The sequence below is a fragment of the Toxotes jaculatrix genome, chromosome 17 (genome assembly GCF_017976425.1).
Source record: "Toxotes jaculatrix isolate fToxJac2 chromosome 17, fToxJac2.pri, whole genome shotgun sequence".
NCBI lineage: Eukaryota > Metazoa > Chordata > Actinopteri > Toxotidae > Toxotes > Toxotes jaculatrix.
This window is the reverse complement of record NC_054410.1, coordinates 9927944-10000032: the sequence shown is the minus strand read 5'-3', so window position 1 is coordinate 10000032 and position 72089 is coordinate 9927944. Positions and strand designations below refer to the sequence as shown.

Here is a 72089-nt window from a genome sequence, read left to right as displayed (position 1 = left end):
TTTCCCATCACAGCAGCATATGAAAAAGTCCAGAAAACTTTTGTCGACACAATATAACCCAGGCTTGAATTAATCATTGCCACAACAAAACCGTGGACAACTGAGAAGCAAATGAAAAGAACAAGATTTCAACAGCAGTGAGTTTTTTTGTTTGCTTTTTTTATCTTATATAAAATAAACTGTTAAACCAAAAATAGCTCGACTTTTGAAACTGGAGTGGTATTTTTTTTTTAGTTTAAAAAAAGCTGACATGAAATGTTGTTAAAAGGTTAGGCTTTGTGATGTCTGTGTTGTTTACATATCTCTAAGGGAAGTCTCACTTGTTATCTGTAAAGGAAAGTCTGTGGTTCTCGAGTTAATTGCTGCAAAAGCAGATGTTAGTTGCATTTATACTTCTTTCAGAAAACCTGACAAACCTGACATACACTTGCGTATTCTTTGGAACAATTATGATTTTGACAAAGTGCAAGACTCTCTCCATTCACATGCAGGTATTCGAATGCACACACATAAACACGCCATTGGGCTTTTATGCACACACACACCCACATTTTCTATCTATGTGAGGTTTTCCATTAGTGTTTTTGCAGAGATCACAGGTTGTTCTATTTCCTGCCACACAGTGTTTTGCCACAGAAGCTAACCAGTGTTCATGCTTTCTCTGCTCTGCATTGAAGATGATCACTGGAAAATCATCAGCACGACACACACACAAGTACCACAATCACAGATGTATAAACACAAACACAGTTGCTGTTCAGCTCTATTTTTCACTGACATTACCATGGGAAAGGATGAAGATATAATGTTTAGTCCCTTCAGAAAAAAAATAAAAATAAAAATCAAGTTTTATAACCAGCCTATTCAACCTGATATTTCTGTGTTTTGTTGGTTCTTTCGGCTTTTGTGGCCTCATGTGATGGCTTACTTTTGCCTAATTTTAAGACCACATCTGGTGTTTATGAGGATTCTATTATGTTTAAAAGAATAGTTTAGTTTGATAATTTTGGAAATATGCATATTTGAATTAGAATTAGATGAGAAGCTCCATAACACTCTTGTTTGTGCATTGTGCGCGGCTAGAACCCAAATGTAAGGAGGAGTAAGCAGATGTAAGCAGGAGAAAATAGCTAACCTGGCTCTGTCTGAAATCCAAAAATACAACTACTTTGTTGAGAACAGGACAACATGGATTACCGATGTCTCAATCTTCAGACTATACTTTGCGTAATACACATTAGAAACACTTTGACTCCCATTGTTTATGTATGTAAGTATGGACTTATGTAAGGGTTTTGCTCTGTAAGAGGCAATAAAAAAGCCTGTGGCTCCATTTATTTATTTACATTTGTGTTAACTGGTCCATGGTTTATTTTATTTGTATGATCTTGTTTTAATGAGCTCAGTTCGCTGTTCAGTGAATATTTGTAAGATTTGTCTCATGTGGCACTGTGGTCTCCATGTGTTGGAGAAGTTAATAAAAAATGGAATGGGAAAAATACCCCTACCAACACCTCTAATATTTAGCACACAGACATGGCAGTTGCATCAACTATCTCATCTAACCCTTGGCAACAATTAGCACATTTAACAAATAGTTTAACTATTTCTTTAAATACCTAAAAACAAAGACAGATTTGCTCCTTACTCTGTTTATATTAATCACACAGGTGCTAAGATGAATTTATGTGTGTCCCAGTGTAACCTCATTATAACGTATCAATGGCACCATCATTATAACTATCTGCAGGAATATGTTGTACAGTGCCACATACAGTATTTGTCTTTAGTTGCTGCTGAGACAAGTCTCTTCTCCTTCAAAAACATGCCTCTGCAGCAAGACCTCTCTCTCTTTCGTAGTTTCAAAACAAATGTGGAAGTTGTTGTCTTCACATAAGGCCTTATGGGCTGGGTCAGGGGTCATCTAGCCTGTAAAGATACTATCTCTTTCCGTGACCATCCATCCATCACTGTGGACACAACGCCACCTTCCTCACCTCTCGTCCCATACCGCCTCTCTTCTCCTCCTCCTCAGTCATCCATTTAGGTACTGCGTTGGCTCACTCCTGCTCTCCCTTCGACCCCCTTGCTGGTGCTTCCTTCAAAGGACACATTGATCACCGACAGACACAGACAGACATATTAAGGGAGTTGTACTGGTTTCTCTGTGTGAGTGTGTCTGTGCAGCAGCAGGGGTCACACCATGAAATTAGGCTGCATGCCAGGGCTAATTGAACTCAAGGGTTACTAGCACACATCATTCACCATGCACGTTACTTAGCATATCTTAATGTACTGATAAGATTGTGAGTGTGTGTGTTTGTTACAGGTAATTTGAAGTGAAAATAACAAACCAAACAACAACAAGGTAGCCCCTGTTAGATAAAAGGAGGGAAGATGAGAGTTAAGTGGTTTAAAGTGTTATTGCTTTATGTTACAGGAAAAGGCTGCAGCTTTCACAGTTTGCTGCTGTAAAAACCACTGAAACATGCTGATTTGATTTAAATAGACAAAAGCGTGACCGCCTGGCTGTCACTAAACAAACTCTGCTTTATATAGACAAACATAAACATAAAGTGTAATATATATGTATATTATATGTAGTATATACACAGACAAATATGTAAAATAGGTCAGAGCAAATATTATTAAGTCCTTGTCAGAGACATAGGAATGATCATAGAAGCTAGAAAACCCAAAGGGAAAATTTCATACAAATCTCAAGACTGCTCTTGGGCAACTTGACCCCGATGACCACAAATCTTCTGTAACTCAATTTCATATACTTATCACTCTCAAAATAGAGTGTCCACATTATCTTCACAGCCACATGAAGAAAGGCCAGCGACCAGACCGAGTCCACTAACTCACAAATGTCTATCTATTTGAAGGTCACGTTGGGTAGCAATTGGGCATTTTGAAATAGCTAGCTAAATCCACTTTGCTGTAATTAGAGCACTTAGCAGCACACCAATGTGTAATGCATTACCCCGGTCACTTCTAGGCAATTAAGACTTGTTTCATTTCACCTGCTGTGACTCAAAATCTCCTGAATATTATTAGGAAGCAGCTATTCTGGATTTCCTGTGAGAATTGGAGAACAGAGAATGAGGACACATTAGCAGTTCATACAGTTCTTGTCAAGAACAAACACACTAGTTAGAACAAGAGGGTGCAACGTTTGCTGAACAGCAGCCACAACGGCTACAAGTGACAATTACAGCATATTGGTAAATGCTCAAACACAGTTTAACATTAGCCCAAGTGAAGTAAGAGTCACAAAGTCAGCAAATTGACTTGGTGATGTCAGTCATGCAGCTAGATTGAGAATTATAACTGTTCATTTCAGAATAAGTAAATCTGTAGCAGCAAAACCCCAGAGTGTAGTGAAATTAAACAAGAGTGGGTTTCATTGCTTTTAATTTGTAAAATTTCATTATTTCCTGTTTCAAAAGTAAGAGCATCACTTTAACACACATAAAACCATTTGTATCCTAAAACATTAGCAGTAAAAAAACAACAGCCTTCAGGTTAAAATATGCCATAGTTTAGTTTTTAATCTCTAACCTCTAAACATATTGGGAACTGATCCGCTTAGTTGTTGCTTTGATGTAGAATCTTATTTTCCAACTTGGCTTCTTATCAAATTTGAGCGACATGCTAATGGAGGGGCAGTGAGTGTGTATGTGTGTGTGTCTGTCTCCTCAGCATGTTACTTCAGATCAAACTGCCCCTACCAGCAGACAGATGTTATCTGCCTTCTTTGCCAATCTGGAGCAAAGGCTCAAGAGTTGCAACAGTACTGATGATGACTTTAATAAATGTGTGTGTGAGGGTGAGGATGTATGTATGCAGGATGTGCTTGATGCCCTCGTGCTCCCCTTTCCTCTGTTGCAGCTCTCTGTGGCTTGACCTTTGACCTAATCATCTGACCTTTCCAGCGCTGACCACTCCTTGGTCATCCAGCTGTGAAATAGACTGTGTGTGTGAGCGAACACATCTGTGTTCTCGTGTGCAGGAGCACAGATGTGCACTTTGAATGAAAAAGCTAAACACATTTGTTTGTTTCCTCTAAGCGTGGGTTCCTAGGTGGTTTCCTCTCATCGTTGGCCTTTTTGCTCACACTTCAAATCTGCACAGAAAAATCTTTTTCACTATCACAGCTCTTCCATTGTGTTTTTCCCAGATTCCTTGCCCCCTCTGCAGAGGACAAGAGGAACTGCATCCTAGTACAGACTGACACACTTCCCAGTTGTCTAACTGGGACTCAAGAATGGAAGGAGGAGACTGGGCAGGCAAACCACAACTGACTTAAACGTGTAAACCAGCTGCATTTAAACCACAATAGAATTATTCAAATTTCATATGCTCAGGTAATATTTTTAGAGAATAGCCAACTTTGTGAAGCGCTGTGCAGGTAGTTTTCTGTTTTACATACACTTCATCTCCTTTCACATGAGAGATAAATAGTGACATCTGGCAGGATCTTATTAACAGTGCTCTTAAATATACACAGGAACAATTTATTAGATGAAGTGGAATGTTTAATATTATTGTCAAACCTTTACCGGGGAGAAGAAACAGAGCACACTGATTTCCGTCACAATCACACATGGCTAGTGCAGAAACGAATTTCTCCTTAACAGACTGGTTCTCATGTTTAAAGGGCAGCTCCAGCAAGTCTGAAGCTTGTAGGTACAACAGTGTAAGCCCACGTATGCAGAGCTACAATGTGAATGCCTTAAGATCGAGTTCGTCTATTTCTCCCCACATCTTTCAACTCGCCGGGTCCCCAGAACAGCACACAGGGCCCCCTTTTCGTCTCCTCCCATCCCTCTCTCTTTCTTCCTCCATCTCTCTCTTTTTCTCTCTCTTTCTCTCTCTCCCCCCTGCTAGGATCCCCACAGCTGCGCGGACCAGGTGCGTTCCGCCCCGACACACACACACACACACACACACACACACACACACACACACACACACACACACACACACACACACACACACACACACACACACACACACACACACGCCCTTACACCCGCCAACGGACGCAGCAGGAAATGCCTAATACCAGTTTTAGAATGATGCCACTATGCCAGCTTGACAGGGAGGCTGCAGGATCTGTCACGAGAGAAGGCAAAAGAGATACCGAGAGAGAAAGTGAGACAGAGAGTAGTATCTTGCAGAAAAAAAAGTAGAAACTGAAAGAATAAAGCAGTTACTTTATTTCTGAATCTTATTTTCGAGTTTTAAGTCTAGACAGATGACAAAACTTAAAATTTGTCATCTCATAAAGAGTCTCTACAGATGTCCTGTGTCACTTCTCTTGGTGGTCCACTTCCAGCACTGGATACCAACACGCACAATCTGTACTGGCACGACCAAAATATATCCAGCTAAACCTCTCTCCAGGGATCCTCAAGTAAAAGGGACCTCTGTACATGTGTGTGTGTGCGTGTGTGTGTGAGATGGTGCAGGCATGTGTGACTTTATGTGTGGGTGGATGCACATGTGTTTTTATAAAAAAGTACCAGTTATTTTGGTCTGTGGCTCACCACAGCTCACACTCTCCCCTGTCTTGTACTCATCTCACAGGGCCCCAAGAGAAGCAGGGGGAAGGAGTGTGACAGAGGGTGAAGCGGGTGAGCAAGACAAAGACAGATAAGTAAAAGTAGAAGAGATGAAGAGGAGGCTGAAGGGGGAGAAAATGTATTTGTCATCAAAGATTATTGCAATATATGAAATTTCAGAGAATATGTGATAAATCACTGGTAGACATTCATCTCGTCCATTTGTGTTGCTTTAGTTTATTTCTTCTCAAATGTACTTTCTCTGAAAATGAAAATATTGTTATGACAACTGAATCTTGTTTATCAGCAATAATACAGTGAAATTGTATTATATGAAAATCACCTCTGTAATAAAATAAAGAATATTTTTTTTATCTAGTTCTTCAAATAAGGTTTATTTTCAATATCAATTAATTCTAGTGATTATTTTCTTGATTAATTGGTTAATCATTTTGTCAATAATATATCTGAAAAAGTCCATTCTGATGTCTTTGAATTTCTTATTAATGTACATAGTACAAAAAAAGCATAAAATTCTCACAACTGAGAGGCTGGTACTAAGTAAAGTTTGACACACTTTCTTAAAAAATTTCAAATGGTTATTTTGGTAACCAAAATCAATTCATTTTCTGATTGACTAATTTATCCAGTTCTGTTTTTGATATCACCCAAATTACAGCCCCGACAGCACTGGATAGAGCTATGAGGTTTAGAGTTTAGAATAAAATCATTTATTTACAGTATTTACTCATACCAAATACATACATTTATTTCTAACTTTAAAGCTCTTTTGGAACTGGGCTACTTTGACCAAGCAAGGCTAAAGATTTACCAACAAGATGTGTGATTTTAATAATAATTATAATTATTAAAAAAAAAAATCAATTTCACTCCAAATGTAAAGAGCAACCCTGTTCTATAATTTGCCAAAACTCCTATTTCCTTCAATAATAGCAATCTAGTGTGAACTGGCACCACTGTAATGTAAGTTGTGGTGCTGAACATGTGCTGTTCCCCCATCATTATGGAGTCTGAAGGAGATCTATTGTATTGTATCCTGCCTCAGTACCCAGAACCAGCAGCATATGAAGAGTAACACAAAGGAGGAGCCTCCAGTCATCCCAGTATCCAAATCCAATTCAATATCTTGCTTGGCAACATTTGATTTGTTGACATGTTGGCTTTGGTCTACATAGCCAACGCCCTAATAGTCTAGTAGATACAATCTCCTACTCTAAGTAAAAATCTCCTTTTCAATTTCCTTTGTTCTCACAAAAGACTAGAAAGCATTAAGACCAGAACATCCAGGTTTCAGAGTAGCACAAATCCTGAACCTGTCTGCCTCTTTAACACTCTAAACTTAGCACTGGAGGCCGCTTGGCAGGTTTAAATAATTGTGCAATAAGGCAGATGTTTTGAATGCACTTGAGGCGCTTTATCTAGTGGGTCGTTCGTTGTTGCCGTTTAATTCCCCTACAGGTGCTAATGTTTTATCTGTTGTATTCTTATGTATTGAATTTTATTTTATTTTAGGCTTTCATGATTACCAGCCGTGACAGCATGGCTTGTATTATTTTTACCTTGTGAGTCTGTGTGTGTGTGTCATCATGGCAAAATGTGATCCTGGAAACACCTACTGTAGTAGAAACTACCACAGAGTGTTTTGAGTAATTTGGCAGGTGTTTTTATGTCTGTCTCTCTGTGACTGTGGACAAATTTTGTCACCATGATAGAGTCACAACTGTTGGAAGTAGGGAAGGGGCCACTGGCCCCCCCACTCTATGGCCGTGGCCCACATTCGTTTTAAGTTGCAAATCACTGCACCCCAGTTTCATTCATCCCCTACTCCTGTAAAACATTAGGTAAAACCAGACCATCAAGAGACCATCTTGCAAAGGGATCACAGATTATTATCATTATCATTATCATTATTATTACAGGCATATTGAATAAAACAAGCGCAGTTCCCCTGTTTCACCAAACTCCCTTCTCTCATACTCACAGATTTGGGCTGGTGTAATCCCAAGATGGTCCCTAGTTATTTTATAGGATGGATTTAACCCATCTGCAGATCCTGATAATAATGAGGATCTTGTGGAAGAAAATGCTGTATCTGCGTTACACACAGAGACAAACTTACTACTTTTTCAGACTACATTTTCATTTCATTTTTTTGTCATAAGAGCTAGACAGACGTGTAAAATTGTTTGGCCTTGGTGGAGATATGCCTTCTAAGTGCCATTCTAGTTTTAATATGTAACTTCTCAATTTCTTTCATTGAAAATGTTTAGTTTATAGTGTCTGAAACAGAAGCAAAAGTTCTGAAGCTGAAAGCTTGGTGCATGATAACGAGTAGAGGGTGAGCTTAGAATTTAGTGTACCTGACTGAGGCCTGAGTGTACCTGAGCAGATGTAAAGGTGCAACCACCAGGCAGTTATAACAGCAATGTGGCTGATGAAAAAGCCCTTTGCCTTTAATTGTGATGGAAACTTAAAAAGACCACCACACACATACACATAAATGCATGTACACACACACACACACACACACACACACACACACACACACACACACACACACACACACACACACACACACACACACACACACACAGACTCACACACGCACATATACAACTGCACACCCTGCTGACACCTCAGTGTGGCCACATTCTCACCTCAAACCTTTCCATTCACTGACTGCCAGGCCAGTGTTTCCACCAGCGGATGTTTTTTGAGGCCAGTGTTTCTTTGAAAAGATGCAGAGGGCCTCAGCCTGGCAGGAGAAACCTACTTAAGCTATTTTACTCTGCGTCTTCTGTAGGATACTGTAAGTTGTACTTTTTAGGAGCTTTCAAGCTTCATCACTGAACTCTTTTTGTTCTAAGCTGGTTTTATTTTGATTGTAGATGATTGATCTGTCTGCTAGGTTTAAAAGTTTATTCTGTTTGGCATCTTCATAAAGGCTTAATAAAGAGCACGATCACTGACATAACATGGCCCAAACTTTAATATTACTGTACATATTTATTAAAATGAGTACATCAGCATTAAGCCAGTAAAAGGTCTGGAGAATGTACTTTTTGAAGCTGGAACAAAACAGGTTCCTCTTTCCTTATGTAGCAGTAACACACAAAATCTATACACACACATATACACACACAAACACTCCAACAGGAAGAGTGTGGGTGTTTGGGAGCAGCTGCATGGAGAAGCATCAGACCCAGCTTCCTCCTGGTGCAGCCAGCACCATCTCTCCTCCCTTCTCTTTTTCTCTCCCTTTATCTACTCATTTCCTTCACATCTATTTCTTCTCTTCCTTTTATTTCTTTATTTCTCTCTCTATGTAGACAGAAAGATACATCTACCATCATACCATCTCAAGTTGGCTCTTATCAGTATCTAAACACTTGACTCGACTTGCACCACAGGCAGAATTTAGCTGACTGTGGCAAATGTACAGAAAACACAGTCTGTGCATGTTGCAGTGCAAACTGTGTCTGTGCATGTGTGTGTCCTGTTTCTGTCCTCTTGTTTCAGAGTCGTGACACATCAACACATCACGACCTGAAAGCCCAAATGTTGTGTAACACTTTCCTGTGTTCAGTTCTAATCGAGGTCTGGTTGGTAGCGTTAAAACTCGACTCCACTCTAACACCTGTGTGAGGTGAGGCTCAGGCGCAGATGGACAGAGCAGATAAAGCCAGAAAATGAACATAAGACAGAGAGAGAGAGAGAGAGAGAGAGAGAGAGAGAGAGAGAGAGAGAGAGAGAGAGAGAGAGAGAGAGAGAGAGATGTTTTGGAAATTTAACTGTTACATCAGTGCCTCAGCTGTAAAATGTCAAACTCTGATTGTTACGCAATTATCTTTGTGGTGGTTTGATTATAAAAACGACATGATAAACAGGATACATGGCATATGTCAGTGAATATGTGTAAATACACCACACAGCTGAACCTAGTGTCTGAATAAAGGCTGGTGGAATCTTCCTCTAATAACAGACTGCACAGGTGCAACTGCCTTAGCATCTTTGTGTTTCACTTTCCTTTCCAGTTTTCTATTCTTACTCCCCACTCCTATCACCCAGTGCCATTCCAGCCACTATTCCTCTGTCTTCTACTTTCTTGTAAACCCTCTCCTTAACCCCTTTCTGTCAGCAGCACACCCCCAGTAAGTGGTTACTGTGCTCAAGACACTCAGCAGTTATTTCTGTGTTTCCTGTGTGTCATGTGGTGGTAGCTTGAACTAGCTAGCATGGCTGACGACTCACAGGCTCCCAGGTGCAGAGTGTCACAGTGTGGGCTGTCAGCCAGAAAGCCAGTGGGCCAGTTAGCAAGCCAACTAGGTCCTGCAGCACGTGCTGCCCTCCACCCCCACCCTTAACCCGTCGCTATTCCCAGTAGAAAGGAGAAACAAGCTTGTGACTTTTTTTTTCTATGGGAAAGAATGTACTTCTGTGTACTGTATGTGTGAGCGTGTGTGTTTGTCTTTTGCAATTTTCATTTTTTAATGAAGGCACTGCCACACCAACTAACCTGTTTGAGGAATACTGTTTGTCTAAAAGTTTTAACTTATCATCAACCTGTGTAAGAGATACAGGAGCTTCTCTGGCTATGTGCTATCTACTGTGTTTTGAATAATCTTGTCTTTCTATCCCAGAGTTCAGGGGTCAGGCTATGCTGACGGAGAAGACCTCAAGTGAAACCAGCATGCAGTGGCACCAGGGTTCACCCTCTTCCCCCAGCTCGCCTCCAGGCCGCAGATGCACTGACCCAGACAAGGCTGCACTTCTCTGGGCAGCACAGAGAGACTGCTGTGCTCTGGTTCCTGGAGCCCTGATGCTCTGATTGAGACCCTGCACCCATGCAGGAACCAGAGGGAGGGGAAGGGAGAGCAAAGGAGGGTATGCAAACACATCTGGCATCTGCAAAACCCTGCACACAACTCTCATATCATCATGAGCGAAATGTACAGGCCATATAGAAAAATGCAAGCTCTGTCTTCCCACTGCTACCAAATATGCAGAAGATATATACACCCACACACATATCCAACCTACCTCTACAATCCAGAAAAGTAATTGTGTGAGGAGCAGGACAAGAAGGCACAACAATTCTCCAGCTGGTAGGATGGCACCAGAATATACCACTCTATTGTTCTATTTATATAACTCACCAAACAATGCCGAGTTGGTGTCCTTCAAAAGCAAATTATTTTTCTGCCTATGGTACCACCTAATGAGGAATAAAACAAGGCTACTTTCAATGATGTATACATAGGCAAGGCATTGTATATACATGCGGTAAGATCTATTGAAGCTGTCATGGGGAAGATAAATGAAAAGCTGTGAAAGGAGGACACAATAAAGAGCGTATCAGAGTGCAAGAATTTTGTGTGGGTGCACGTCTCTGCAAGGTGTCTTCTTGGTGTGTTTGTTTCTCTTGCGTGGGCGCTACCTTTTGCATTAGGCGGCAGTACAGGACAGAGTCAGAGGTAGTGGTTGGGACGTGTGTTGTATATGTGTGTGTGTATGTGTGTACATGTGTGGGTAAGAGTGCAGAGTACTTCTCATAAACAACTAGCACCTCTCTGTTTCAGCCCACTCTTACACAGTGCCACATGTTTACAACTACCTGCTCTTCAAATAACGGGGCAATGACTTTTCTTTATGAGAGAATTTGACAATGAGGACAGAAAAAGAAGAATAAAACCTACTTGTAAGGGTATAATAGAGTAAGATAATCAAATACATGAACATGGTGGTGCACATGTGCCTATGAGCTGCCTCCTCTCTTCAGGGTGACTGAGCATAGGCCAGTGAGAGGCATAGCAGCGAGCTGGAGCGGTACGCTCTTTGTGGCCAGCTGTGGGGCCACTAAAGGCCCATCTGCAAACAATAGGCTCTGTCTGAAGGGCACACACAGCCTGGTTCGTGTCCTGCCCTGCCTCACTGTGTTTGTGTATGGATGCGTATATGAGAGTACCATGCATTTCCATGCCCCATTTTAATCTATTACAAAGGAATACACAGAAAACATACAAACACATACACTTACTCATGCAGCTACTTCTAAATGTCATTTTAATGTGTCTGCATTAAACTTGGTAATTTTCCACAACATACCTCTTCCTACATGTAATCGACTCATAACCTTAGTTTGTGATAACGCCTTCTCTGTAATGTGGCAGAAATAAACAGAATCATGCCATGCTTCACTGAGGCATCTCATGTTGAAGTCAGACATCATTGCAGATGGTGGAAAAAACTGATTTCTCCATGTGATTAAAGCTTTCATGCCATCCTCTTTTCAAAACTGAGGAAATTAAGACCGCTTTATTAAAAGGTTATCTCCTCTCGCACACTTGACAAAACACAACACTATGCAAAGATATAGGCGGGCACTAGCTGGCACAACCACATACCACTCAAAGCGGTTCGATCAAGCAAGCCACAGCTTCACATGCCCTGGCACACACATATACATACACACATACACACATACGCACATACACACACACGGCTGCTGCATGCAGACACATGCAAAAATATCTGTCCCAATACTAAAATAGGCCCTGAGAGGTTGCACCTGCACCTGTGCCCTGGTCCACACCTACACACAGGTGTCAGGATGTGACACATACACACAGACAGAGAAAGAAAGATAGAGGAGAGGGAGGGGAAAAACGAGAGCGGGGTGAATCACACTACTGCGGTCGACCAAAAAGCTTTTTCTAGATATCATCTTTGTATTTTGGAGTCTAACCATGAGTGTGATTTTCGTTTTTAAATAGACTTTCAGGTTGATGTGTTTAATTATAAAACAAAACGTTGCACACAATACTTACTCAGTAATTGCTCAGTGCTCTATGATACATAATTATATGACATAAAATAAGACTTATTCGTAATTATGGGTTTGGGGGGAGTAGAGTGAGAGTTTAAGCAAAGTATGTATCATATTGCATACATGAGTGCCTCAAGTGTCTCATTCTGCAATCCCGAATGAGTACTCTCTGAATGTGTATCACACTGTGTCACACTGACTCATACCCGTTTAATTTGTCCCTCGTTGGTCTGGTGGGTCCCTCATATGTGTGTGTGTGTGTGTATATATATATATATATATAGATAGATAGATAGATAGATAGATAGACAGATAGATAGATAGATAGATACATACACACACACACACACACACACATATATATGCATGTTTGCGCACACTCACATGTGCATGGTATATATAAACAAAAGGGGTTTTTATTTATTTATTTATTTTTTTAATTTTTATTATTTCCAAGGTGAGACATTAAGGTTGATTGGGGTAAATTCATGTGTTTGTCTTTTACTAAGATATGTAGTAAAATCATATGATCATATTAAATCTGCATTTAAAAACATCAAGAATTGTTACTCCTTAAAGTCAAGTCTGAGCTCTGTTAAAGTGTTCTGGCTTTAAGATGGGTGTGAAAAGATTGCTGGCTTGGGAAAACATTGAGGTTGGTAGATTTTCTTCCAATCCACCAGCTGTGGAAGACAAAGATTTCACATGGTTTCTTTGCTTCAGTATGTCTCATGAATTCTGCCTGAGCTGCTATTTTTTGAGAAATGTCGCCACCCAGTGGAGACTGACTACTGCTGCACTAGAAATGAAAAGTTCCTTTCCTATTGTCATTTTTATACCTTACATAAAGCGCTTTGAATTGCTTTTTGCTTGAACAGTGCTACACAAAGAAAGTAATCTGACAGTAAACTGTATGTATTCTCTATAACTGAGAGACAGCAAGAACTTATTGAAGCATTAAACAGAAAATTCCCTGAGGCTTAGTAAAGAATTTATGATTTGACTAAAACGGTCTTAAGTTAAAAAATCATAACAGATAGACTGGAAATACATACATTCCAACAGTGTTTCACATGGTATTAAAAATTAAAGATTAAGAACGATGAATGCCTCAAAAAAATCCTCACCCGTAAATTATTTTCTTTCTCACTGTACATTATTGTCAAAGTTCATCCTTTCCGGCTCCAATGGGACATGAGACACCAGTGCCTTTGAGGCCGCAATAACCCTTAGGTACCTTTTTGAGATACTGCTGGTGATAGTCCTCAGCGTAGTAAAACTGCTGCCCCTCCAGGATCTGTGTTGTGATGGGACCGTAACCTTTTTTATCCAACTCCTAGGGGTAAAAATAGACAAATAATTCAAAATAATTACTATCCAGTTGATCCATAATGAAGTGGCAAGTAGAAAAAAGAAAGATTTGTGTATGGTGATGAAACAGGATTTACAATAAATGCACTGTAGTTATTATTTTATTAGTATTTATTAAGCAATCAGACGAAGTCTGACTAAATTAACAGGCAAGAATGTTTCTCTTGAAAGCTGCACCTTCAAATTGTATAAATCATTACAAATATATACACTGAACTCCCTGTGCACAAATTATACAAGATTCTTAGTCAGTACTTCTATAGTACCCTCCACATGCATTCTCAGTTACACTTGATTTAAATTAGGCATCAACGAACTGAAGCTATTTTTCTATGTGCATATTAAAGCCTGCTATGTATGAGTTGAAGCAATATTCAAGGTTAGAGTTACTAAAATAACTCTGTGTGGAAAGTATTTCTAGCATCTCAGCATCTTCATGTGTTCAAATTCTGCAACCTGTTTCCATCACCGAAGTCATGACATAGATTCAGCTCTACTTTCTTAGATTGCTTTAACTTCCTCGGAATGAGCACGTCTCTTAAATTGTTGTTTTATTCTGTAGTGTATTGGATGTGAACTTTCAATACCTCTTACTAATACAGTGAAGAGTTTCTGCTCCTCAACTAGAAAGCAGGGTGATTGAGTGACAGAAGAAAGGAACATCTTTTTATCTTTGTAGTGCAGCTTGCCTCTGTGGCTCTCTCTGTGGGACAAAGCATCAAAGAGTATCCGCTCTCTTTGAGAACTCCTTAAGACACTTTCACACTTACACTTTTCTAAACACCTTGAGAGAAGGCTTCAAACGCACTACAAAAGCACACTCGCTCACATAGACACACATAGACGCACTAAACACCTCTGACAGATATATCAAAGGTATACCTGCTGTGCTGAGTGGTTTTCTCTATCTAATAATACAAGTGCTCAATCCTCTATAGATCATTGCTCCTGAGAGCTGACAAAACAACAAGTTCTAGGTGCACTGGGACTGTCTGTGGGCAACAAGTCGCTTGCATGTAGCATGCTACACCTTAGAAAAGTGTGCAGAAATGAGGAGCTTTGCTTTGTGGAGGCATCAATTGGCAGGGTTCAGCAAGCACCATGATACAGAAGCTGAATGTATTCAATTCAGACTCAACCTGCTCTTATCCGCTTCTGCATATGTCCTGTCTGTCTGCACAATATTGTCATGGATACTGTTGGGAGTATTTAAGGAAGGGAACCTCAGTCTTCTTAAGGTGGTACAACTTGAATATTGCCTGTTAAATTTTCCAGATGGCTCCTTTATGGAAACTGCCATCAGACTGAGTTCATGGAGGTTACGGTGGGCTCCATGCGGACAGTTTTGTAAGTCCTGCAAAACTGAAAGTGAACTATATGCTCTTCATGTCCCAAACAGTCATATTTTGCAGACATATGGTGAAAGATGCATCTTTCATTTTCCTTGGACATAACAACGTAAAGATTGTGAGCAAGCACAAGTTCCAGGATGCAGCTGTCACTTTAAGGTTGCAATAATCAACATTTTTACATAAACAATGGGTCAAATGAGGTATAATGTAATGTCAAGTACCAGACTACAGACAGATGAAGTTAGCAGCTAGTTGGTGAATATGGCGGAGCATTTAGCAGTTAAAGAGCAAGATATTTCCCTCAGAAGTTAAAACAAAAACTGAGTTTAGAGGAACATCAGACTTACATTTGCCAAGTGCCCAAAAAGATGACTCCTAATTGATCCAAATATTCCACGTCTGCTGCTTTTAGGTGCTTTTTTGATAGCTTTATTATAAGATGATACAATACTATGTTGACAGGTTGTTTTGCCGCCACCAAGTGGCCAAAAAGAAATCATAGTGGTTTAAGGAAAAAATATCCATAGAGAACACCATTCTTCAAGAGTGATAATCCCTCCCTTGGTGTTGATGATATTGGAGAGGACTGTATAAGAAATTGTTTCAAAATTTCCCATAGGTAATCATTTGGACTGAGATCTAGAGACTGATTCACGCCATTTTCATTTTTCGGTGACCTACTGTGCCCTGAGGAGTCACACCAACGGGACTAACAGGACTAATTTGGTATACTAAACGTTTTATTTATTGGTCCGAAAGTAGTCAAACAAAGTACTCTCCACTTGTATTATATGTCTTACATAGTATTTATGGAAAATCTCCCCAGGTTGATAAAACTCCCAGAAATTCCCAGAAAAAGTCCCAAGCCCCTGGCCTCCCCAATCATAACTATGCTTCAATTTGTCACCTGACTGTCTATATAACAATTTACTGTGAAATTTCCCATTCTTCTTTCTATTAAATTAGGAAGTTCCTACAGACGGATAGTTTCCCACTCCTGAAATAAACCTAGCCAAGAAGAAAAACATATATAGAGATGAGGCACAGTCCACATGTCATGTTAACACATCTTTTGCTGTTGCTGGAACTGAGCCAAATAACAAAAATGTGAAATTAAGTTATTTTGGCCAGAACAGATTGGTTTCAGACAGTAACTCTATTAACTAGGTCATCTGGAATTGTGCATGTAAGAGGGAGATGATTTATATAAAAATAAATCACTACTAATTTCTAAGAGGAAGTAATGTCAGTGAAGGGCAGAAGGGTAGTGTGTAATTTTGCCCACATGGAGGCAGTGTGGTACTAGCTGTGTGTGTGTGTGTGTGTGTGTGTGTGTGTGTGTGTGTGTGTGTGTGTGTGTGTGAGTGTGTGCGTTTGCTGGAGGTGATGCAGTGGAGACAGTAAATCAAAGCTCCGCGCCCCACAGAGAGGCTGAGGCAGCAGCTGACCTCTAAGTCCTCAGTGGCTGCTGCTACAATGTGAGGGCTCTAATCTCCCTGCAGGAAGGACCCAATGTCCACAAACCAAACTACAGCACAGCGCTGCCCTCAACATGGAGCACCAGCATCACAAGCACGGACATATTTACCTTTTCAAATGCATTGAGTGTGCAGTCAGAAGAACCCATTTACCCTGCCTATATCCAACACTGTCGACCAACCAGCTGACAACAAGCATGGAGCTTTGTGCATCATGGCCTAATTAATCAGTCATCACCACCAAACCACTGTAGTAGCGAACCCTCCAGGGCAGAGGATTCTTCATGTGAGGAGAACACAATGTCCAAGAAAAGGTCTGCTATTCCGAGCAAACATACACCCCCGCACCACTCCCTCACTCAACATCCAGCCCTCTACAGCAGTCACAACATGGCGGCCATTTTAGATCTATAAATCAGAATGCATGGCGTCACGCCACTGTGTATAACCTTATGTGGCTTCGCTTTCTCTCTCTCTCTCTCTCTCTCTCTCACTGCAGCAGCAGCAGAGGAATGGAGGGAAGAATGTGGAGGGTATAAATTGCAAAGATGGAGGAGAGAAAATTTCAGAGAGGAAGAGCAAAATAGATGTCCTCAAGTTGAGCATTTTGATGCCGTTGATGATGACGTTTAAATGATGGCTCCGTGGAGGGGAGAGGAATTTGTATTTACTGTATATGTCTGTGTGGGAGAGGACTGAAACAAAGGGAAGCGTGAAGAATAGTTCAATGTGTGTGTGTATATGTATTACTCAATTTGTGGTGTCACAATAAAACCACCTTATGGAGACTCGACTCCTATTTAGAGATAAAAAGCTGGTCCTCGCAAGGTAAACCATATCATTTTAGGGTTAAGACATGTTTTTTGGTTATGGTTAAGGTTAGCCATGGACTGGTAATAACACTGGGTTAAATATTGGGCGAATGAATATGTCAATACAATGTCCTTCTAAGTGACAAAAACATGTTTGTGTGTGTGTGTCCAGGGCTGAGCTCACTCAGCCCAGTCAGCCCTTCCTTTCTTCACGCCTGTCGGAAAGACTCCCCTGTCAAAGACATGGCTGAACGGGTGCATCTCTCTCTCTCTCTCTCTCTCTCTCCTCCTTTCTGACTCTCTCCATCTCCCTCCACTGCCGACCCCCCCCCCCCCTATGTGAGCACAGACCATCGCTTCGTGCTACCAAGTCCTCCCTGCTATCCAGCCAAGCGAGAGAGCCCCTCTTGCCATCACCATCGCCAGAGAGACGGCCCCGGGACACAAATAGGACGTGACACCCCAAGAGAGGGTGGAGGTGGTGGAGGAAGAAGAAGAGGAGGAGGAGGAGGAGGAAAATGTACTCCCTCCTTTCTTCCTTACCCCACTGTCTTGTTTCTCTCTGTCGTTTTCTCTCAGAAGGCCTATGGCTGCAGAGTGGTGAGGAAGAGAGACGCGCATTGACATAGAGTTTGTGACACCCGATGACTCATGGTGAAGACATTTGAAGAGGGATGTGACCTCAATTCGGTGATTTATGTAATCATCCCTTAGTCCATTCCTGTCACTGGTGTATGGTTTTCCAGTTTACCATTTCTCCTCACTGCTACTGCTGCATCTCTTTTTCTTGGTGTCCTCATTTCAGTGCTGATTTCAAATTTTAAATCAAATTTGCTTAACTGGCATGACCATAATTTAGTATTGGACTGTCAAATCGCATTGTGCAAGGTTTAACAAAGCATGTACAGTACTTCAGCGGTGGTGCAACAAGCAATGAAATATTTTATCAAGTTAGAGTGACATTATCATTATAAAAAATAATCCATTACAAGGGGGGTCCTGCTGATACACCATTTAAATGAAACTGTCCTGATTCATTTTTGGTTGAGGACCTCCCCCTCTCTCTCCCTGCGCAATAAGAAGTCTTGAATTTAAAATTTTACGCAAACAGAAAGTGTTAACAGATACACTTCTACAAAGTGTATCTGCAAAAAATGCGGTAGAGGAAAAAGAGTATAAAATAGCATAATATAAAAATACTTGAGTACAAGTACCTCAAAATTGTACTTAAATAAGGCACTTAGTTACCTTCCACCACAATAATTCAGAATTTAAAGACAAAAGACATCAAATGGTTTGTGCATTAATACCCATACTTGATCTCTTTCATACACTGCACATGCACACCTGAACACTGGTGCACAAAAGCCCTTTAACATCTTAAAAATGTAAATACACCACGAGTACTGCAGACAGCAAAGCTTCTCCGTGGTACAATGCTGGTAATAAATAGAGTGTGGCTCTGCCTGAAAACACATGAAATAGCCTGACATGATACTTATCGACTAGTCTGCTGCACCATGCTTGCCCCCACTGACCTCAGGGAGAGAGAGAGAGAGAGAGAGAAAGAGAGAGAGAGAGAGTGATGGAGAAAGGACGAAGGAGGAAGACAGACAGGCAGAGAAAGAGACACGGAGATGGTGCCGAGACATGCAGGGAGAGAGGGAGTGAAGTGAAGAAGGAGAAGAGCATGGGAGATTACAGAGAGACTGACGGAATGAAAACAGACTGTAGTGAGGCACTGGAAAAAAAAAAGAAAAAATACAAACTCAACAGTCTGAATGAGAGAAAAAGATACTGAAAGAGTATTACATGATGCTTCTTGTTCCTGTGAGGTTCTGTACAATGTCCTATATGTAAAACAGTCATGTACATCACTGCCACTGTATGTGTGTGAACTAAAGGATGTGTCTATTCCCTCTGTGAGTCTGTCTATCCACACAGGATGAGGAGTTTTTTTTTTTCCTGCCCTGCTCTGTTCATCTCTCTTTCTCTCTCTCTGCGCGGGTCAGGCATCCATTTTAGCTGGGCTCTAATCTTCAGCGAGCGCGCCTACATTTTGTGAGCGAGGAAGCCAACACTCCTACATTTTGAGAGGGAGAGAGGGTGCACGCACTTCAGTCTCGGAGCGAGGTGGTGCGTGCTCCTATGTTTTTTGTTTTTGTTTTTTTTTTCTTTTGCTTTTTCCAGGGCAGACAACAAGTAGCTCAACATCTGAAGACCGAAAACGCAGAAGATCAGTCCTGCATTTTTGCGAGAACCAATCGCCTTTTAACATTTCATCTGCAATGCACTCGACCATATCTCACTGAAAGATGGGTATTTACCTTCTGGAGATTCAAAAAAAAAAAAGTTATTTGTGAACATTAAACCAGTAACAATTTTCTATTATTCTCTTTCATGTAAGCCGATACTGTTGTAGAGCTACATAAGAAAGATGTCTCGTTATCAATAAGTTCAGCACCCAGTAAAAGTATTTTAAGATTTTCATGTAAAGCCCAGACAGACTATAAAATGTGAGCGCTGGGGAATAGTTGGAAGGGTAAATCTGACTTTTGAACACTTTCCAAAATGAGAGACGTGAGCTTGTGTGAGTTGAAGCCCGATTACGAAACCTGCTGATGCTGTGCCCCCTTTTAACAACCCCCCGGGCTTCTCCTCAAGACTTCTAGCCCCAAACGATCTCCCCCCCTTTTTTTTCCACCCATCATCTGAACCCCTGTGCTTCCCCCTCCACCCCCCTTTCAAGCTCATTAAGTTAGGATGCCTTATCAGAGGGCACACTCACCCCTCCAAGGCCCTGCACACATGCATGTGCGTGCACACACACACAATATTCAAGCTGGCTTGATAAAACCTATTGTTCATACATGCACACACATGCACAGATACACACACAGACTCCTCTCTCTTTCTCCCACACAAACACACACATACAGAACCCCTGTTCTCCCATTTTTCTCTCCAAATGCTAACCCAAATCTGACCCACCCCCACCCTGCAGTTTCCTCCTAATCAACTCTTCCCATCCCTTCTCTCTCACCCTCCACTCACCCAGCTCTGGGGAGACAGATTTTAGCAGAAAGGGGGGATAGAGGGGAAGAGAGAAGAGGAAAGAGAGAGTGAGAGACGGGGGAGACAGAGGGAGAGAAAGAGATGCACTCCTCCTCTCTGCTCTGCTGCCACAGCGGCTTGGCTACAGAAGCCTTTGATGTTCTGCAAATTTCAAATTTCATTATAGAGAACCCCCTTCTCCTTTTCCCTCTCCCTCTCCTCCCCCTCTCTGCTCTCGCGCTTAAACAAGCTTTTCTGCCTCACTCTCCTCCTCCCCCCTAACTAACCCCCCCCCCCCCCCCCCCCCCCCCCCAATGCTGAAGTTAAGAAACTGAAAGCCCTGCAGAAGAGACTCTTCGTATGGGTTAATTATTCATTGGGCTGTGCGTGTATGTGCCAAATGTATGTCTGTGTGTGTGTCTGTACTACATGTGAGGAGTGTGTGAGTCATGGGCTGGCAGTGGGGTGGAATCTGGATTTTGTGATGCCTGTCTTATCTCTGGTCGTCTTAGATCGCCTCCACCCACTCTCTCTTGTCACTCTACCGAACATGAACTCACTTCTCCCGATAGAGAGCATTGGCCTTTTAGGATAAAACACACACTCATACACACAAGATTGTGTGTACACACACACACACACACACACACAGCAAGCCGTTCTTCTGTAGAGATGCCATTTTCAAGCCAGGCGTTCTTGAGACTCAGCATCAATGCGGCAAGGCAGCCATTTCAGGGCAGGAAGCTGCCATTTTGGTTCAGAGCGTGTCAGCTGCTTTGAGAAGATATGTGTCCCAGTGGCCCTCAGATGAAACTGTGAAACTGGGGTGCCACTGAAGTGGTTGACAGATCGGTGTTGTCAGCAGCTTTGGTGGGGGGGGGGGGGGGGGGGGGGGGGGGGGGGGGGTTTAGGAGGGAACAGTCTGAGTGTTGTTTCTCCTCTGGTTGTTTATAAATGCGTGTTTTTAGTATCTACTGCATTTTTTGTGTGTGTGTTATATTAACTTGATGAACCCTAGGCTTGTTTTCTTGTTTTTGCTTGCTTGTTTATTTACAGGTTTATGGCATAGTAATTTCATGTCATATCATCTTATTTTCAGATTAAGTTATAGGTAACTCAGATATTCTACTGATGTGTTTGATTCTTTTAAGGGAATTTCATTAAAAAAAATAACTTTTTCCATAAATTTCCGAACAATTTGTAACTCACAAGAAATACTTGAATATGAATGGCCAGAGGAGAATGTCAATGTCAATGAGGTGAGATTGTTTTGTCAGTTGCTGTTTTTAAGGTCAAGAATAAACTTTGTTACTCAGAAATTATTTTTCTCATTTCTTTTTGTGATGAATGTCTTTTGGCCGTGTAGATCCCATCATGCTCTGGGATGTATGTATGACATCTGCGCATTCCTCTCCCTCTTTCTTCAATTCACACACTGAACGTACAGAAACATTAGCATGACTGTTACACTCCTCTTGCTCCTGTTCCATGCCTGTTGTGGTGTCATGTCTCTAAACACTGTGAAAGTGTATGGCTTATAAACGTAGGTGGTGCCTGTGTGTGTGTGTGTGTGTGTGTGTGTGTGTGTGTGTGTGGTGTGTGTGGTGTGTGTGTGGTGTGTGTGTGTGTGTGGTGGGTGGTCACTGTCAGTTGATAGCCTGCCAGTCATGGCCCTCTGATCTGATTGCCTCCTTTCTTTTGCTTTTCCTGCTTTTCCTCCCCCACTTCGCCACCTTCCTGGTCCCAGCTGCCACTCCTCTCTCACCTCTGACCCCAGCCCAAGGCCAAGGTTGGGAGGTTGTTGTCATGGCAACAAGACAGCCCTGTGGCTTGTGACTGCTGACCCCTAGTGCCCTAAGTTACCATGACGATCGTAATTTGCTCCCCTCTGCCAGCTTGTCCATGAATACCATTTAGTGAGGTAAGAGACGAACAAACCAAATTGATGGAGGGATCAACGGATGGATGGACGGAGGGACGGACAGATGGATGGGAAGAACAAAAGGGGGACGCGTGCCCCACTGAAAGGGACAGATTTAGAAATGAGTTTTGATGACCTATCGACCCTTTTCCTCTCTTTCAGTTTAAGAAAGGGATGTGTCACTGATTAGATGTAGATGGGGATCAACTAAACAGAGGTGGCTTTGCTTAGTTAAACTGCATCCAAATCCAAGAGGTCACCACTCCAGAGGCTTTTAATTGTTATTCAAATAACTGAGACCACTCCACACCACAGCTTAGCCATACTCAACGGCCAAAAACGTTATTTGAAATCATGACAAAATTATACTTCTTGTGATAATTATCCCTTTGTTGCTGATGTGACAAAAGGGAATCAAATACACAAACTTTTGCTATCAAATATGATTAATGTTACCACAGGACTTTAACAGAGGCACTGGGGCAATGCTTTTTATGCCATGTCTCAATACTAAACAGCAAATTAGAAAAAATGTGAATCAGTATTCACAGTTTTAACACTTTTTTAACACGTGCTGCTGCTACTGCCTCACTTCACACATGGTTTGGTTATATGGAATTCCATGCTTGAGTAAATGTCATAATGAAACCTTGTGATGTGTGTTCGGGTATTATACCTGCTGGAAGGCCACTTTGCTCTTCAATGCAAGCTCCTGTTGAGTGGGGTTGGACGTGTAAATGGCTGAACGATACTGAGTACCATGGTCATTCTGCTGCCTCATACCTGCGTAGACACACACACAAAGGGAAAATAAAACACCTTACAAATAAGCATAAGTACTACAATCACAGCAGACACAATGTCATTTGCATGCAAAAGGTTTTCACAATTATGTCATCATCCTGCATCTTGAATTCATGAAGCTAAATGAATTCAAAGATCACAGCAGATTCGGGCTTTCATTAAGGAGGCCCGCGGTGTGTAGGTGTATGGGCTCATGTAGGTGGGTGCATTCTCTTCTTTCTTTTTTTGTCATCTATGTGGCACTGTCAAAATTTTCATCAGCTTTACATCAGTGTGTTTGGAGGAGGCCCAGGCCTAGTGTACCTTGATTAGGAGGCCAAACAGCTGCCATCCACTTCTACGCTTTTCAGATGCTACAATACTGAGCAGCTCTGGCATCCACGGACCTCCCTACGGCAGCCTTCTCTCTGTCTTCATCTCTCACCATCTCTCCCTCTCAGCCTTTGTTCCTTGTTGTTGCTGAAGAGCATCATTCTTTCATCTGTCTCCTAAATTCTTGCCTTTCTCAATCTTTGGCCTTCTGTTATGGGCTGAGGCGAGTGGCACGTGTGTGTTCTTCTTTACAGCTTTGCCTTTCAGCCCACTGACAGAGACACAAACAGCGGCTTAGTTCATCTAAACCACAGACTTCAACCTTTTTCCTGCCACTGTCACTTAAGTTGGTCAAACTTTGGAAATCGCTGACCAATAGCCCGTCAAGGTGCAAAGACCAGTGGTATAAAATCAGTGGAAGAGCTGATTCTGTTTCTGTTGCTGTTCTCTGAACCTCTTTGTGTGCAGTGCATTTGTCATGTAACAGTTTATGTACTTGTGTCTTCTTGTGTCCATTTCAAATTAAAAAAAAAAACAATTCTTCTGGGCACTTGGGGATACGAAAACAAGTTATAAACACAACAACCAAATACTGTACTATCACCTCATAAAGCTGATATTTGAATATGTTGGCAAACAGTTGCCTATTTACACATCAGACACGCAGCCACATTAGAAACATTAGCATTCGTTTGGAGTTGTGTTTGTGTTTATCTGACAAATATGAGTCCAACATTCACTCTCCTTTTAGCTCTGATTTGCTCTCCACCAACTCCTGAGGGATATTTCTGGCATTTTAGCTGCTAAATTCTCCACTATGTTCACTAGATAGTTGCTGACTTTGTCCATCTGACATTTGCTTGGCAGGTTGTGTACAGTGGGTTGTGAGAGCTTTCTTTGCTTAGATGACCCGGCTGCTGGGGCTGGAAATGAGGCTGATGAGAGTGATGAGACTGAATCAAAACAGTGAAGTTTTTGGGATGTAAAACCTAAACAATGGGCTGCAATTCAGCAAAAACAGTTCACAGACATCTGTTGTTAATATAAAAACTGCAGCTTTAAACTAGTAAAACAATATATTTAATGTGCGATAAGGGCAGTCTGTTTGAGTGATTAAAGTATGTATAGTACTTCAGTAGAGGAAAATGTGACTGGAATGTCTATTGGAAGTTGAGATGAGATTCTTAGATTAAAAAAATATATTAACCAATCACATGTGACTATTGCATTGTCCCTGCCAAATCTGCAGTGCTGTTTCCCCACAATTTCTTCAGTAGATAAGCTTTGTTAAAAGCTTTAAATATTCACATTTTGTCAAACGACACACTGTAAGTTACATCTGTTAATGTCTCATAGGAGAGAAAACTGATTTTTACTGACTGTGCAGACCAGCTGGAGCCACAAGATGCTGACACCTCCCTCACACAGTGATCCGCATATCTTATTCTCTATAGATGAAATGTTACCTTACATCATCGAGTGTCACAACCTGTCTGTGACACAGTCTGTTTATATGTAATGGTTATAAAGCATTCATCTGGTTTTCATTCAAATCAGAGCAGACCAACAGATGTCGCCTTGTCTACAACACACATACTGAAAAAACTCCCTATAACTAATGTTGCTGCCTAAGAGAGTTTACTTCACTGAACATTTCCTCTACCATATTAAATACTTGTGTGGTTCAAATATGATAAAAAAAAAAAGTGTGCTATGGCGATCAACCTACCGACTCCCATTGCTGTCCCTAGAGCCATGCCGCTAGCATAGTTAAAAACTGATTTCATTTTCTACTATCTTGTAAACATATATTTTCTAATTTAACTTCTTTCCATCTTTTTTTCTGACACCATCAATTCACTCTCTCCATTTTCTCCACATGTCTCTGTATCCTTCTATACCCTCGCCCTCTTTCTCTCCATCTCTGCAGTGCTGGATATCGGCCATCTTGCCCTCAGCGCTGTTGTTCAGTGACGGGGCTAATGGTGGCCCCTCCATCAAAGGCCACCAAGCCACTCTACCATTGGCTGTCCACCAGAGCCTTTATTCTGATTGGCTGCCTGGCAGGGGTCTTGTAGCTTTGCTGTTCCCTCTGACCTTCCCCGCTGACCCTGAGGTTCTGAAGAACCCAGACACACGCACACTCACACTCACACTCACACACACACACACACACACACACACACACACACACACACACACACACACACACACACACACACACACACACACACACACTTCACATATACATGTGCAAGATTATGTATAGACAAATTATGCATAATAATTATTAGAAGACAACCTGCCATTTATCTTCAACCTAATGGTTTGAGTGCTTTAATTTGATTAAAGCTATTTTATAGCAGAACAATCAATCCATCTTCTACCCTGCAAAGAAAAGCACACCTTTAATATCTCAAAAAAAAAGTAAAAGACGCGAAAGGCTTTTTATCTCAAATAAATGCTTGAAGATATGGTATATCAGAGAAAAGTCAGGAGACAAAAACCCTTGAGTGGTAATAGCTGCTTCCAACACAAAGACAATTAAGATTCATCTCATCTTCAGAGCCCTCTCCACCATCAGAAGAGGAGTTACTTCCTAATCAAAATATTAACACCATCCAAAACATCAGCCTAGCTTTTGATTATACTAACTCCAAATCCATCCCCATAAGCATTCAGTCCTCAAAGAACTACAACGGCAACAAATACCACCCAAAAAACTCCTCCTGCCTCCATCTCTCTCTCACTCTCTCCATTTTTAACAGCCCCCTTCGTTATTTTCTCCATCCATCAAAGGCGGCAGTAATTATTAATGAGAGCCTCCCTGTTCTCTCTGCATTATGCATGAGAGCCTTGCCTCTGAAAGCAGAGGGTAATGGGGGGTGGACAGAAGGAGAGGGGCGACGGGTCACACACATGCACACACGCATACACACACCACCTCTCGGGGTCACTGACCTACAACCACAAAAGCCAAAAGTATTTATTAACTGTATTTATTAACTGCCCCCCCCCAATCAGAAAATTTAAAAGTAACCCCTTAACACAAATGGAAGCCAAAATCAGACAAAGTGGGAGGGTGGTAATGTATCTCTGAGGGAGTGAGTACTCTCCTCCAACAGACATTCGTGGACAAACCTGTGTACACAAATGTACATGCATACACTTTTTAGGCTTGTTGTGTTTAAACCCGCTGAGAGTTCTTGCAACTCTGTAAAATCTCTTCTGCTGTTTACCCTTGCACGAAAAAAAAAAAGGCTCCACTCAGCTTGTCCCTGCTGGCTGTTGGGGATAAAAGCCTGCTATTTCTCCCAGTTCCAACTTCACCTTCCCTCTTTTCTGTAATCTGTACTTGTTCAGTATTCTTTGCTGGCTCTTTCCTTATTCCCCTCTCACTGATTTCCGTCCAACATCCATCCCTTCCTCTATTTACCACATGTGCATGTATGTTTGTGTGCTTGAAGGGTGGTGAAAGAAGGGGTGGGCATAGCCAGACTTGTGATTTTCAGTTGCACGCAAAAAAAGAAGATGAAACAGTAAGACGGTAATCAGAATAAATGGGATGTTGAATGCTATGAAAAACTGGAAAGGAGGGAGGAGAGAGGAAACAGACGGAGGAAGAAATTACAGGCCGGCAAAGAGTGAGGGCACTGTATCGATGCGCCGGACGTTTAACGTGTCCCTTTCTTCCCGCCCCTCTATGGAACCGGTGGCCTGACCCGAGCTTATTCTCCCCTGGTGTCTTTCACACAGTGATCCTTCATCTGTTAACAACTGTAAGAGCTGAGATTAGCCTAACCTCTCCACCTCTTTATGTACTGTCCCTCCTTCCCCTCCATCTCTCTTTCAGCTCTCTTTACTCCCTCTGTATTTCAGAAGGGCAGTCAGCACTCAAATAGATGTAAAACAAGAAAAGACCGCAAATGAAGCAAAAGAAAAAAAATCATTTAATTACAGAGACGAAAGAATAAACATTTCAGCAGTCAAGCTATTGTCAGTGTCCGCAATTAAGAAATGTGTCTGCATAATTGGTGACTTTTTGTATCCTTCTGAGCATGGAGGAAAAAAACATTTGAAGTGAATTCAGAGTTATTGCACTTGGCACTGCGTACCAATTAGACTGCAGCAGAGTGAGAACTAATGAACGATCTTAGTTTTTTTCTTCTTCCTTTTACCCCTTTATTCCTACCCTGTACCTCCAACTCCCTGCACTGTCATTCAATGCAATACTAACTTCACCCACTTCAGGTCTACAGACACAGGCATAACCCTGCCTTTTGCACGTGCTGAAACATCCCTGAAGATTATTTGGTGTTTTTCCACGCTGAAGGAGTCTGACCAGCTATTGTCATCTCTACTATTCTGTCACAAAAGTACACTGAATAAAAAAATAATGCCCGATAACTGCAGTCTTCCCTGTGTGTATGTGTGTATGCGTGATAGTACTCAGGGTTGTGCTGTGCCCCGCGGTCCTGTTACGACTGTGTGCGTGCCAGCAGAGCCCTCTCCTCCTCTCCTCTCTCAGCTGCTATTTTTGCCCTGTTCTTATGTAAGCCGCTCCTGATGGGCTGGAGACAGAGGCAGAGTACGGAGTTGGGATGGTGAGAGCATCCCCAGCGGATACACACATACACTTGCCTGCACGTGCAAACACATGCGTGAGTGCGCGCGCGCACACACACACACACACACACACAGTGTACATACATATATATATACACACACACACACACACACACAGGGGAGTGAATACGTGACATATGCAAACATACAGCAAAGCAAAAAGCTGGCTGTCAGATGGTGACACCACAGATACCGAGGCAACCTTAAACCAACAGCGGAACTGTGTGTGTCTCAGCAACAGTGCTGTGCATGTGCGTGTATATGACTCTAAGGTGTACATTCACATCATGTAGATTACTGCAGTAACTACTGTTATCTCTTTTGAAAATCTGTTTTATTTCTCTCTCCCTCTCTCTCTCTCTCTTTCTCTCCTTTTTTATATTTTCTCTACTGGAGCAGTGCTCTCTAACATGATCACTTCATGGTTCTGGGCATGTTGTCAGAGCTCTGTGACTCTGGCCCTTGTGCTGTTTATTTTTAGCTGCGTCTAAATCTAACAAGTAGAGCTTGTTTTACTGTTGTACCCAAATCAGTCCGGATGAGAGCATTAGTTGAATTCCTCATATCAAAATCTGTTTTGTCATGTTTGGCTGTGAAAAAAAAACCTTTATGATAAAAAGTGTTCAGGAAAATGCTGTGAAGATATTTGAAACATTTCAATTGTAGCCTAACACACAGAACATAGTTACATTTTTATAAAATGTACATTTGAAATAACTATTTCAAAACTAAGTAAACTTTGATATTATCAGATGAACACTGATCCAAATTTAGTAACAATAATATTACTATAACGTCTTCAATTTTCCTTTAACAATGAAGTCCAGAGTCGGTTTCACTTCCCTGCAGGCAATGTATTTGTAAGAAAATATTGATTTTTTAAATGCAGAATGTCTTCATTTTGGAGCAAAAGATTTTTAGTACAGGTCATTTGATTTTGTGTGAAGTCAGCTCAATTTCCTGAAACTGTGATAATTATGACAACTTGAAGTTGAAGCAGCCAATGTTTCCCTTTCACTTCCACTTTATATATCCCATATTGTTTTCATTCTTAAATGTGAGAGTATTTATTTCCATGCCAGGGGAACAAGTGCACTAAAACATTATAAAACATTTTTCTTACAAACACAAGAAGATGTATAAAAAAGACATGGAAGTTATAAAACTTATAACTTCAACATAATCAAATGGACATGCACATCTCCATCCCCACGCTGTGCACACACGTGCCGCAATCTCCATAAATTAGGGCTGTCAGCGTGTGTGAGGGGTGTAATAAATGACACCTGGTAATGAGCACGCCATTTTCAGCCAACCAGGGGAGACGGAAGGGGTTGGGTTAGAAGTGTGGGGGTGGCAGAGGTCACAGGTCAGGGGTCAAGGTCGGCTCCTGCGGGGTTTGGCTTTAGACGGCAGAGGCACCCCTAAATTAAGGGATGGGGTGACATGGGGGGACATGGGGGTACCCCAACAGGGAATTGGCGTGTGTCGCAGCCAGCTGGGCTGAAGATATTATATAAATGGAATATTCATGTTCATTTCAATTGTCAGAAAGTAACTGCCACCAGCAGGTGTATCTATATATATTTTTATACGGCGTCATAAGTTACTTTTGTACCTTAAAAACAGAGCATATGACCTGAACAGTGACTGCACAATGCATCTTACAAAAGGTACAAAAAAAAATGGCCACCATCACTGATTTTTGATTACCTCTAACACATGTCATAGACCTGTAATATAGTTTTCTGCCATGCGACTCCACCAACATCTACCTACAAGGGTGAGCGTGTATTTACGCGGAAATGTTACCAAATGAGGACAGCCAAGTCGGCCATCTTAGCTGTGCATTTGTGTTTTTGTGTCTATCGCTGTATGCCTGTTCACTGACGCAGCATCAGCAGCCCACTCCATAAATACTGCATGGCCTAAAAAAATAGAGAGGATGGAGTGAACAAGGGAAGAGGAAGGAAACGAGATGAGGAGGAAACAAAGAGGACGGGAAAAGCCTCGGCTGTTAAGATGAAGGGCGGCGAAGAGGGGGGTGGGAGGGTAACGGAGGAAGGGATTTTGGGGGGGAGGAGAGAGTGAGAGAGTGACTAAGAGATAAAAGAGGAGTGAGTGGATGCGAGTGTGTTTGTGTGATGAGCGGATGGCCTCAGGGAGCGGTCGACTCTCTGAGCTGCTGTGCGGATGTGCTGACGGGCTCCGGGCCGTTTGCTCACTCACTTGCCCCTCAGCTCCATCACTGCAAAGGGGACAGGGGTGGGGGAGAGGGGGGTGTACAGGTGAGAAGGGTGAGGTGGGGGTGGGGGTAGAGTGGATGAGACAGGACGAGACTGGGGAACTGGTAAAGAATTTGGAAAAATTAATGCGGCAAAGATCTGATGACTGGAAGAGAAAGGAAGCATAAAAAATCACTTTAAAACAGGAGAAGAGGAACGGAGGTGACCTTATGTTTGAATATGTTAAGGAACAAAAAAAAAAGACAGCATTGGGGTGACTATGGCAAAATAGAGGGGTGAGTTGACAGGTTAACAGGATAAAGAAGTGCGTGGAAAAGGTACTTCTATCCTCCACTGGGAGCTAAAGGGGCAGAAGATACAGGGAGTGAAACTGGGCCTACGCATTTCTCTAAGTATTCAGTGAACAAACTGACATGCCATTGATGCAGCTGTGCGCACCCTCTGCATGTACAGTATGTGTGTATGTGTGTTTTATGCTTATTCGCATGCATGCACAAATGGAGTAAAGCTGCCTATGAGTAGGCATAATGAGCACTTGTGCATAATGTGAAGTGAACAGTATTGCTTGTGTATGAAAAATGTGTGCGCAATTGATCTGCAGCGTGTGAAAGAACAGCACAATGTGTTTGCATCTCAACGATGATCATTCCAAACACATCAAATCGTGTTTTCAGCCATCACGGTGAAACAGAACTGCTGTTACCCTCTGACATGCGGATGTCACTTTGACTGTGGAGAGTTCATCTGTGCTCTCGTGTTTCCATACACTCACATGAGAAGGTATGTTACTGAAGACTTGTCATAATGCAGACATAAGAAACTTGTAATATGGGAGCGTGTTGAATGGGGGGTCTTTATGCAACATCCCAGGGAAGCCAGCAGATTGAGACTAGTGTTGCTGAATATGGAAAGAGGGCACACAGCAAAGGCTGCTGGGAGTTTGTGATTGGCTGCTAATGTTGCTATCCAGGCTGGGATTGGTGGAGCTGACGCAGCCCGACATCACGTTGTCGGGACTAAACCCTTTTGAACTGAGGCAAAGCAGTGAGGCACAGATCTCAAAACACACATACAGACACACACACACGCACGCACGTGCATACACACACTTGCAGATACACACCCACATATACAAATTAAAAGGAAGTATTGCATATAACTGAATATGTATGTATACATGATAGTCACACTCACTCCAACATAAAGCACGATGGGCTCTGCGTTGATATGAGTCAGGAGAAAACAGAATTCATAATGTTCCTGCGCTCGTCTCCATATCCGATGATCTCTAGTGTATCTGTGCAGTTAAAAGGGATAAGAGCGAACTTCCTTAACTTCTCCATTCTCTTTTAAGCTCAGCTCTACGGTGGACAGAATAAATTGGAGCTTAAGCATGCGTGAAGGCACAGCCAGCGGGCCCCTTTCCACCTCTCCACGCCACATTTGTCAAATCAGAGGAATTTCTGCTACACGTGAACCCAGAATCAGAGAGGAGAGAAGCGGCAGGCACCAGCACTCCCAGAAAAAAAACAATGTACGTTTGAGTTTCGAAATATGTCACCTGGTCTTAACTGTTACAAAAAAAAAACAAAACAAACCAAAAAAAATCCTACTAGTGGAGTGCATAGACAATAAGCTGCATGCTATTAATAAAACATGAGATGAGACAAGGCAGTGAGTCAGGGGAAATGCATGACTACTCTTTTGGCCTCACTGCCATTGCCCTGTGGCGTGTCGGCTCGACTCTGCCTGTGCCTTTGCCCGTAGTAAGATGCGTCTCGGCTGTTGGCCACAGAGAACAGGAGAAGAATCTCTTCTGATCAGCCTTCTTGTGGTTCTAAAATGAACCTCAGTGCTCAATACTTTCACCTTCCCCTGCTTCCTGCTTTAAACCCACCTCTAGCTGAACAGGTGAAGTGACATGTGAGGAACGTATGATGTGTTTAGATGGGTAGTTGTGAAAGATGCACAAACATAGATGACATTTTAGTGTATCCAGGTCACACAGTGTATGAGAGAGCAATCATGACAGATGTAAAAGAGATGACAGAACTGACGTGGGCTACGTCACTGAGTGTGTAGCATGTGTGTGTGTGTATGTGTGTGAGAGTGAGCCTGTTTTAAAGCTGAAGGTCGGGCATATGAATCATTGATCCATCTCTTCCCCAACTTGTCATGCCCCTCCCTACATTCAATATGAGTGAGCAGAGTACCTCTTTGCCTGTCCTTTCCCTCTCACACATACATGCACACACACGCCCTCCCTGTGCTCTCCCGGTGCATTAATGTTCTTACATCACCTCCTCCAGTGAGCAGAGAAAACAAGAGAGCAAGCGACTCGAAAAGATGGAGAGACGGGTTTTGGGGGGGTTGGAGTTATTGTCAGTGTTGGAAAGGGGGAGCTGAGAGATGGGTGGGAAAGAGATGTGTGTCATTAAAGAGGAGAGGTGAGGAGACCAAGATTCAAATCATATGAAGTTAAAAATATGCAGTACACTGTATAGAGTATGTGGTGTAGAAATATGGATCAGAATCCAACCAAAAAAACCTGGTTTAGGATTTGAATTAATTAGGCGAAATGTTACAGCATCACAGCAAAGTTTTTGAAAATGTACCAGTTTCCTGTGAATGACAACTTCCGAACTGCCAACAGGGGAATAAATATGAAACGCAGAGAGCACAATAAAAAAAAAATAATTCGCAGACATAATTCGACCCAGAAAAGAACAAATCCAGTATCATCAATGAATCAGTCGGAAGCCCACACGAGACGTGAATGACAAAAGGGAATGGTTCCTCACGTTGGACAAAGTACATGCCATGCACATGCTCAAACACAGAGAGGGTTTTTTTTTTTGCAGTTGGGGCTTGAACACGCACCACACTGGTGTCTCTCTCCATGGATGGCTGGATCTCAGACACATTAACACTGTCTGGCGTTGACTTAAACCCATGAGACTCTCCCCCCACCACAACGCACACGCAAGCACACGTCTGGGCATCATCCTTCTGCTCTAATACACCCTGTGCCCCTCGGGACGGGTCTTATTTGAGGGCAAAGTTTGGGTTTGTGCAAGTGTGTGTGTATGTGTGTGTTGCTACCTTGTGTAGGATCGTGGCTCTCCCAAAACCGTTTAAGCAGTTCCTCAAGGCTGACATCTTTAGGAGAGAAGACCACCCTCACCACCTCAGTGTGACCTGTCAGACCTGAAGGAGAAACACAAACTTGGAATCATTAAAATCAACTTGCATGATGCCTGCCACTTATGATGCACCCCCCTACCCCCCACCCAAAATCCACTTATAAATGTTGGCTAAAACAACTGACTGACACCAAAATCAACATAATTAAGCCTATGTGTGTTTTTTTTAAATGAATAGCATACTCATGTATTGGATGTGCGAAGCATTGAGAGCATGTGCCACAGGTAGAAGACATTCAGGTTAAATCCACACAGAGCTATGTTATTGCTTATGGCACAACGGGAGATGGAGATGGAGGGAGAGAAAGAGAGAGAGAGAGAGAGAGAGAGAGAGAGAGAGAGAGAGAGAGAGAGAGAGAGAGAGAGAGAGAGAAGGCACAGTAAAGGTTGGAGCTTATGGTGGAGGTTGCCAAAAGCACACACACACTCGTTCCTGTCTGCAGCTGCCAGGACCCCAAAGCTTCAACAAGCTGCCTGCAGGCATTCTCAAAGTGGGGGCTGCTTTAGGTCTCACATGCAGGTGCATGCACACAGACCCACACACACACACACACCCTCACAGTAGAAAAGGCACTCACACTCACACACCTCATCCCAACATATCTTTGCTAAATGTAAATACAGAGGTGTTAGCAGCTTAGGATTGTATCAATGGTAGCAGTTGCTTCTTCTGTTTGCACATTACAAGGACATATGTGCAGGTGTACACACACATACAGTATATACACACAAGTATGCCCGAACAGATAGATGCATCAGGTGCGTCGCAGACAATAGGAGAAAGTCTGCCAAATTCATGCATCTGGCCGGGAACCCACTTTCTGTCTTGCAATGACACTCAGCATGCCCAAAAGATCATCTTCTGCCAAATGATCATGGAAGACTTCACCTGTTCAAACAGTTGTTACCTAAATCAAGAATGGGCACACAATGGATATGAACAGTTTCCATGAGAACACAACAAAGGACAGTCAGCCTCTGCTGGAGCTGTTCACATTTTTTTCTTTTTAACAGCAATGTATAAGGAGGTATTATACTTATTCAGTATACGTCTTTTTTCTTTACAATGTACGTGCACAGTCTCTGTCTCACCATATGGGACTGCATACATTTTGCTTTGGCTGTAGGCTCACACACATGGTGCAGGAAAATCAATGAGAATGGTAGAAAGCAGTAAAAACAAAATACAAATGCAACAAAAGTAGCTGTCAAGACCTGCTGGAAAAAAGAGGTGAATATGCCCCATGATTTTCCACGCTTGTCCCATCTGAAGGGGGTGAAAGGCTGAGAAGTGATGCAGACCAGCACCACTAAAGCTGCTAGAGATTCAATGTTTTGCTGAAGGACACTTCAGCAGGGTGAATGGCCTTCTGGGTGACAACAGCCTCCCAAATCAACATGCCACCCTGGTGCCCTTTTTTAGTTTAATTGTTCCCTACTGTTGAAAACTGTAATAAGTGACTTTATGAAATTAAGTTTACAATATGCTATTATCAGATAAGCCTGGCTTCACTTACAATAGAAAAGATAGATACAAATAAGAAATATGGGGACTGTATGAAATGTGACTGGCTTGTGTTTTCTCCTACAAGTGTCTGATGCCGGTTGCCATGGATGAGAGTGAAAACAACATGAAGCATGTTAAAAAGGCACAGTTATCTTCTCCTTTCAGAAGCATACATACAGCAAGGCCATTTGCACTGCAAAGCATCCGCTCACTACTATCATCGGTCCCCATCACAGTGACTGAAACAACGCAAACACACCAACCGCATGGAATACACCCATGGACACAGTCACTGTGGGGAGCATAATTAAACCATGATACGGCCTAATCGAGATACACCAGTTTCGTTTTTTTTTTTATATATCAACGAGTGAAATTCAGGACTGAACTACAAATAAAAATGTGCACCATAGGTATCTTGAGCAGGACTCATGTTTACCCCTTGTGTCAAGTATAGATCCGGTTTAAGAAGCAAAGACTGAAGAAATGTGGCATTGTTGTACAATTTCAAAACTTTTCTGGGAGGGGGTCAATTTGGATGGCTGGGTAAACAAAATGTGAATTCTTATATGTGAATTCAATGGTTTATGTCTCATCTTGTACCAGCAGTCAATGCTGGTTTCTTTCCTTTATGCATGACCACAATCTTTCCTTCACCAGTAGTTAGGTGCCTAAAATTTGGAAGAGCAGAAAACACTGCTATGAGTCATTTTTGGAACAAAAATGTGGGTTATTTGAAAAATGTTGACAACATCAGAAACATATTTTGTTGTTAAGTTTTGAGAACTTGTTGGATTTAACTCCACTGTAGAGCTAAAGCACAAAAGGTTACAGCATCAACTCTTGATTTTGTGCTGCAAAACAGACTGTACTGTGAATTAGTTGAGATAAAAATATGCTGATTGATAATAACATCTTCTCTCCACCTCTCAGCTGTCTGTATTGTCTGCCGTCCCAAGACAAACCTGACTGCACCTCAACCTCTCTTATTTCTGTCTGTCAGACCATCCACCTATCTGCCTGTCCTTCCATCCTTTCCCAGCTCTGCTGACAGTTCCATCACCCCTTTCTTTTCTGTCTGTCTGTCTGTCCAGCTGTCTGTCCTGCCCTGGCTGTGTTGACAGCTCCTCGGTCTCATGCCGTCGCAGTGTTCTGCTCCGTCATGGCCACTGGAGCGACTCCTGCACTCTCTCAGCCGATGGACAGGCAACCATTCTTTCTCACACTATTTTTTTTCCCCTCAAATTTTCCTTCCTCTCTAAAGTTTATTTTACCAGTTTCCTCACTTGCAGCAGCTCTCAATCTCTCTTTCTCTGTCATCTGTCTCCATCTCCATCCTGACCATCTTGTTGCTGGGGAGCTGACAGAAAGAGAGACTGGGAGGCAGACAGATAGGAAACATACAATCCCTTGAAGGGCTCTGCTCAGTAAGTCTGCCAACCAAGCCCAAAGCATCTTTCCCCTCCACTCCATGTCCCCCATGCTGTGCCTGCACCTAGACTCCATGTCCTCCCTGCAATGATGTGCCCTCAGAAATGGAACAGCCCCAAACTAACAGCTCGTGACTTCTAAAACACAAGAGAGACACACAGGGTAAGACAGACCCTTCATTTCACATCTTCATTTCAGTTATATATCTATTTGAATCTCATGATGAGGTAAACAGAAAGAAACAAATTCAGAAATGGAAAGGTAGCCAAACATTTTTATGATCTCTGACAGCAAATATACAAAATTCAAGTATAAACTTCTTGTTCACCAAATCGCAGTCTCAGGGAAAGAAGCCCATTTATGGCGCTTCATACACAGTAACCTCTGTTGGCAAAAACGCCGCAGTACAGCACAGTACAGAGCCCAATCCTTACAAGTAGGTCATGGGGGGGTGGGGACGGGGGGGTGCAGCCCATCTGGAGCAGTACATTCTGAGTAGTTGACTGCAGATGAAGGGAAGGAGGCGAGAGGCTGAGAGCGCTGTACTTAAAACACCCTTTCCGACTCTGTTTCTTTATCGTTTTCCTTTGCATTTTTGGGTCTCTTGAATCTTGACTCATCTCCTTCTGGGGGGCAGCATGATTAGTTAATATAAATCAAAGTGTAGATGCTGTAAATACACAAAAAACATGAAAAGTATAGTACCTGAGCAGACCTCGTGGTAGGTGGGGTTGGGTGTAAAGCCGCCAGCGTAGCCCACTTGCGTGGAGAAGACCCCTGGAATCCGCCAAAAAAGTCTCTCTGCTCCCCAGAAACAACCCATACCTGGCCATGAAGACACCACGCAAACACACACAAAACACACACAGTATTTGTGCTTCTGTGCTTTGATACCATCCACAGACAGACCAACATTTTACCACATTGTGTTGTAACAGAGGATTCCATACTGGGTTTTTCCAGATTTTTCTGATTTAACAAAAACATGTGATTGTGTCGTCTCACCAAACATGATGGTCTCCATGCCTTCTGGAAAAGGCTCCACAGTGGGATTCCCATTGGCTGCATGCTTGTCTGTGAAGGGAAACAGTGTTTAAATATGGTATCAGATCATAACAGTGTTTCAACAGTACAAATTACAGTATGCGAGTTAAGAGGCCCATTAGCTGATTCAACTAGGCCACATAGGTCTGCACTTTGTTACAGATTGACCCAGGCCGGCGGATCAGAGTCTGAGGCTTCTGCGCTGGAAGACATTTAAGAGATTACATGGCTTTGACCGCCATTCTATCCCTGCTGTCCTCTCCTCAATACTCACAATTAAATACAGTTACTTTCTGATCTCTTTCTTACTCTAGTGTATGTCTTTGAATGTGAGCGTATTAAGTGCTGGGCTTGGCACCATGAGGTATCCATAAAGCGAGCCGATGACGACACATCAGGGGCACACACTTGTATAACATCACAAGCAGCGAAGGGCCTCGCAAGTAGACCCAATGCTCTCCTAATCTTTGCTATGTTAAAAATACCCAATAAGTAAAACAAACTGGAGTGCTGAGAGGTGGCAGGGGGGTGGCACTCTACTGCCAACTGTGCTGTGAGGAATTAGAGTGCTAAAAAGGAAGTGTGTGTGTGTGTGTGTGTGTGTGTCTGTGTAGTCCACAGATGTGTGAGGAGGATTAGAGTTTAAGAAGACTGAGGTGACTTAGCGTGCAAATCTCCACTAAGCAAGCCTGGTTTGTACTGCAACCACTAATATTAGTCTACAGATAAACAGGCCACAGGGTACACTAAGAGCTTAGGCACATACCAATAATGGATGCTTGCTCTAAGTTCAATGTGTGATTGCTCTGTGGCAGCTCAGAGATGGGATGTGTGACATTGACCTGAATACAAACAATGTCTAATCTGATACAGACATAATAGTTCATTTCCTAGATAGGTCCGGGATGATGTCTAACTGTGACAACAGGCCAAAGACCAACAGTTTATTTCAGATTTAAAATGATTGCTGGAAAGCCACATAGTACACAAGAATTGAACAGGAATCAGTTTTGCCATGCCAGGACCCTAAAGATTAACAAGTGTTTTGAAGAATATAGGCGGCAAAAGAAGCACAACAGCACTTGAGCTGATAACGCCTGTCTTGGTGTGCCACCTTAAGGGCACTTTTTGATATTAGACAAAACTGTTTGGTTTTTTTTATGTGCAGTAACAGATTGCATAAGCATAAAGGACTCCTAAAATGTCACAGAGGCCTGGCTGCCCTCAGGCAGTCCCTTCCTGCCCTCCTGTTGTGCGACAGTTCTGTCTTTTAGCAGCAGGTTGCTTGGCACTGCCAGGTCACGTTCACGGGCACAGTCAGCTGCAATCAAAGTATATCTGTGTCAGCGACTGTAGTGGCTAAATATTCTCAATCCGCAGGGGTGACTCAAGGTGGTGGGAGGACAGGAGAACTCTTCATTCTTCTTCTCTGAATTTGTTTGGTCTCCAGCCTCTGCTCACTCTCACCCTCTTGTCCTTCGTTTCTGGCCACATCGATGAAAAGTACTGAAGTTGCCAAATGACTGAGAGAGAGAAAATGATAGAGTGAGAGAGAGACAAGTGTGCGATAGAGGAGGAGGAGTGGGAGGAGGAGAGATCAGCCTGCCAAAACAATAAAAGGAGTAAATAGCCAGTGAGAAGCAACAGATGAGAGTAGCAGAGAGGCAGTGAAGGATTCTTTTGGCTTTCAGACCACCATGCCTTTGGGCGCTATATAAAAAGAGCAGGCACTTCATCCAAGAGAGAACACACAGAAAACAAACAAGCAAACAAATAAACAAACAAAAAAAGAGAGGTAAAAATGAAGACAGCCAAGAACACGCCGACACAGCACTGTCCAGAGCAGCTAACTCCAAGCCAAAACTCCCCGCCCTCTCGTCTCTCTCAGCTGCTCTCCATCTTAACTTCACACACTCTTCCTCACACCACCTTCCCATCATCCCTCACTCTCCTCTTACAAACACGTGTGTGCCCGCCTGCACGCACAGAAGCACGCAATCAGCCGCACAATCGCTTGCACACCAACCTCTGCTGTGGGTATTTCTCCCATGGAGCAGTTGGCAGAGGTCCAGGCAGTACCAGGCTGGCTCCTTTCACTGTGCCTAGCCCAGCATTCCCCCCTGCCAGTCCAGTGCCCACACCCCATTCTGCCAGAATTACCCCACCTAACACACACACAGGCACTGAGAAAGAACTGGCTGAATACCCTCACTACGCTGCCTCACTACGCCAGCAAAAGAAAGAACAGAGGACGACAAAAAACAAGCAGGGAGGGTGACTGACTGAGCTTACAAAAGAAGAAAACAGGCTGATTATGGGGGAAGGATTCATGAAAAGGATTTTTTTTCAACTTGGATGAGATATGGGCGTAATTTCTTTTGTGCGCCTTTGTTTTCGAGGATATCTGAAAAGCGCAGTGCGGGCTATACAGTACAGCGGGATTGAATCGGAATACTTTGGTCACCTTTTGTTGCTTTTAGCTTGGTGGTTGTAGGCGGCTGGACCAGAACCAAAACATCGGACCCAGTGCCCTGCCACTCTGCTTGTATCATGGTTACCATCAGTCAAGGTCACAACAATCTATTTGTTGCTTAGCGGATAAAACATCCAGTTTTACTTGTTTCGGTGGGTATTTACTCTTTGTTACCCTCCGGTTCTACCCGTGGTCCCGTGTTTCTCACCCGTAAAACTGAAGTCCAAGTGCTGCTGCCCCCTCATGCAGGGATACAGGAGAGGTGCTATCCCTGGATGCCAAAACTGGTGACGGAAAGGTCGATTTCCAGGCTGCTCTGTTTGTTTCCTTCCAAAAATCCATTCTCTCTCTTTCCCTCTCTCTTCCTCTTCCCTCCCTCTCACTATTCCTCTTTCTAGCTTCTCACAGGTTGGCAGAGAGTCAGGCACGAGTCGTCGGAGGAGGCTGATGCTTTATACTGGTGCCAACTACCCTCTGCTGTATGGGAGGATGGGTAGGGGCGAGAAAGAGTGGGGCAAAGAAGGGGAGGGGAGGAAAGAGGCAAGGCTGGTGGGGGGTGGTCCAATTTTAAGAACAGTAAGAGGTAAGTAAAGGAAATGGCCTTAAAACAATCAACCCAACTTGGTATTGTGACATGCATACATATGAAGCTGCCTCTGATCAGGGTGGGAAAACTGTTCAGACTCTGGAGAGTACAGCTTTCAAGCCATCCATGCATTCCATACATTCTGTATCCTAGCAACGGAAACAGTTGCTATGGAGAAGACTATCTACTATAGCACTGGTTCCATTATCTTCCTCCAGCAAGATGGAGGCACATCCTGTTGGGGCCTGCTCAAACAGCTATCTCTCTAAGAAGGGGACGGCATCCTGCTGGTCAGCATGAATGCATAAATGCATCAAGTTTTTAAGAGCATGGTAAAAGGAACTTTAACTTTACACTCTCCCCCTGCAGATATGCCAGAGCAAATTCATCCATTTTCAATTCCGCTTACTCTCTTCAGCACGCATTGGACAAGATACGCAGTACACGATTCAGGGTCTCCAATTCACCTAAGTCACTGGGATGGAAACCAGAACACCTGAAGGAAACCCATGCAGACATGGGACGAACATACAAAGGCCGCATTTCAGGTCGGGTCCAAACACATTAAGTTCCTGTGCTGAGGCAAGAGTGCTAATCACTGAGCCACAGCGCTGCCCATGAGCAAATCTTTCTCTTTTATTTATCTAGTGTTTGTATACTTAATTTGCATGCTCTCCCACTTAGTTATATATTTCTCTTACCCTCTGAGCTCATTGCAAAAGCTAAAAAGCAAAGGCATTTGAAGACAGGAGAGATGAGAAAACAACAGAGAAATAATTCCAGAAATATATCTTGACCATGAACCTGCTTTAAAGAGTTATAGAGAAGCATGTAACAGAGATTGATTTCGGTCAGCTGACCTCCCCCATCCTGTTTGGAAGAAATATTGGCAGTCTACTCTGCACTGACTCAAAATAATAGCTACTGTGCCCCTACCATGTAGCAATCTGCCACTGGATCATTCTCGCCAAGGTCACAGAGTACATTATAGACACTGGAGCGAGGGAGGGAACAGAGGACACCGGGACATCTGAACACAGAATAAGGAGCTTCTTTAAAGAGGCTGGAGGGCTTGAGGTAACTTTCAAAATTAGTGATTTTCATTTTACAGAGGGGAACAAATGTGCACACTCACTCACACACAAAGCTGGGACTGCACAGGGCATATGTGGAGACAGTCCTTGCAATCCCTAAATTACTCATGCTTACTGGCCCACACTGACAAACACAGAAGCATCCTATTCCAACACACACATACACACTCTAGAACAACCCCGTCCCCACCTAAGCTGCCCCCCACGGAGAAAGGGGAGGAACAGATTTCTGCCATGCGGTGTCTCCGAGCTGCTTCGACAGACGGAGCAGGAACTTACGACGGGGCGGAGCCTTCATGCGCATAATGCCCAGATGGGCCCCTGGACGCTGCGGCACCGCTTCCTCCTATGCATTCATAACCCAGCTCCCATAATGCACTTTGTTGATGCTCATGTCTGAGTAGGTGATGACTGGGAGCACCAGGTTCAAATCGCACCATGTTTTTCCTTTGTCGCATACTCCTACGAGCCCTCCTGTCCCAAAATAGTAAGATGAAATGATGAATGAAAAGATGAGACAGGCTGAGATGTGAGCGAGAGGTTGGACTAGGTGCTACAAATCAAGTAGGAGTATAATGTGTTCATTTTAGAGAAGATATTCACAAATAATAGCAACAGAAATGTCATTTTCTCTGTGAGTACAAGTATGTCTGACAATGCTGAGAACTTGATCCATACAGATTTGCTTTATCCTAGTTTAATCATCAACTATTTGTAACACAATCCTACCCTACATCCCAACAGGCTTTTACTGCCACTTCAGATTTTGAAGTTGACTCAGAGATTTCAATACTATCCCCGAACAGGATTAAAAAGTATCAAAGGCATGTACCTTATGCACACTTGGTTTATAAGGCTAAGACCTCAATTATAGTCCCTTACAGATGGCACAAGGCCAGCTGCGGACACCACGGATGCGTAGTTGTTCTTATTGTGGTGGTCAAAACAAATTGGCATCTGCACCGAGCCTTGCATACACCCTCTGATGACGAAATTACCATCACTCGGATGCTAGCAGACCCTCACATACTCGTGGATGTGGAACGTATAACACTACCTTAAGAATGCTAGCTTAGTGTCCTGAGGGCCAAAATTCAAAGGGAGAAATCACTGTTGATAAAGGAACTAACCTTACACTGTGTGAAAATACTCTCTCAAGAATTACCTTTATGTGATACTTCAACCAAGATTAATAGTAATAAAGTCTGGTGTTTGCCAACCCTTTTATATTCTTTGACAGTGCAACAAAGACTACATTAACATCCAAAAAACCTGGCAGTTGTCCATCCAGAGCAGTACTTCAACCACTATTGGGGCTGAGGGAGAGTTTTCTACATCAAAGGTCATAAAGACCTATTCTGTTTGCAAAAATTTGAAAAATGTTGTCTTTAAGTCTCGTAACAACAGACTTTTGACATATTTTGTGATTACCACTTCAGTCAGTCTGAAATTGTGATTCTGTCATCTTATCGCCACACCTTGGGCATAATCCAACAGACAGGTAAACCACATTTGGATTCATCTTTGGACCAAATTTCATCAGACAGGAGGGTTGTGTCAAGATGACGGTTGGCCAGAGATTCTCAATTTTCTCATGTAAAGGACTCCCCAAGTAAAGACAGTTTAAAGCACAGAGATCCACTTGAAAAAGGTTTTGTCCCTGGACCCTATAATCTGTAAAACTGATGTTTTATCTTTTCTGCTGTCTGTGTTTTTCTGCAGAGTGGAGGCATTAGAGAAGTTCAAGCCTGTGGTCAAACAAGTAAACAGCTGTCCTGTCATTTTATCGTTCACATGTCAGCTTTCACTTATTAAAACATGTTTTACCTTTAAAAAATGCTTTACAACTCAGCAACAACTGAACAACAGCACTTTAACATTGAATTCCATCAGTCACTGCAATCACTGTATTCCTCAATGAAACATCACAAGGCTACTTCCTGTCATTATTTGAACATGAACTATTTTGAGGTCAGTCGCTTGCGTTTACCGCACGTAACTCGAGCACAGGGACTGTTTACCAGGTGTCATCCAGTGCCAACTTCATCGTTTTGGATTTTACTTCTCACCGAGTGATATTTACCTGCCACGACCATTTTCTCCTCTCTTCCTTTCAGAGCGCGGTCTCTGCTTGGCAGCTGAGTCTTATCTGACATTGTGTCGGCGGCAACGAGCGACACAAGTACTAGAAGGTGCCAAACAGTGTGTATTTGTGTTTGGGAGAACAACTGTGGAAATGGCTGAGTCTTCCGGGATGCCTCCATAACGCCACGGTGTTGCGTGTTACAGCGGAGATGGGAAACGGGGGGAGGGAGGGTGGAGAGACGGCGGCGAAAACGCCATCAATATGAATATTCATCGTGCGTGGGCAACGTCGTGCACTGCATATTAACTAGTCATGGGGTTAATATGACTTTGGCACAAAAGCCTACAGTGCACCGTGTGCGGGAACAAAATTAAATTTAAATAAATATCCACGCCGTTCAGCATGCAAATGAGCTCTCGCCAATTATCAGCACTCATTCTGTGGGAGGTGCTTCTAGTAGATCAGGTTAGAGCCTGGATGTATGGATTGGTAGGTTTCCCTTTGTGGTTCATTTTACATCAAGGAATGTGTGTATGGGGGATTAATGTGGACGAGCAGCAGCTTAAAGAAGACTCCACTGTTTAAAAAAAAAAAAAAAAATCTCTCTCTCTTTTTTTTTTTGTAATTTGAATTTCAAAACTCTACATGCATATCTGTGTAGTGGGACATGTGTCTCTTTTTTGTGCTTCATAAATGATGAACAGGTTAGTTGGGTCATGTCTGTTGACAAATGCTAAAGTCATACAGCCTCATAATTTAAAAACTATATATATATATTTGTTTTCAAGTTACCTGGTCAGTCTATGGTGTTTTCAAGGGATACCAACAACAGAGAGGTAAAAAACGGTCTTCATGGTCTTCAAGTGAGTCATATCGATAATCTGGGTAACAGTAATACTGAATATCGATGTACAGCAAGTGCCTCAGTTATCAAAAGCTGGACATGATTTACATTTTGTCACAGATGTAAAATCATGGATCATAAAGAACAGAGCAGAAGCAACTAGTCAAATGACAGAAAGTGAATCGGCAACAATGATCAGTTAATCATTTAAATCTTTAAGTGGTTCAGACAAAAACTCCAAACACTCTCTCATTCCATCTTCTATAATGTGAGGATTTGTTGCTGTGGTCTGTTTTATATCACTGCAAATTGAACATCTTTGGATTCAGGACTGTTGGTCGGACAAACCTCTGCATTTTAAGATGTCACTGTGGACTCTGGGAAACACTCATTCATTTTCCTGCTTTCTGGTGATTTATAGGCCAAACAATAATGAAATTAATCGTTAGTTGCAGCGCAAGGCAGGAGTCACCAAGAGTGTGAAATCGCGGTGGCCTAGTGGTCGAAGACGCACACCACATAATTGCAATGTCCTTGGTTGACATGTAGAAAGGTGGATGGCATCCCCCTCTCACTCTGCCCTCACATTTCCTGTCTGACTTTCTACTGTAACCTGTCAAATAAAGGCAAAATACACCAAAAATAATCTAAAAAAAAAAAAAGGTCACAGGCATGCACTGGTTAGGTCACACTCTGAAGTGATTTTTCGGCTCTCTGATTTTGTTTCCACTACACTCTGATAAAGTGACGTGATCGTAATGAGGGTAATAATTTAATTGTGGGAACTTCTTGTGTATGCTTCAACCCAACCAATCTACCAATGATAAAGAATTCAGGGCATTGTTCCTGTATCGTCTAAGTCAGAATAACATCACACCCTACTGCAATCCCCCTTTCCTCTCTCTCTTCCTCTTTCTCTCTCTCTTATCTGCTGGGGAAATGAAGCTCAATCACCTGCGGAGGAGCTGAGGGCGGCACAGGGGACTTTGCAATGCAAATGCCAGGTAATTACCCGAAAGCTAGGAGAGTGGAAGCACACAGATGAAAATAGAGCAGGCAGAGAGAGAGAGAGAGAGGGAGAGACAGAAAGAGAGAGATGAACTGAACACTGGGTTCACAAGCCTGTTGATGCAGGATGATTGGGGTGTTTTGGGGGTGTGTTGAGATGAAGGAAGACGAAAGGGGAGATGGGAGGAGAGGACGAAAAGGTGATGAGAACCACAAGAATGGATGGAAGCCACACACATACATACATACAGTGTTAATTTCCTCCCTGCGCTTGTGTCTGCATCTGTGAATGTATGTGTGCGTACCTCTAACAAATGATCAATAAATTTAGTTTTTCCGTGACTCTGTGCTGTGTGTTGTGATGGAGGAAGGATCTACTTTTAATTCAGAAGAATATCTGTGGTGAACAAAACCTTTTTTTTTGCATGAGTGTGGTCGCAGTTTGAGCAGAAATGTGTGTGTGTGTGTGTGTACACTTGCATGGGTAAGTGTTTGTGCATGTGTGTAAATGAGCCTGTGTGCACCACTGTGTGCGTGCTCTCTCTAATGGGCACTCATGTATGTGGTGTATGTGTATGGCGGGTGATTGCATATGCTCTTGTGTGTGGTTTGTGTGTTGTACCGGAGGATTCAGTGGGTATGCCAGCTTGCAGCTGTTTGATTGTCAGTGAGTGAGAGCAAAGAGATGTGCAGATGTGAGTGAGAATCAAAGAGATTATGAAATGACCTGGAATTAAACACCGCAGTAGATTTTAACTGGGTGTCATGGCACGGTAAGCCCGCTGTTTCACTGAGAGATGGTTGGGAAGCTGTAAGTTACATACCTGGTGAAGACCATTTAAAGCAGTTCTTTCTAATAAGTCAAAATGCTTTGGCTTATGCTATGCTTTTTTTTTTTTTTGGTTTGATTGTTTGCGTGTTTGTGGAAGATATTACCACGCAATAGTGTGACTCACAAGCAGTTTGCACCTCAACTCAATAGCTGCCTCTGATTAACATCTGAACAGAACAGGAGCCAGCCAACCAGAAAACTGTTTTGGCGATTTAGTGTAATTGTGGCTTTGCTAAAGTCTCACTTCGCCTAATTAGAATAATAAATCATGCCGCCTCGTTGTTTTCAAAGGGTCCTCCATCGTCTCGCCGAAGCAGGTGGGATTGTGGGATGGTGTGAAAAAACAAAGGGTTTGATTGCTCAGCTGAAGCTACAGTCAGTTAAAAGCAATGTGGCGCTCTCCGGGGATTCATATTCAAAACTAAGCTGTATCAATTCACAGACCTGAGTGGGAAAAGCCAACTTGACAAATTTTGATTCATACACTGGCCCATGCTTGACTTCACTTGACATAAATCACTTGGCTCATTGGAAAATGGAGAGAATCTTTTAATCTTCGAAGAGTATTCCAAGTGGACACAGAACAAAAAAAAAATGTTGTAGAAGAAATGCTGATATATAATAATATGCTCGCTTACTCATAAATATTCTCAGTCATGAAAGATGAATGTGAATTTCTGTATATTGTGTTCTTTCCACAGAGAAGGAGGAAGTGCATCTCTGTCTCAACCTTTCCTGTTAAACGGTGATTCCAAACTGTATGCAATCCTGTTTGGGCAGCAGTGTCTTTTTGTGTGTTCTTCTCATTTGACAGTCACTGAGTTTATACTCGGTTGGGATGCGCCTCAGCTTCTGAAGAGACAGTCTGCTAATTTGTAGTATCTCTTTAGGGCCGTGTAGCATATCATCTTATTGTGAGTTTTGGATTTGTTATTTCAGTGGTTCAAATAATTAGATTTAATTTGTTCAGTGATTTTGGTTCATTGAAAAATGTTTGTAGTGTAAGTGGTGCTTATGTTGTAAATCTCGAGAGTGCCTGCGACTGAAGGGCTTTGTACAGTATTGCAGGGACGGTTAAGGACCGGATTTTAAATTTAATTGCTAGTTTTTACAATATTTATCATGAACAGGAGGAGAAGCTCTGCTTGACATGAATTCTTCCCTTCTCCTGGATCTTTACCTGCACTCTTCAGACTTTATTGCACTAGATCTCTGTTGGATGTGTGTTCCTTTAACAAAATAAACTGAGCCCTACATGCATATATAGTTTTGAAGTTGGGGAAATTACATGGTCTTAATTGTGCTCCAAATGTTTTATGTTTTGTCTAATTTTGGAAGACATCTTACATACGGTGAGTACCTAGAAATTGTACTCAAGTACAGTACTTTAGTAAATGTACTTAGTTACTTTCCACCACTGATAGCAGGTTGTCTTCACTGTGCGTGCTTGTTTAATTGAAATACAATCTCTTCAAATTCTTTCTCACACATATATACAACAGATTTTCTCCCTCATCCCAACTTTCAAGTGTCTTGTAAATTAAAAAAAAAAAATTCAGAATAGCAGGTAGAACTTTTGGTATTTTAGGCTGCTACTGCAAAATACACATAAAGGGAGAAGAAAGAGATAGATAAATGCAGAGAAAGCAAGAGGTGATCCAAGCAAGCTGAGTGCAGCTATATAACGCCAGTCCACTTCCTCTCCCTCTTGCTCTGGCGCTCCACCCGTGCTAAGAGTGGCTAGGCTAAGCCACTCTTGCCCTACATACAGCCTAAACAGCAGATTACTGACTGTCCCTCTAATCCCATGCACCAGGGCATGTGCCACTGTCACCATGCACCAACCACCCAATCACCCTGCAGCCACCGTCACAGTGCCTGCTGTTCTGCTAGCTGTGCAACCCCCCACCCCGATCCCTAACATCTTCTCAGTTTCTGTTTTTGGTCAGTCATTTTGGATTTTCGGTTTTATTTCTATCTGAATAAAACACAGAGGAAGATGAGATACTGAAATACCATACTCAAATCTCTTTCTCCTTCTGTCTGTGCGTCTCTCTGTCTTCCCTAGCAACACCCTGTCCCATCCTCATCCTCCCAGTGCCCCCCACCCTCTCCCAGTTTTAACCTCCTCATGACCACCTGGCACGGGATAGCTTCCTACAGTCCCTCAGCCTCACCTAAACCACCAGGCCTGAGATTAGGGTTAATCTGGACCTTGTGTCATCCTGTATCTATCCACCACCCCGACAGCCCCATTCTTTCCTCCCTCCCTCCCTCCTCTTTACCAAAGAGGCTTTGGTTTAAAATCCTTTATTGTGAACCCCCGCTCTCTTTGCAGTGTCTTTCCGCCTGCTGCCAACTGCAACTTTTCCTCCCGCACCACATCCTCAGCCAATCCTTGAACAGATACTGGTAGAACCTGTCCCCAAGCTATGTTGATAAAGAGATGTGAGCAAAGGATTTTTGCATTGTCTTTCCCTTTAGAATAAATTTGGAATTAGGCAAGAACTGTTTTATTTTGTGCCCGCACTATGCTAAAATGAAGTGCTTGCTGTGATATGTGTGCATATGAGCATGAAGTAATACATGACAATACATAGAAAGTGTGGATACAGTATGAGGGCTTGCCTTAATGGTGTATGTGTGCATCTTTTGTGCACGCCCTTGATAGTTTGTTCAGTTCATCTGGACAAGGGATTTAGATGAGAGTCAAAAGAATTCATCTTTCACTCTTCTGTCCCTATCACCCAACCCCCAGTGCATTTAGCCAGCCGTGCTCTCTCAGTCCTCTCACCCTGAGGACAGAGCGAAGGCATGGAGGCCCGAGCTGGATGAAGAGACTCCATAATGGTGCATAGAGCAAAGATGCGCAGAGAATGAAGACAAAAAAGAGGGAAAGATACAAAGTGCTAAAGCCCCTTTTCATTTTTTTTTGTCTCTGGAAATAAATGGCAAATTCTCCCTCAAGCAAAGTCTCCTTTCTTGAGTTGAAAAGCCAGGAAAAAGCACTTGGCAGACAGAAACTGGTAGAATGGAGAGTGAGAGGTAGGGAGCCGGCGAGAGATATAGGCCAGCAATAAAGTGTCTTGTCGTGAGGGGCAGAGAGAAAGACCCTTGAGCATGAGAACCTGCATGAGTTGGATGGTTTAATAAGAAAACGACATGGAGGATCCGTTGAAACGATCACAAGATGCTGAGCTTATAATGTTAATGTCAAATTCCTTGTGTAATCATAGGCAGCCAATTTGTTGAGCACTGTTTAATTTGTCCCGATTACACAGATAGTCTGTTCGCTTATTAAAAAATCTAAGTACATGTAACATAATGATTATTTATAGGGTTCATTCATATGATTCCCAGCCAGCCAGAGTTTTCTTATGCCTCCAAAAGACACACACACAAACACACACACACACACACACTACACAAATACACGTACATGCACTATGAACTCAATGGCATTATCATTTTTGCAGCAGTCCTTGTAGGACAGGATGCTAAAGGTCTTCTCCATAGATTAGGAACATGGAATCCCAGTACCTTGAGCAAAACAAGAGTCAAGATGCGGGAGTGCGTGGTAGAGTGAGAGTGACTGATTAAAGGGGAGAGAGCGACAGAACATGCTGAGAAAGGAAAAAAGTCGGAGAGTGAGGGAAGAAACGAAGAATGTTCAAAGTGATTGTGCGAGAGTGCAAAATGTCCACAGAGAGCAGGAAAGAGAGAGCGAGCGATGTAGTTAATGGATGTAAATTAATTGCTGTCATGTGGATTCTGATCCCAATAAATCAGGGTCAGTGTGGTCTCCGGTGCCATCTCTGCTTGGTTGGCAAAAGGCAGGATGGAGCCTTGATCTGGTAGACACACGTTGGCACACACACACATATACATGTATGCACAAACACACAAACTTACACACGTGCCGCTTTCTAATGTGATAAATCATGCAAATCTCAAAATGTTGAACAAGAAATATGAGAGACACTGAGAAATGTAATTATGACTATGATATCATCTGAAATAAAATCTGTGGAACCAGAAAAAGTTGTGTAATACATAAAACTACATGTAAATAAATGTACTGTAATATAGAATAAAAGTTACTGCAGCCCTCCTCACACTCGCCGCTGTATAATCCACCCACATTGTGATATCTGGGATCCACAATGCGGTGCCATAAGTTCCCCTTCATCATGAAGAGCTTTTTAAAAATGCACCTCAAGTGCAAACAGAATACTGGATGCCAACTAGTGCAGACCTAACTGGGTTATAAATGCAATGTGGTCCAATGAATTAGCCATGCTTATTACTGAAAATTACCACTGTGCTTTCTGCTTAACTAGGCTGCAAAATTGATTTACCTTATTTCCCCAGTCTATGACCATCACAAAGACATCCTGTTATTATGAGGGCTGAGTATTATTGTATGTGTTAATCAGAAAATATGTGAACCATGTATTTTAATTACAAATCATACAAGGGCAATTTTAAAAACAAAAGCCTTTAAAAAAAAATAAAATAAAGAAACACTCATAACACATTGCCCACACATTAAGCGAAGCTGCCACGCTGCAACAACACCAAATCATGATTTGAAAAAAAAAAAAAAAAAAACTGTCAGCGCTGATGTGAACGTTTCCATATTTAAAAAAAAACACATTTCATTCATTACACTTTACAGTACAGTATTCCCCATATTATATACACCGTGTTTTCTTTGATACTGTATGCCCCAAAGCAAATCACTCATGTTCAAACAATAATATCTGAACATGAGAGAAATGGTGCAAAATGGGAAGTAGGTCACATAGCAATTTATTTGACAAAAAGGGATGGGGGTGGGGAACTGGGGCATGGTGTATGCAGAGGCAGCAGCAAAAGGGAAGGTTTCTGGGAACACAGATCAGATAGTGTGTGCTTGCATGTGTGCGAGAGTGATTGAGCGTGCATATGCTTGACCTGGAGTAAAGTTACAAGCTGTTAAGATTCATTCAAGAGCTGTCAGTGTGGGGACTTGAAAAATGTCCTCTTGCTGACACATGATCATGTACATATTTTTGTATTTAGAAAATATTACAGACCACACTCACACACATGTAAACATATACACTCATCAGAGGCTCCATTGCTCACTCTAGTGAAATTGAAACTGATATCGCGGTCACTGGACCATATCAGCACATCTGACACAGAGAGTGTCAGCAGCATTGATCAGCTGTCAATGAACTACCATGCTACCCTCACCCCTGACACAACTACACACACACACACACACACACACACACAAACTGTGTGTATCGCCAATGATATTTACATAGTAAATACCTAAAATCCACACAACCTACTGTAAAAGCATTTATTCCTGTGCACAGACACCCACACACACGTAAGCTCTCTGGCTTCCTCCTGATCCTGTTTAAATCCCGTCATCACTGAACATCACAGCTCTATGATTTGCAAGTGCATAAAGGCCATATACCCCTGCAATTCTCCACTGACCTACTGCACTAAATGCCACAACCTATATATCTATACACTTAGACATAGTGGTGATGCATTTACTCAGAGACTCCTTCAGCTGTCTTCAGGTTCCCCTACCTCTAGGCCAGAATTTGTGTGTCATTGCTAAAAACTCGGATGAAGTTATTTTTTGGGGGGGGGGGGATCTTTCAATAAAAATGCTAAATTGTGTTTTACATATAAATAAATTCTAAAGATAGGTGGCAAAATTTTAGATCAAAGTATAAATAAATTTTAGCAGTTCTCCTGGAATAAACATGAAGTGGTGATTTAGCTGATGCAAAAATAAAATTGGAATTATAGTGATTATTTTCACTCACATACAAGGAACATTTCTGTGTGATACATTTCAATTCTGCAATAAACACTTTGGCATTATGGCGACATGGAAGTTCCTCCACCAAAATAGAAAAAAAAAAAAAAGAAAGAAAAGAATTAAAAGAAATGTTTCTTGTTAAAACAGGGAAATTAGAAAAATAACTAGAGCAATTTAAAGAATTTTAAAAAACAGAATTCTGCCATAAAGATTGTTGTATTTCATTTGGCATGTAAATGATAAACATTTACATACAAACAAATCAATCTGTGGAGATTTAGATTTATGTGGTCCTATTTACATACTGAAAGACCATCTACTGTATATACTCTGAACACAATCTAGACTATCTGCGCAGACTGCGCTGAGGATCTGTAAAGCCACATTAACACATGAGAGAGGCTCTGGAGCACCAGTCTTTTCTAATGACTCGATAATCCGACCCAAATGCTGCCTGCTTGCTAATCTCTCCATCAGATTACCAAACTAGGGACGAGCACTGTCTATTTGTCTCGGCTTGTCCCTCTGTCTTCCTGTCTGTCTCCCCCAGCTTGTCTCTTTGTATAACCGCTTGTTTCTTCCCCTTGTATTTCTCTGTATAATAAAAAATTGCTTGCCTCTCTGTGATCTTCCTAGCTGTCTGCTGGTAGGGTTGCATGCCTGTTTGCCCGCTCTCATCCTCACATGTACAGGGTTTTAAAATGGAGGACGGGGTAGAAGGACGTAAAAATGCAGTCGCAAATCTCGTTCCTCTCTTCGTGCCAATATGCACAAGGGTAAACATGCCTAGCCTACACATATAAATGCATACAGTAAAGTATGCATGAATTTTATGGCATGCAATTTATGCCTATAAATAATACAGTTCCAACATTCTCCAAGAAATAGACAAAAAATTGCAAAGAGTATTTCACCAAAAAAGCAAAAGGTCATTTATTCTTGTTCATGTTTCAATTCAAACCATCTTCACTCACATTCACTTTTGAAATCCATATCTCCATCCCTCACAAATAAGAGCCTAAGCTGTCTCTGCAGCTCTACCCCAAAGCTCGACTGCAATGTTATTGTGCATTTCATGCAACAGATCTAATGTCCTATTTGTCGAACATGAACCATGTCTGATTCTATACATTTTCTATAAAACACTACTGCAATTTCCTGCCTGCGAGGCCCTACAAAATGTCTCTTTGATTTTACAGAGATCACTCTGAGTCTGCCTCTATGTGTGTGTGCATCTGTGCCATGTTTGCATGTGTATACACGAGTTTGTGTGTGTTTGGACGGAACTGTGTCTCTGTCTTATATACTGCAGCTCAAACTGCTGTTGACAGTCTGCAAAAACTTTTGACATTTAGCTTGTTACAAAATAACACTTGATGCGACTAAAGATAACTGAACACGTCTCTGAATTATCCCTATATGCACCACACTTTATGCAGATTAAGTGACAAACTAGAAACAGATTGTATTTTCCATGAAGAATGATAAAGGCCTATCAAATTCTAGGACGTTATCCTATCGAAGTGAGTAATTCTGTATGATGTTGAAAAAGATATTTTATGGTTTTACTAAAATGGAGATCAAAGGGTAAATGTGTGTCAAATTGCTACCGCAGTACCGCAGCTATTGCAGTTAGCATACATGATTTTGGTAATGCCTGACAAATATCACACCAACAGCAATGGCCGCACCAGACGACTCTAACTTCCAACACTGCTTGTAAGCGCACTATTACAGATAAAAGGAACATAAGAAAATTATCATAATCAACTTGTACTAAACATAGAAAACAGTGCTGCTAATGTGTTTTGTAATCACCTCAACAGCTAGTTCATTTAACCTAAAATGTGTTTTTGAGTGTTCATTTTTCTATACAATTTCAGCCCTGGTTTTAAAACTTCAGCTGCATAAATGTATTTGATATATTGATGAAGAATAATTTGTTGTATTTGAAAAATTAAAAAAAAGGTCACTGCTATAACTACTACATGCAGCACTGGAGATAAAATATGATGGCATAGGTCTAAACAGTTCTAGAAACTAAGACTGACAGCCAATATAAGTACAAATTCTTGAATACAATGGGATCAGTCAAAACATGAACACATAAAAAATACTCATTCAGAATGGATATCTTCCTGCGTAGATATGACAGTTGTAGATGTCGACACAATTCAAAATAATGAGAGAGGTTAGGAGCAGGGATATCGGGATGAGCTAAGTGGTGAAGTGAGGCATGAGACGGGAAGGAGCAATGGAGGGCTGGAGGGAGTGAGAGATGGAAAAGGACTGAAGAAAAAAAAAGAGTTGAGGTGCTGGGCCCTGGTAGATTCAGTGCTGTTAGTGGACAAGTGTGTGTGTGTGCATGCATGTGAGCGTGTGTGTTTGAGAGGGAGGAAAAGAAGGGGAGGGGGTTTTACTGCGGCTGTCCATTTCCCGGGATCAGCTGATGGCCACGGATGATGGAGCGGAGAGGGGTCAAGGGTCAAAGCCTTGCATTGTCAGCCTAGTCCCGCTCTCCTGTGGAGTTCCCTCCCTCTGCCCCCCACACCCCCACACCCCCACCCCCTTCCCCCCAATGCCTCATGCACATTTACATACATTTATCAACACTGTGCGTCGTCGTGGCTTGCTGGGTGAGGGGATGCACTGCATGCATTACTGGCTGGCTACCGCTGCAGTCTGTGCCGCTGCAGCCCGTGCATTCACCGCAAAGTTATATTTGTAAGCATTTCATATTGTATTCAGGCACCGGTGCACGATACATGATGTGCATCTGTATGAAATGTGCAAGTGAAAGTGTTGTATATGCAGGAGAATGTGTGTGTCTTCAAGCACATCTGTGTGTGTGCGTGTGTGTGTGCAGGACAAGACAGGGCCTCCCATCCTCCCCTTCCCCCCCACCCAGTATTAGGCCTACCCTCCTCACCCCTTGTCCCCCCTCCCATTCCCACCACCCCCCACACACACCTCCCCCACTTTGCCTGTGTAATCCCTGCCAGCTGGCCCCGATGGCTAATCCCTCTGCACTGATCAGCTGGGCCACGCATCCAGTACGGGACAGGACAGGGACAGGGGCAGATAGGGGCGGGACGCTCTGTGTGTGTGTCTGCATGTGTGTGTGTGCGCGTGTGTGTGTGAGGTGGGGGGTGGTGTCGACCAGAAAGCATAAATTGAAGCCCGTGCCTTCGCCTCGGCGCAGTGTGTCTGTGTGTGAGCCAGTTGCTTGTTCCTCCTCGTCCGTCCATCCCTTATCTCTCTCCTTCTCCTCCTTCTCCCTTGGATCCTCATACATATATACCTACCTGGCTTATATATGTATATTTTACATCTTGGGCTTTTTTGTCTTCCTTTTTGGTTTTGTCTTGAGCAGATCCAAATGGATTTTTCTAATGATGGTGACTGGGTAGAATTTAGCTGAGTTTTTTGTTCCTGCTGCCCTCTCTCCTCTTTCCCCTGACTGCATGCGTGACACCTGCCTGCCTCCCGTCCCTTCAACCCCTTGTCCGCCATCCCATCACACCCAGTGTGCCTGCTCCCCTGATCTTCCCAACCCACAAGGACCTTCACAGGATGGAGCTGCGCATCACAGCTACAACTACAGCAACAACAATAACAAAACCAGGACCAAGGACCTGAAGGAGGAAATACTCTGCAGCTCCTCTGCTATTTTTTGCCTCGTCTTTAGAAAGGAAGGATATATTTGATCTGTGCAAACCCTATTCTTCTGCGCTGCAGTAGAATTTTACATAGGCAAATACAGAAAAGAATTAGGTGCATTGGTCAAGAGTTTAAAAAGAAAGGGATTATAAATGTAACAGTTGCAGTTTTTCTGGACCTGAGAGTCTTGCATAATGGCAAAGAAGCTAAATTCTTCCTCTTAGGTTTTTGCTTTTTCTTAAACATCAGTATTTAATCTTTATTAGATTATTAATTTGTGCATGCAGTTATTCATCAGAGGATGAAGACTTGTTATTTAGATACTGTTTTCCAGTCTGTACATGGCTATAGTTACATGCGCAGAGTGCACAGAGAGAGAGAACAGTAGAGAAGAGATGGAGAGTAGGAGGGAGGGAGGGAGAGAGGGAGGGTAAGTGGTGGGGGGGGATAACGACACAGCTTTACCAACTGTAATGAAGAACTGCTTGGTCTGGTTAAACCGTACCAAGCTCTTAACCAGGAACAGCGGAGGCAGAGCTATGGTGAGGATAAGGCGTAGCGACGCATCGCTGTGTGTACTCATAAATATCTAGTCGTCATCCTTTGTTTTGCTCTGAGGGGAAGATGGTCTGCAGGAATGGCAGCAATCAGGTAGCTGGGCTGCTGCTCTCTTTATGGTGCAACAAAGGTAGCTTTGCTCGCTCGCTCTATCTCACTCCCTGTTTCTCTGTGCTCTCCTCTCTCTGTGGTGCTTTTTAATGATGTGCTGTAGTATGTGTATACAGAGAATGCCTTAATGGTGCGAATGCTGCTTTGATGATCACTAGATGTATTTTTTTTTCTTTGTTCATATTTTGTTGCTGGAAATCCTTTCTTGCACATCCACAAATGCATGCATGCTTTTACACACTGTGGGCTGTTCAATCAGAGGAATCACAACATCATTGGTTTGTAACATATATGATTTTTTTCTGTATTGTCTGTATAGAAAACCTGTATTCATTGCAAAGGGAGAATGCATGTTGGTGTGGGATTAGCATGCAATGTACTTTGACATGTGAAAGGACCGCATAGCCGCCTTTGAGCCCACAGGGAGGAGAGATCACAGGTGAGGACAGAGGAATGAGGAAGTCAATCAGGGATGGACTGGTTAAAAAAAAGCAAAAAACAAAAATAGGATGTACTTTCATTAACAACAAATAGGGTTCATGTTGAAAATTGCTGTAGAACATGAATACAAAAGAGGGAAAGTGTTGCTAAAATCAGGGTAAGTGACAGAGGAGAACAGGACATGAAAAGGACCCAAGAACCTTTTGGAAGTTTGGGTTTGAGCTCTTTGTGTTCACAGTGGACCTTGATTTAATTTCAATACAATTAAGGCACGCGGTGAATGCCAAGAGAGAAGCCACAGTCTCCGCTCACCTGAGAGACCGTCATAAAGCCGCTATACAGGACAGGAGAGTGGCACTGATAACTACACAGATGGACCTTCACTACAATCCTATGAGACTAACAAGCAATGACATTAATAGACACGGAGAAGCAGGAGAAGAAGCATTAGGCAAAGAAGTTACAGAATGGAGACCTAAAACAGGTGTACAGATCAGTTAATGCAAGCCATAGAAATCTAGGATATGTATTATTGAGACATACAGGACATAGAGAGAAATACACCATAACCACTGGGCGCCAGTCTAACTAATACACTGGTTTCCATAATGTCAGAACAGACAGAGCCGTAGGCAGCCTACCAGTGTCGGTCCTGTGGCCAAATGGACAGAGGGATCACACCAGGGGGATTTGCCATGTGGTGACAGAGGGCCACTTCAAAGGTCTGTGTGTTTACGCATGAGCGTACACTTGCCCTGTCTGAGAGGAAGAAGGAAAAACAGAGTGAGAATGGTCTAAAAGCATGATGAGCTTTACTGTAGAAAAATTATTTTTACTCAACTCTGCCAATAGGCCTATCATAAAATGCAACAACCTCCTGAATCATTCTCACGCATGCTGATTTATTTTATTTCAACTGAACATATTTCCATTACCATCCATTCTCTGAAAATACGGCTTTGCATTTTGTTTAAAACTATAGTTTTTCTGTTTGTGAGTTTTGATATCACGCCTTTGTTTGTGTTTTTGTTCTGCAAAAAGTCTCAATAAAGTCATTTCATGGATTACATTTCTATTTGTACAATATAGTGTTTCTTTTTTAAGTGATAAGGCTCAAAGCACGTCAAGTAATTCAAATAATGAGCTTTATTTCTACTCCTATAATCATAGAGCTGCATTGAATGATTCCAGCTGTAAATTGCTGTAGGCGATAGAGATGTGAGTTGACCTACATCTGAGACGATGGAGGCGGGATATGCAAAAAAAAAGAAGAAAAAACTGAAAAAGAAAAAACTGAAAAATCGCGGATTTTTCCACAGATTCGTTGCCATCTATTTTTTTACTTACTGCTGTATCATTAATTAATTTGTCCAGACTTAAGTCTCAACAAAATCTGACAATATTTTTATTGTAGGTAAAATGGACAAAATCAGCACAAAAACAATCATAGTTAAGCAGTTAAACATTTTTGGCATTGTAAGCTCGAGATTGTTAGAACACACAAATAAAAACAGCTTTTTTTACATCCTACATCTATACTATGCTTCTTGATATTTTTATATATCAGTGAGTGACATTTAATTATTGCCTGTCATCCCTACACAATTAGAGCGTGCAGAGGGCAAGTGTGCCACATATGTTGGGACAGAGGTCATCAACTGTTTTCAGGCCCCTGCGCCTGTCTACACATTATGCATTTTCTAAACTCTCAATAGAATTGGGACCCTAGAAGAAATGAGGGGGTAATACTCAATATGTCAACAGTGCAGGACCCCTGGCGATGGAGAGCAGGTGACCACATATAGACCCCCTCACGTGATCAAAACATTCATCATCATTCTTCCTAAATAGCGAGCATTGTTTTTTTTTGTTTGTTGTTTTTTTTTTCGCTGCTACTGCTTTCACTCATGATGCAAATACAAAATTAGGCAGATAAATTGATAACAGATGTAAGATTTCAAGTTATTGAGAAGGGACATTTTACTGTCCATGTTAGAAGGTAAAACAATAAAAAAAATTTAAAAAAGAACATCTTATATTAAATAAATCCTTTATCACATATAGGGAATGTATATGCCCTAATTTGCAAAATTTAAGTAAAATATGATTAAGTGACTGAAGCTGAAACTCCAGGTCCATAAAGATATTTTTTTTTCTTCATAAAATAAAAGTCTAGATCTACTCCCCTATGTTGCTGCGTTTTTTTCTTTTCTTTTTAGGTTTACTACAGTTTCCTTCTTTTGAAATATTATAGTCAAGGCTTTCCGATTCGAAACAAAACGCACGAAAAGAGAGAAGAAATCTAATTTAGTCATGTAAATAGAGGTCGGGTTGGCGACATGGTGAAGCGTCACTAATGGAAGAAAGAGATGGATGCCTCATGGTAATGAGGGAAAATAAAGCAGAACCATGACCTTGCAGTGCAGTATGAACCCATAGACACAACACGTTTAATGTGTGGCTCTCTCTGGCTAAACAATTGTTTCTATCGGGCAAAAATACAGCGGACAATTTTTTTAATATTTTCCCTACATAGCCTAATGCAGGGTTACAGAGTTTAACCAAGTAACAGCCTATATAATCGCTCGAATGGGTCGATGTAAAAATATGATTTTTTTTAATCGGGCATTTTATGTTGTTTTATTAATATTTGCGCTTAAATAAATTAAAGGAATTACAGCCTCCTGAAATCAACAAAAGGAGACTGCTGATAATTCGAGTGCCTCTTGTGTAGGCCTATTTAGTTAATAGTGTCGAGATTCTGCACATGGAAAAAAAAACTCACGCAATAAGTCCTCCAACACACACACACACACACACACACACACACACACACACACACACACACACACACACACACCAACAACAACAACAACAACAACAACAACAACAACAACAACAACAACAACAACAACAACAAAACTGTCATCAGAAGAGTGAGGGATTTCTCTGTTCACCACTGCAGGGCAACTTCTTTCTCCATCTCCTCCATGCACTTAGCTTCATGCGCTCTGAGATGTGAATGCTGACCTCCTCCCCTTCTCTTCTTCGTGCCCCCCTCAACCCCCTCCACTTTCTCCCCATGGTCCCATTTCCCTTTCTTCTCCTCCATCGTCTCGGCGGCTGTATCTGCCTCTCTTTTATGGCCGTTCATTTGCATCCCAGGAGGGGCTAAAAAGGCGTCCCCAGAGACGCGCAGATAAGGGTCACAGGAGATCCCCTCGAGGCAGCGTGTTTGCCACGCACCCACAACTCAGACACGACACGTGCCGTCAACCCCCCTCTCGACACCCGACACTCAAAGACACACACACACACACACACACACGGGTCTTCCTACCCAAGAACCTACCCTTTAGTCCCAAAAACCTGAGTGATGCTCTCCCGTTTTCATCTCATATGTTTAGGTTCTTCAGCCCAAGTTTTGCAAATACAGCCCGTTCGAAATAATTTGATTCAGTAAATGATTATGAATTACCATGATTATTATCGCCATTGTTGAGGCCATCGTTATAGGCTGTGGTTAATATGTAGCCTACCTCGTCAAACCAGGGGTGGATGGATCCATTTTTTTTGTTGTTTTATTTAAATAATATGAACCTGTGAACCACCTCTTGGGGCAGTGCTTCATATGTATAACCTAAGCAAAATTTGTGTGAATATAAAAAAGTCACAAGGGTACATTCTTCTGATTGTCTACAAGTCACAGCTAAATTCACAGAGGCTGTGAAACTTGAAGCTTTGACATATAGATTAAAAGCAGGGAATTTTGTCTAGATTATGATTAGTGCATAATTTATATAAGTATATATATGTTAGGGTTTTTAATATTTGCAAACACACTAGTGTAAACAAATCTAACCAAATGAGAAAACTTTACTAATTATTTAGACTAAGTTCCTGAAAAAAAAGACCCGTGACTTGTATGTTTTACTTTATTTAAGCTGTTAATTTTGTTGATGGGTTTTCCATCTTGTTTGGTTTAAGGGTAATAATTTTATGGTTCAGGCAAATTTGAATTTTAGTAAAACTGTGTCTGGGTGTTACCAGTGTTTTAATATCCTATCGTCTGAACTACAGGTCACAAAAAGCCATCCAATCTCAAGAATACAGGTCCACCTAGCACTTATCATCAACTGATAAAATTCTTATAGTAAAATGTTTTTTTTCGATAGTTTCTACTGTCGGTAATAGACGCAGTATTTCAAAATCAAAACACACAAATACATAAATAAATAATAGTAATTCCACATTCAGATAAAATGTACACATGGTCTTTTCTTTAAAACACCCGTGCTTGATGTTGACACCCGTTTTGAAAACCCGTTAACCCCAACTGAGGAAGACTCCGGTGAAGATGGAAAATGAACTGCAGTAAATAAAGCTGTGTCGCCCTCTTGTGGCCGCTACGTTAGAGCCGCACTGACGAGGAAAGAAAATGGCGGACTGCACATTATTTCCCAGGCATTTGTACACACGTACACACACAGGTAAACGACATAAGGTGAACATTTTCACAACTTCAGCTTCAATTCAACCGTGTCAAACGCTGCCGCATCCTCTAAGAGCCACTGTGTGCAAAGTTAATATCGCTGCTTACCTTACATGCACTAACCTGGTCTGAGGTCAGGCCTACTCAGGTGTAGCTGACGGGCTCATTTAAAATGAGCTCTTGCCCACGGGTTACTGTAAATCACCTTACGGTCCCCAAAACAATGACATGGCTTGAACAAATTTGCTGCTGCTACACTGCAGTGGTGTGCTGCCAGAAAAGAAAAGAAAAGAAAAGAAAAGAAAAGAAAAGAAAAGAAAAGAAAAGAAATGAAATACAACACAATTTTTAGCAGAAAAAAAAAATTATTTCCCAAAATTCCCTGGGAGAAAAATGATGCAACGGAAGAAGAAAGGTACAACAGGCCACCCACGTGACTAAAGGAAAAAACAAACAAACCATAAGCTAATGATGAGGAAAACCCACACATGACTTTGTGGAGCATCTTTATTATGCCACAAATGAAAGCCAGTAGTTCTGAGAGAGGACCTTGCGTTTTTTTTCTTTGTTTTTTTTTTTTTCTTTTTACTCACCAACAATGACATTCTGAAAATGGTGGAAGCTGCTTGTGATATTATAATATGTATGGTTGGCTGAGCAGTCAGAAACAGGAAGATGGGAGTGTGGAGGACAAGGTGGTTTTGGAGAGCAGAGAGGAAAGAAATGCAGGGTACTGTGGTGAAAACTGGAAGTCAGGGTGGAGAGTGGACGGGTTGAGTATGAAGGTTAGCAGAAAAACATTCATTCTTATACCCATCAGGGAAAAGAAAAACAGATGAAAAGAACGCACAGACGTACTGCATGACAAAACTGCTTTACAGAGTCAAACAAGGGGAATACACACCGGTTCTGCTGAATATACCACATTTATTACTTTTGAACTGATTAATAGAAAGAGTGGGGGCAAGGCCACTCGCATCACTGTCTTTAGAAAACGGGGGAAGGAGAAAAAAAAAAACAAAAAAAACAAGAAAGCAGCCCAAAGCAATGAATTAACTTGTCCAAGAGAAAGAAAGAAGGTAAATAAAGTCCAATGAAGACTGTTAACAGAGGGCCCCATTTTTTTCTAGACCATAAAATTATACACCGAGCAAGGCTCATCAACTTAACATTTCTTCTGCTTTCAAACTCTTGACCCCCTTTCCCTACTCTTCCTCTCCAGATCATCCAGACCCTACCTTCCCCCACACACTCCGTCCAACACATGCGAAAACAAAATAGAGGGCCATCCTGAACATCTGCAGTCCTCTCAACCAAAAACATGGCAAGCATGTATGAAACAGATTCTGGAGTGAGCGTCGTTGACACCTGCCTACGATGAATATCCATTGAGGAGAAAACTCCACGGGGTCCTGGTTGAAGAGTTGAGTATCCTCAGAAGACAGGGGAGACGAGGGGGGGAGGTTTACAAAGAAAATGCGACAAACTGCCCATTCTTGACTTTGGGACACTATTATAAGTCAACACTACAAATTTCTATTGGATTTGTGTGTCTGTGAGAGAATTAAAGACTTGCTCTTGGACCATAAAAACAGAGGATCCTTTCATTTAAAAAAGGAAAAAGGAAAAAAGCAGCATACAGGGGAAAAAGCATATGTAGTGGAATGGGGTGGGGCAAAAAAGATTTCACCTAAGGATGCTATGCATTTAGTTGTAGTCCTATGAATAATCGTTTTCCTTTTGTTTTTACTACAAGTTCGAAGTAAGTCTTTAAAGTCAAAAGAAATCAAGAAAGTCTTCATTTAGTTTTTTTGTCCTTGGTTAATTCTTCACCCCTATTAGAATTTCTTAAGAGATCTGGATGTAATGATGTAATGGGGTGGACAGGGCTTTAGGGGGGGCCATTGCAGTCTTTTGACCAAAGCACTGACTGTTACTTGACTCGTCCTTGGCGCTCCTAGAACACAATTAAAAAAAAAAAAAAAAAAGAGAGAGAGAGAGCAAATTACACACAGCAACATACAAAACAAATATATTTTCAAACTGATGGGAATGATTTCTCCCATTTCATTTCTTTAAGCCAAAAGTGCACAACATCCATTTTATTAACACAGCAGCTCTTATCCAACTATAAAAGGGCAGCTCAGATATAAGAACAGATACAGGCTGTAGATTCTTGATTTCTGATTATTGCTCAACAGCTCAAGATTTCAAACAAACTTAATATGTACAAGTTTTGAAAGCACTGGTACTATTGGTAAAGAGTTCAAGCCATCTCCACCAAGTATTAAAATAACAACATGCATACTGCTTCTGCATATGCCCGCAGATGAAGCAAGTTACCTGAAGCCTGTAATGAGTCCTGCTGCTTGGGTTGCTGGGATATGGCTCACTGCCTTGGACCTCCACCTGTCACACAGAGGAGTGAAAACTGAGCGTAACTGAACAATTTCACATTCAAAACAGACAAGTCACTGTGCATAAACCAGATTTTAGAACATCAGAGGATTTTTGTAAGAGTCTGGCAACGCCACATTAACCACACCAAGTTATGATCAAACGCCAAAATATAGATCACAACTGCGTACAGACATTATATTGAAGAACTTATCACATAACAAATCTAAAACCTAACTTTTACATTACATATCACTTATTAATCTGCAACTGCCAGTTATAACTTAAATAAATAATATTTGTCCTGAATTAAAAAAAAAAAAAAGAAAAGCCATTTGAAGTTTCATATATTGGTGGAGCTCACCATCCATCACTATGCAACAAATTCAGTTTAACTGCTGAAAATAACAGTGACTTAACGCAACAAATCACAGCATTTCATATTTCTTAAAAGAATACTTTAAGAACACCGAGCAATACAACTGTAAAAAAAAATAATTTGTCTATGAAATGCTTGTGGCCGTATAATTACATTCTCTACATTTATTTTTGTACAAATGTCTTGCTTACTGTAAAGTGTGAGAAAGCAGGCAGAAGATAAAGCCTATGTTCCCATTAAAATGTATTTATAAACTAAGTAATTTAATATAGGATACTGAGCAACTTATTTACTCCTACAGCTCATGTATCTTGGCTTTTAAGCCCTAAACAGTAACCTTCAGGCAGCACAGTATGTGGCTTTGATAAGCTATTACACTCTCCTTCTGAAGCATACCTTAAATATACAGTCAGGTTAAAATTAAGATCCAACTAACACAACAGTTCTTGGCATGAACCATCCACAATTACAACACACAGGAAGATAAATGATTGTATATCCACAGGATAAAATAAGCTTCTCCACATCTATTAGCAAGCAGGCAAATTATGTCAATTTACTAAAGGTTAACAGGCTGCTGTTAAGGAAGGTTCCAAGCCAATATTGTGTTGTCCTGGTGTAATTTGTCCCTGTGTAAGGCAGAAAGGTTGCAAAATGTGTAATACAGCTGTGCAAGACACCAAAGCCCAAGTATTAAATGCTACCTTGTTCAAAAATTCATAAGAAATGCAAACAAGTATTTATTATATGAGCTACAATACACATTTGCTCTTCTATTTTTGTTCCATATGTTGATGCTGATAAGCTCAGCACAAAGTTAAACAACAGATTTTACTCAATACCAAAATGTGTTAAGACATAAGGGATGGAAGAAAAAAAACCATTTCACATAACTTCAGGCAGTTGCACAACTGAGTATATGTTGTAGGAAGGAGCAGATGCCACTGATATGGCTATAACCACAACACAAATGAATCAATTCGATGTGTTCTCATGTAATCCACTAAATGTTACCATTTCATAATATCAGCTTTCAGTGAATATCACCAAGTAAAATGGAATCTGTACTTCATTCTTCTGTGTGTGTTAATCTATTAGGGGCATTACATCTGAGTGATAAAACAGACAGAAAAATATAACACCACAGTGAAGGACTGAAGAGAAAGAAAAAATAAAATAAAATCACCAAATATCCTCCTGTGTACAATCACATCAAACTCTGACAAAGATTTTAACTCCAGCTGTAAACCCGTGAGGTGTTTCTCTATTTGAGAGTCTATTTGTAATGCAAAAAAACCAAGTTGTACATGCTCTCTACACACACACACATCCATACTGCACCTTTTCAACACAAGTTAAAGTAGAGCACTTTTTTCTCCATTCATCTATCGCTTTATTCAACAGTATCTATGTTACCTTTTTCACACACTCTTCCTCCTCCTGACGCTTCTCGTAGTGAGAAAAGTCATCGAAGATGGAAGTGGTGTGTTTATATCCAGCGATGATCTTTAGCACCTGCCTGGCCTTGTCCAGTGGTACCTCCTGTGTGTCCCGAGAGTTGGTCACTGGCTTGTTTTCGTTGTTCTCCAGTCGAATGTGCCTCAGCTGACTGTTGGGAACGTCCTTAACAAAGATCCAGCGCACATCAAAACGACCCTTCCACTTGTCCTGTGACCACACGCCAGCAGACGTGTTGTAGTCCACGGGTGAGCGCATCTCTGCTACGCCACAGAAGTGACCGCTCCCATTGACACTGAACAGAAGATAAAGTGGCCCTTTACCACCCAACGAACGGTAGGCTGTGTCAAGCCTCTTGTTGCCATGCTCCGTGCTGCACCAGATGTTATACTTGATGGAGCGGTGGATGTCATCCTCGGAGTAGCTCTTGATGATAAACACCCTGCCCTGCTTGGGATTCCAGTCAAAGTCCTTGGGGTTATAATTGTTGACCATACGCAACTTCTCTAGGACTGGGTGAGGCTCAGAGGGGACCCCAGGAACAACACCCACACCAGAAGAGGTTGGAGGCGACTGGCCTGTACCACTTCCACCGGCATCCCCAAAACCATTGGCCCGGTTCCGTGGAGGGACCCAACGTGTCGGCTGAGAAGGTTGCTGCTGTTGGCTTGGGGGAGGAGGAGGACCCTGGGAAAGGGGGGGCTGGGGCATTGGAGCCATACCTGGCTGCCCACTGGGTGGAAGCTGATGCTGCCCCATCTGGGAAACAGGTGGTACCAGCTGTCCATTGCTGAGGGGCATTTGTGGGTTCCCTGCAGCAGTAGCTCCAGGTTGTGGGGAAGCCTGATTGGGCGGCTGCCCATTGCTGGGTATAGGGGGCACCTGCTGAGGGGTGGCAGCTTTAGGCATGGTACCCTTGTTGTCCCAAGTGCCTATGTCCATGTTGTGTTTAATGGGCGGAGGAGGCAAATTGGCACCAGCCATACCACCCTTGGTTTTCAGCTTGGGTTGAGGCTTGGCTGGCTTGCTGGCAATGTCGGCCCAGGAGGCGGGCTTGGCAGGGGCAATTGAGACAGGAGGCATGCTGGGAGGTCCTACAGATGATACAGGGCCAAGAGGACCCCCACCTGGCAAACCAGAGCCAACCACCTTAGGAGCCATGTCCCCGTTACCACCAGGAGCAGCACCACTGATCTTAAGCCCTGCCATGCCTTGGTCAAGGCTGTTCATACCAGGTGCCTTGTTGAGTGGCTCATTGGCAGCAGGTGCAAATGGGGACTGTCCATCGATCATTGCACCCCCAAGGGAGCTGGGAGCATAGGCATAGCTGCTGCTGTAGCCAGAGCTCTGCGGTGTCCCCGACTGTCCCTGAGAGCTGCTATTGCCCCAAGCCGAGAAGTCGATACCACTGGGGAAGAAGTTGAAGCCGTGCTGGCCCAGGAAAGGGTTGCTCCCCAGGGGGCCTGGCTGGCCAAACATAGCGTCCGGGAGGTAGTGGGGCTCCCCATTGCTCAGCTGTCCATAGGAGGCCAGGTAAGGCATAGGAGGGTCCCCACCTGTGGACCATGCTGCCTCATTTAGGGAGTAGGAAAATCCTATGGAGGGGCTGTAGTAGCTGGGCATGTACGAGTCCGACATGGCCGTATAGGCATTGCTCTAAATAGAAAAAGATTTTGTTTTAGTGACAAGATGGTAAAAGAACAGCTGCTTGCAATGACACACATTATCAATAACATTATTTGTTAACATAAGCTTCTGTTTGATATGTGTATACCTTGTTCTTGTAGATCCAAATAGTCAGACCAAAATAAAAGATGATAAAAGTTATTGAATTATTATTATCATTATATGCCAAAGATTCACCACACAATAATGAAGCATCTATAAAAACAATAACAAGTATCCATCCTCTCTTCCCATCTGATCTGTAAATGCACAGCACTGAAATATGCTACTTTTTGCTTATTTATAGTCTCTTGGACAAAAAGGATGGGGCATTGTTTTGAGTGGAGGAAAATACAGACTCCATTCTTTTCCTGAACAGCCCACTTAATAGAAAGTGTCTCTGTTACTACACAAGGGGGAAGTCCCCCAACACACTATAAAGAGACATAAAATCCAAGGCCACTGAGAATAAGATAAACAAACACTCCCAATGCAGCTGCAAATTCTTAAGGTCTTCTTATATTTCTTATCCATGCAAATAGCAAGGATGTGCACACACATGAATACACCTCAAGGCCAGCGAAAAAAGGTTAGTCTACAAGTGTGTACATTAATCTTCTAGTAAAGACATTTCCTTTTGTTACCAAAAAAGTGACACAAAAATATCTTCAGAGAAATCCTCTGTAATCAACTTCTAAGGCTTGGAAATTCAGAGAGGAAGAAAAGTTCTGCAACCAGTCAACAAATCCATGTGGGTTTAGTACTACACAGACTCTGTGCTTTTTCACACATTCATTTTATGTCAGGGATGCTCAAATAGTCAGTGATTTACTGCATGTGCATCATATTCACTTTACATGAAGACTGGCTAATCCAACATCTCAAATAGAATATGCTGAAACACACGGTAGCAAAAAAAAATCATCATCATCATACTCTTTATTTAAAGAGTCAACTACTAAAATTCAGGTTCAACCTGCTGATTTATTTTTCAACTCCACCACAATCAGTCAGACATAAAATAGATTTTAGATTAAGCAAAACCTAACTTGAGGATCCCTTACAGTCAGAGATGATAAAAGTGAGTCAAATGAGAAGCAGCAACTGCGGGCAAAAACCTGTCAATAAAAGCTTACCTGTCTGGCCTGAGTATTCAGGTAAGGCTCAAACTCATCGTCATTCAAAGTATCCTTTTGGGTCACAGCTCCGTTTTGCACTGAAAAGAAAGCAACACTGAGGTTAACAAACACACATTTGTGTGACTGCAGAAATGTGAGTGGTGTGATACATTATATTATCTGGTCATTTCACATCAACATCATCACCACTTGTTACATAACAAAACCACTCCCTGCAATTATTTATGAGTCTCACAGGAAAAGCCACCAAGCTGAGCATGACATCACTGATTATACCTGCTCAATATGCTTAAGATTACTTAAGCAATGACATGACTGAGACCTCCTGAAGAACTAAATGTACCTGACAGTAGTTAAGTTAAAAACACAGACATTCAGATTCCCTCAAAAATTACAAAACAAAATTTTAGGATAAGTTACACCATCAGTGATACTTTGAGAGCAGCCTTGATGTATGTTAAACGCAGAAGGACCAGTGGTCCCCGGTTTGTTTTCACAAGTTTAGGACTGCTCTCTGTTATATCTGGCGGTCCTGTGCTGGATGCCATAGGACTCATTGGGAGCTCTCCGGGGCATGGAAAAGTTAAACTACCATACATTCAGGTTAGCAAATTCAGGTTATCTGACAGTACAGTCCGAGCAGCATGATGACGGGAACGTGTGGGGCCCATTTGGACACAGGAAAAGCATGTCGGAAGACGTGTCATTTTGGGTTAACTTAGCAACCAGCTAACATTAGCACGCTAGCTAAGTAGTTAGCTGCATGCAGTGCGCAGCGTCTCCATGTTAACGAGCGCCAACAGTCCTTTCAACATGACGGACCTGGCTAACACTAGCCAAGTGGCCAGCGTGCTAGAATGGCACCTGTAGCTTAACACTGCAAAATGTTTTAAACTGAATTCTACCGAGAAACACTGACTACTAAGAAGGCATTCTCGCACCTGTCAGATGAATAAAAAGCCTTGCGAGTACAACCAGGAAAACGATGCTGATGTGTATCATGTTGCCATTTAACGATGTTAGCTTGTCATGAGATAGCTAATGCTAACTGTGGGAACCTTACAAGTGTCATTTCAGGGATGTAAAGTAAACTCACGAATGGCGAGTAAGGGGCCGAGGACACTCTTATGAAACACCATGTTGTTCTGCGTTTTATTGAAATGGCAAATTAAGGGCAAAAATCTTTGCAGCTTACACAGACAGGCCTATTTGCCAAGACGCTAGGAGACAAGCTATCGCATCCGCGCACGCAAGATTTTCAAAGCGCACCGCACGTAAAAAAATCCGCATCCACTCAACCCAAGTCGACAATGTTAGACAAGATTTGGTCTTACCTTTATTAGCTTGGCCTTTCGGTCTCTGGATTGGGTCCAGGTGATTCATGAAGGTTTGATTTATAAGAAGAGAGGAAGGGGAAAAAATAGATGAAGAGATATATTTTCAGCAGTCAGTTCCTTTAGCAGGTGGTCAGGCCTACTGCACTACTGAGCCACAGCCGCTGCCTCTGAGCTAAGCTATCCTCGCTAGCCGTCGCGATGCTGAGAAATTTGGCCCTCGTAAATGTTCAGAAAATACCTCTCTTTACCTGTTCAAGAAGGCTGCTGGCTGACATGTCTTTCCCCCCCGGCGCCTGTGTAACTGTATTTACTCCTAAATAAAAGCGGCAGGGTGTAGAATTTGTCTAGCTATTGAAGAGTTTCAGCCAAGCGCCCCTATCTCCCTACAGAGCCTGGTTTCTACACAATGGCGGGCTGCAGTTTGCTTGACAGACTCCTCAACATGGCTGGGCGGCCTCGTCAACCCACGATGGCATTTATTTGCAGCGGACACGCGCCCCCTAGTGGCGCGGAGGAGCCACGTATAACCCGCTAACAGTCACACCATCCACCCATGGCACGGTAATTCAGATCCCTAAGTATTTAAATAATATCAAATACCCATTATATATTTTACGTGTGACAAAGTGGCATCTCAGATGTTTCTGATGGGCTTTAGTTAAATTTGGCATCTTTAAACTAACCTGCGGGTCTCATCCTGGAGGTTGGGAAACCACTAGGCGTCGCAAATCAAATTTGGAGGATCACTAGATAATTTATGGAGTACAAAAATAGGCTACATATTTCTTCATTTAAAATGTATAGCATTACCAGTTTTCTAGGTTTTTCATATAAATTATTTAAGTTACTTTACATATTTACAAGAATATTAATAAGAAAACCGGTTGAGCACCTTATGTTCTCCATGATGACAGGGAGCAAAGTGGCCCTCACTTAACTTTAAAGGACATAAGATAAAAAGAGTCTTTCTAGACTGTAAACTTTGATACACCTTGTATAAATTCTCGAATTGTGTAGTATCCCCTTTCAGATACAACCTGCCTTTTCTCAGCAGACTACACTTTTACTTTGGTAAAAGTAGTGGCATAAAATTAGACTTAATGTACCAAAAGTAAAAGGACTCATAATGCAGAATGGCCTATTTTAAAATAATTAATATTATTAGATTATACTTTCTTTTGCATACATCAGTTCAGTGTTGCAGCTTGTAAAGGAGGGGGTGATTTTATTTGCTTTATATAATATAGTAATGTAACCTCCCCCCAATTATTAGTAAAGTCTTTTCAAATCTCAATCTATAAGAATACATGATGATTTAATTGTTGATTCAATTTGTATTAATAATCTTAATCTGTAAAAAGTATAATAAATGTAGTGGATTAAACAGTACAATATTTACCTCTGAAAAGCTGTGGAGTAGAACCATAGAGTAGTAGAAAATATTTCTATTTCTTGCTGACATTCTTGCATCACTAAGGTATCACAAATCACAAGATTAACAAACTCCTGTGGGAATGGGAATGGCACTCACCATTTCTGTAGTTCATTAGCTTAAGGAACTTAGAGCATATAAAAACAATGAATACCACAGTGTAAAGGCATTTCCCATTTGGCAAAAAACAGCTCTTTTTGTTTACAAGATTGGGACTTATTAGCATTTGTTTTCTTTTTTAACCTTTAACACCCACTAGTATTTTTTCACAGAATAACACATCAGAGCATTCACTTTTTTTTTAGGAATGCTCTGAAAGAGAGAGAAAAAAAAGAGCATTACTTGCAATTTTCTGTCCCTGCCACAAGGTGGACTCGTAGTCAATGTCATGAATTTGTGATTTAAGGAAGACGGTAAGGTTAAGAGTACTGTTGCGTCTGTGTGGTGTGCAATTATCACACATCATCATTCAGGATTTGTCCTCTATTTCTCTCCCTGTGAATCACACTAAAAGGTATTCTATTCACTTACAAACCCATAAAAGAGATTTCATCATCAGGTCCTTTCACAGGTGTTAGGCTACATTTTGGTTTACGGACTATTCATTCATGAAGTGCTCTTGCTGGTGTCCAACCCAGCTCTGGCGATTCTTACACTAATTAGAAGCGTCTGTGTGATATTGT

At 42.1% G+C, this 72089-nt stretch overlaps 2 protein-coding genes across 3 annotated transcripts; both read right to left on the bottom strand.

The window, feature by feature from the left end:
• Positions 1-12871: 12871 nt before the first annotated feature.
• Positions 12872-44011, bottom strand: si:ch1073-358c10.1 (peptide methionine sulfoxide reductase MsrA 1). 2 transcript variants are annotated; one of them, XM_041060826.1, is made up of 6 exons: positions 43818-44011; positions 37543-37611; positions 37243-37362; positions 33499-33603; positions 23085-23191; positions 12872-13756 (listed from the first exon to the last, which is right to left on the bottom strand). In XM_041060826.1, exons 1-6 carry the CDS (start codon positions 43996-43998, stop codon positions 13583-13585), a joined length of 756 nt encoding a protein of 251 aa, XP_040916760.1. In that variant the 5' UTR covers positions 43999-44011; the 3' UTR covers positions 12872-13582. The 2 variants fall into 2 exon arrangements, with proteins under 2 accessions (XP_040916760.1, XP_040916761.1); XM_041060827.1 differs by lacking the exons at positions 12872-13756; positions 23085-23191; positions 33499-33603 and adding an exon at positions 36779-37163 and having other exon boundaries at positions 37253-37362.
• An 18081-nt stretch (positions 44012-62092) lies between these two features.
• Positions 62093-70405, bottom strand: ythdf2 (YTH N(6)-methyladenosine RNA binding protein 2). Its single transcript, XM_041060692.1, has 6 exons — positions 70223-70405; positions 69972-69996; positions 68635-68714; positions 65792-67489; positions 63943-64008; positions 62093-63556 (listed from the first exon to the last, which is right to left on the bottom strand). The coding sequence occupies exons 1-6, from the start codon at positions 70247-70249 to the stop codon at positions 63533-63535; spliced, it is 1920 nt and encodes a 639-aa protein (XP_040916626.1). The 5' UTR covers positions 70250-70405; the 3' UTR covers positions 62093-63532.
• Between the last annotated feature and the right edge of the window lie 1684 nt (positions 70406-72089).

Excerpts from the sequence above, each read along its gene's own strand:
- si:ch1073-358c10.1 (XM_041060826.1), bottom strand. The coding sequence starts at position 43,998 with ATGGAGGCATCCCGGAAGACTCAGCCATTTCCACAGTTGTTCTCCCAA. Across the intron at positions 37,612-43,817 it reads GGAGAAAATGGTCGTGGCAG|ACAAGCATGCAGCCAATGGG; the intron begins GTAAATATCACT and ends TTCCCTTCACAG. Across the intron at positions 23,192-33,498 it reads GAGCCACGATCCTACACAAG|GTATGAGGCAGCAGAATGAC; the intron begins GTAGCAACACAC and ends GTGTCTACGCAG.
- ythdf2 (XM_041060692.1), bottom strand. The coding sequence starts at position 70,249 with ATGTCAGCCAGCAGCCTTCTTGAACAG. Across the intron at positions 68,715-69,971 it reads GAAAGGCCAAGCTAATAAAG|TGCAAAACGGAGCTGTGACC; the intron begins GTAAGACCAAAT and ends CTTTCTTTTCAG. Across the intron at positions 63,557-63,942 it reads GGACTCATTACAGGCTTCAG|GAGCGCCAAGGACGAGTCAA; the intron begins GTAACTTGCTTC and ends ATTGTGTTCTAG.